The sequence below is a fragment of the Nyctibius grandis genome, chromosome 2, assembly GCF_013368605.1.
Source record: "Nyctibius grandis isolate bNycGra1 chromosome 2, bNycGra1.pri, whole genome shotgun sequence".
Taxonomy (NCBI): domain Eukaryota; kingdom Metazoa; phylum Chordata; class Aves; order Nyctibiiformes; family Nyctibiidae; genus Nyctibius; species Nyctibius grandis.
This window is the reverse complement of record NC_090659.1, coordinates 94,267,780-94,339,868: the sequence shown is the minus strand read 5'-3', so window position 1 is coordinate 94,339,868 and position 72,089 is coordinate 94,267,780. Positions and strand designations below refer to the sequence as shown.

The 72,089-nt window shown below is 43.6% G+C and overlaps 1 protein-coding gene across 1 annotated transcript; it reads left to right on the top strand.

Moving 5' to 3' along the window:
- Positions 1–29,424: 29,424 nt before the first annotated feature.
- On the top strand, positions 29,425–54,517 carry RUBCNL (rubicon like autophagy enhancer). Its single transcript, XM_068425329.1, has 16 exons — positions 29,425–29,483; positions 30,089–30,199; positions 32,329–32,437; positions 34,804–35,472; positions 40,102–40,187; positions 45,388–45,595; positions 46,497–46,601; positions 47,877–47,919; positions 48,285–48,417; positions 48,818–48,963; positions 49,790–49,854; positions 50,950–51,188; positions 51,954–52,015; positions 53,288–53,441; positions 53,565–53,655; positions 54,192–54,517. The coding sequence occupies exons 2-16, from the start codon at positions 30,128–30,130 to the stop codon at positions 54,302–54,304; spliced, it is 2,295 nt and encodes a 764-aa protein (XP_068281430.1). The 5' UTR covers positions 29,425–29,483; positions 30,089–30,127; the 3' UTR covers positions 54,305–54,517.
- The last annotated feature ends 17,572 nt before the right edge of the window (positions 54,518–72,089 follow it).

Below are 72,089 nucleotides of genomic sequence, written 5' to 3'. Positions count from 1 at the left end.
AGGACGGAAGCCACAAACCTGTGATGCCGGAAGGGAAAAGATAGTGTCAATAAGAATGGAAAGCAATTTCTTATTGCAGGGACTCTATCATTAGAGTGATGGTCCTCTCCTAAAGGCTGTGAGAAAGAGGAATCTGTGCCTGCTTTTGGCTGCCCCAAATGGCTCTGCAGACCAGGTGATCTCACCAGGTCATTTTTATAATGAGATGATGATCTGTGGTCTGTCCTCAAGGTGAATTTATGCATTCGCGTTTCCTTCAGCAGAGTTCTGACTACATAAACTGAGGGCTGAAATCAGCCCATCTGAAGTGAGTCAAAGCGGAAGAAACTAGTTCCCCCTTCGGGCATGATGCTAAATAGATCTGTCATCCTGATGTTTATGCTGGTGCTGTACAAGAAAAATATTCCTCCACCTCATGGTTAAGGCCTGCCTATATATTTATAAATGACCTTTGCCTTGGTCAAGTTAAATGCTCGGAGTCCAAACCTAATAAAAGCCCACATCTCACTGATACAATAAAAAAAAAAACCCCACACCTCATTCCATTTATGATAATGATATTTCTTGCTGTAACTCTGTTACGTCAGGAGGTGGTTTCCCTCATATTTTTTCTCAGTTTTGCTTATATGATGTGATCTATACATAACCAGGGTGCTATGAAAATCAAAGGAGATGTAAATTATTCTAATGCAGGTGTGCCTGTTTTAGTATCACAAGCTACCAGTAAAATACCTCAGAAAAAATGAGGAGTTAAAGTGCACAGGAAATTCAGTTTCTGTGAGAATCTTAAATTAATCAGGATGATGCTGACACCTTTCACAGCCTTTTTTGTGGTTGTGGACGTGGACCTAGAACATCCACCATTTTACTTGCTTGTGACTGTGTATTAATACTGGTATAATTAGCAATACATATAGCTCTGGCACAAAACATACACAAGTTGCACCTCTTACAAATTATAAACACCCACAGCTAAAAAGATTTTACAATCAGTCATGTTACTCATTTTTATATTTCAGTCCAATGAAAGGGCTGGAGAATCCCCAAAGAAAGCTATTTGAGTAGATAGTAATTACACTACTACAAACATGAGAAATAGCAGATTTTTTGCACTGAAGTGACCAGAGCTCCAGAAGCTGATGCAATTGTAAAATACAGTGGGGAAAATGTGCAGAGCACTTAAAAGGTGTCCTTGCTTAGTTAAGCTAGCCTAGTCTTCGGTTATATGCTAGGCTGCCTGTCACGGTTTAAAGCTGGGCCGGCTATTAAACCTATGGCAGACGCTCTCTGTTAACCCTTCCCCCCTCCCCCAAAGGGAAAGGGAAAGGGAAAAGGGAGAGAGGCTTCCGGGTTGGAAAGTTAAAACAGTTTTAATAAACTATAGTAATGAAAAAGAGTATAATAACAATAATAGAAATAATCAAATATATACAAATATATATACAAAACCAAGATTGAGCTCCCCTGAAGTCAGCCACGTCACCACCGGCACTGCAGGGCAGGCTCCGGGAAGGCCCAGGCTGGGCCTAGCGACGGTCGAGAGCTGGATTCAGGAACGCACGGATCGGCATCGGGGGCAGCAGGAAAACAGACGGCGTCCTCCTTGGACACCGGCCATAGCAGAAAGAGCGAGACCCTCGTGATCCCCCCGCTTTATACTGAGAATGACGTGTATGGGATGGAATACCCTCGTTGGTCAATTTTGGGTCACCTGTCCTGTCCGCTCCCCCCTGCAGCTGTGACCCCCCTTCGGCTCTTCACTCGTAAGCAGTGAGGAATTCAGCAGTGACCTTGGTTTCTCTCAAGAACAAGTACAGCAAGAGCCTTTCTGCACAACATCCCTACTGGTGTCTCAGTGACAACTACAAACTTCGAGCGTTATCAGTCCTGGAAGCAGACACTGTCTGCAAAAACATGCAGTTAGTTTCAGAAAGTGCAGTTACTTAGAGGAGACTTAGCTGAAAGTAAAAATCACTGAAAGGAAAATCGGCCTGGTTTAGGCCAAACCAGGACATTGCCGTATAAAACTTGGATACTGGTTTGGTTTCAGGGTTGTCCTGCCTTCAGCGCAGTCTCTTGCAGCAGTCCACAGTGGGTGCATTACTCGGGGTGGTGGGAGATGCTCTGCTCGTTCCAGCAGAGGCACCTTCCTCAGAAGAAAGGGAACGTCATTTCCCAGGGGAGACTCTCCACCAGCCAGCTGGGCTCACCAGTGCCAAAAGGGCTGGTCCTGCTCCTCCTCCCCATTCATCTTGTGCACTCAGGTGCCTACACCCACCAATACATGCCTATACACACCGCACACACGATGACTACACAGATCACATACATGACATGCTCCTGTCCCATCCCTGCACTAGTTCTGCCTCTCACCTCACCCCAAGACCAGACAGTTCAGCTCCCCAATGCAGCAGAAAACTAAGCCAGAAGGAAACAGGAGAACCCAGCAAAAAGCAGAAATCACTTTGGAAACAGCTTTTCTGGACTTCTGCTGTCCCAGGTATCTAGGATATTTAGGTACATCTCTATGGGCATAAGGTATCGCTGTGCAGCCATCTTGTGCAGCACCCCACCAGGCTCTGGCTCAGGAAAGGCATTTTCAAGAGCATTGCCAGGAACCAGAATGAAATGTTGATGAAGGAGCCGAGCACTTTGTATTCTTCACCTGGCTCCAACTTGCAGCATTATCCTCCCGTCTGAGAGAAACCCAAAAGAGGTCTTAAAGTTCATTAAAGTACAAAGTTATTTTGAATATTCTCAGAAAAAATATTTAACCCAGACTCTCTTCCTTTGGTTATCAAAACGAGAGGACTGTTTTCTTTTAATTGTTTTCAGAACGAAGGAGAGACCTGTGGAGGGGTTACCTGGGGAGATCTTCCTGATTATATATAAACTCTATCAACGTGCCTGTCAGAAAGGCTGCTCTGCACCAAGCAGCCCACCACAGTTGATTTATATCTAAGATTTATATCTGTCAAGCCACATATTACACATATTATGTGTGTGTTGCCTCCCCTCAGCCAGGGAGGGCAAATATAATACGCTTCTAACATTATAGTCGTCGTGTTTCACCACTTGCTAAAATTAATTGAAGTGATTTAAGCAGAACTGGTATGATTTACTATTTCCTTTTGCTTTTTATTTCTTTTTTATAGCCCTCATAATTTGTAACCTGTTCTTATGCTTCTTAGTACTGTGTGCACAGGAACATGTTTTGGCCTTTTCTTAGCCGTGCAGACTTAGATGGCTTCACCATATCAGTGAGGGTGGGATCCTGGTTTTGGAAGATGCCTGCACAGGGTAGGGTCATGCTGCAAAACCACCTTTCCCCAAAGAAACAACATAGATGTGCAGGACGAGGCATTATGGTCACACCCACAGAAAACACAGGTTATCAACACCCAGCAGCAATGACATTTAAGACCACTGTGACCATTTCTTCTGAATTACATGGTGTTCCATCAATGGCTTCTTGTTTCATATCCCCAGGCCTGTGACTGTGCATCTGGAGCTGCCCTGCTCCAAACACTCCTGTATCAAAATGCACCACACAAGCACCTAAAATACAAACCCTCCTTGTTACCACAGTAAATCAGGATAGCCCAAAAGCTGTCTTCAATTAGACTGACATTTACTAGCTATTAAAATCAGCCAGGGATTTGTTGTTTCTCAAAATGGGAACCTATTTTACAGTTTAGTGCCAACTTACCTTCTACCTGCTGGGCCAAACCAAGCACAGGAATGATCATAGCAGGATCAGTTGAAGGGAAAACAACCTCCCTGCTCCTACACAATGTTGCCCTAAGTGTACGTACTACATACATATATCAGGTTTTTTATTCACAGCTTCACACTTCAGTTCAGCTGCTCATTCCCCATGGTTCCTAGTGTATTTTTAGTTGGGTATTTTCCTATGGACTCCTTGCTGTGTGATCACTGGAGCTTGGCCCCTGCATGACTGTAGAGGTCAGGGGCTGGTGGGAATCCTTTTCTATCTTTGCAGACAAGCTATAGAGCAGGGCTGATCAGTTGGGTCCCGTGGGAAATGGCCTGTCTGTGAAACCACAACAAGCTGATGGATTACTGCAATTTGAGTCATCTCCCAGCTGTACAGTTTGTGTAGCCTTGCCCTTGCAGCTGCCAAAAAGGCAACGCTCTTCTTGTAGGCATTGCTCGATACCTCTTCCAACAAAATTCATCGTCTTTCTGCCCCTTAACATTCTCCTTCAATACTATCTTTCTGAAGAGGAAGATTTTTTTTTGTATCTCAGAAAGGTAATCAAAACACTGCATATTCTTCCTGATTAAAATTCTGCACGAAGGAAAGCAGAAAACTTCAGCTGACATTCCACTCTCATGCACTGGAGAATCAGCAGGAACTTCAAACTTAAACCAACAAAGTCAGAAAACTCAAGCTATTCAATAGAGGTCAGAGACCCAATGTGATACATCAAGATGTCATTTAGTATACAAATAATAGTTTTTGGTAGTGGAAAAAAACACATAAAACGTAAATTGTAATGAAATCTGCTTCATTGTGCTTCTTGACTGAAAAATCCAAGATGTTGAGATAGGATTATTTCATTAGAGCTCATTGGGAACATTTCAATGAAGGTTTTGTTTTGTTTTTAAATCAAAAAATATCAATTTGTTTAACATTTTCATGAAAACTTTCTGTTTCAGTGAAACTTCAGTCAGGAAGACCCTTATTTCTGGAAGGTCTTCGTGGGCAAAACAAGAAAGCTTCTACTGTAAAATAACTCACAGATCTGTGGGTTAGTGCATGTAACACACTACAACACAAAACATAAAAGACTCCTTGTTTGAATCCATTTTAAACTTTATGTTTTAAATCCTGGAAAGTGTTTTAGGTGTCATAAAAGACAAACAATTCACACTTTAGACTACTTCAACACCCCAGTGAAGAGGCATCCATCTCCTTCCTTCGTGTCTTTTTGCAACAGTGAGAGACCTTCGCGTAAAAATCCCCGCCTCATTTTTAAACTTTACTTGTTGGTTTAAATTAGTTAAATTACAGCCATTTGTTTCTGTTAAGCCTTGCCCTCCTAGAGAGTCCTGCATTTTTTCTCAGTCAAAGTACTTAGGCAGTACAATACTCTCATCTCTTTATTTTTGAGATGCTAAAAAAAGAAGTCTTCTGTTTGCCTTATTTCAGGTATTTTTTTTTAGTTCTTTAAAATTTCCCCGGGTCTTCTCACTGCAGTTTTTAACAGCCTTTTTCAAATGAGCCATGCAGACCAGATGCCAAACTGGTTTACTGGGGCCCTCAGCTCTTGGCCCGAGATGCTCCTAACTGACTCTGTCCCTGGCCATGGTCTTCACTCTTTGTTCTTACTTGGATGTCATTTCTTGTGGCTGGGCCAAAGCAAATCAAAGACTACAATAAGACCTTTCAACAAAATTGTTATTAATATCTATTACAGCAGTGCCCAGAGTTTCCAGTTGAGATGGAGACTGTATGTGCTGTCTAGCTAGACATTGTCTCTGTCCTGAAGTGGAGACAATCCCTGGGTAAAGTCTGCCACACTCCCTTGGAGTATCTTGTTGCTCAAAATCACTAGCTTCATGGAATTCAGTGGCACCGTCCATGCGTCAAAGTACTATTTTTCATGAATGACAGCAGCAGCAAACAGCCAAAGCAATCTGGTTAAGTTTAGAATTACCCTGTTCCTTGAATGTGTGATATTTCTTTAATTCAGTGTGAAAGACAAGGTGAAGGAGAAATAACAAAAAAATCTGTAGAGCTGCTTGCAAATCCTTTGTTAGAATCCTATTCCTTCTACGAGGGAAGTAAGAGACATTTTAAAACCAGGATTTTGGAATGACAATTCATTAAACTGGTAGATATGGACATACTGTATGTGCGTATGCATTTGTGCTTAGTGAGACTTCAAAGGATTCAATTGATAATGTCTAAATTAACTGATTAAAAACTTTACTAGAAAACTAGTAAATCAGAATGAGACTTGGCTATTCCATTTCTGCATTACTAAATTCCATCATTAATATGTTCTGGCTATTACTGGGGTCGTATCACTGCAGAGGGGCTTGCTGACCTATCAAAGGCTTTGAAGTTTAATTAATAACAATAAACTGCTGCATAGAAGTCTTTCAGATCAGGCAGCAAATTGCATTTGAAACTATAGCCTGTGCTTGAGCATGAATAAATTACAGATTCTTTCTCATCAGTGTCACGTCCTCCTCAACAGGGCAAGCCCTCGGTCCATGGTCTTAGGCTGGGCCTTCCAAGCACTTCTGATCTGCTTCAGAAACATGGATGGAGGCACACAGACCTGTGAGCTAACTTGCAAAATAAAAGAAAGACCAGGGAAGATCCTGTGTAACTGTCTAGTTTATAGTTCCATTGTCCCCACATTAAGTCTCATTTGAAACGCGTAGATAACATTGAGGATAAATGAGCCGTTAAGTTTAATTTACTCTCATTTTCAGAAGGGATTGAGGGCTACTGTGATCATTGCAGAATTCTAAATTTATTAATCCAGAGCTTTATAAAAGTAATTTATACATGAATGTTAAATATAGACAGAATAATAAATACAGAACAATAACAGCGTTTTCCTGTTTTAAGACAGTGGCACATTAAATCTTCCTCTTACAGACTTGCTCAACTGCAGATAAGGTTGGAACATCCAGATTTCTTAGCCTAAAAAAATTAATTTGCTGTCTGCTTTGTCTTTTTCTTTTTTTTTTTTTATTTGTAGAAAGGCTCAATTATTATGTCAATTTTTTGGAACTACAGCTTCAAGTAGATATCACCTTGATTCTTTATCAGATGAAATGGACGCCTGCGTCACTGTGTGCTTTGGGCATTAATTCAGAGAAGACAGAAGATGAAGATGCCAAAGCCCCTGCTAATGTGGAATGAGATCCACAATGGCCCTTGGGAGCTCTGATGTTCAGTGCTTTGACTCCTTGTCTATAGGAGCCTGGGCCTTAGAGATCAAAGCACAGTCCTGAATTTGGAGCCCAATCTCCTTCCAACAGGAGCACAGCCAGAGGGTTCAGACCAGCATCTCCCCACCACACCTGGTGGGAAGACCCTGCTTTGCCCTGTGAAGCTGTCCTACTTCACAGGAAAGACTAGAAGCTTGAAGGGGACAGCAACAGAGAGCATGTAAGAATGAGTATAGCTGTAGTCCAAGGATTAAGGGACTCACCCAGGAGGGATGAAAACTGGTTTAATCCTTACTTCAAGGGCTGTTTATGTAGATGAATGCAAAACAGGTAAGCTGCCTGTGGAACAAGGACTGTCACGCAAGCACCACTCTTCATTTAGGCATGAGCTCTGATGGAGCTGGGGGAGTGAGGATCCCTGAAGGGAGGTCCCCTCGGCAATGCGGGGCAGCATGAGGTCTCTCTGCAAGGCTGATGGACAGTCAGTCATAATTTCAGCACTGATTGCAATAGCAACAAGCCTGAGCCCAGGGATTTTTGAAGTGTTTTAGAATGAAAGCTGCCGTGCACAATCAAACCACTGTGCAATAAGGCATCGCTTTAATCCATTAACTCTCCATTATGTGCTAAATACGTTTCTTAATTACTGAGGGTGACTTTAGAGAGTGGCTTAACCACATGATTCTCACTAACATGAAAGAAAAGTTTATTCTTGCATCCTAGACTTTGCCTAATATCTTAATTTTGCCCTCAGAGCTGTGCCTGCAGGCAGCAAAGTCAGATGAGATCCATTTAAGGAAAAATGTGTTTAGCGTCAGCATTCAGGACTTAGTGCACATAGCCTGATCCTCTCTTTATTTGTAATTCCCTGTTCAGTCATTTCCCTTCTATGCTGTGAAAGCATCTTGTAGTGCTCCGAAAAGGCCAGGCTGAGAGACAACATTTAGTGCAATTTCAGCAGAGTGGCTTTTCCTGAAGTTAAGGAATGTGAACACAAGGCTTTCTGGGCCTGTCTGGCTTTTAAAATCAGATTGTGGTCAAGCACGAAACAGGAGGCAGGGAACAGACAGGGCTTTACGGCCTTTTTCTCCTCCGCTGGGCTGCCTCCAGTGCCACCAGGGCACAGGCTAAAATCTCAGCTCTCTGATGACTTGTGTTCAGCTGCCAGGAGCTGCTACATCCCTGTCCCCTGCAGCCCCCATCAAGGACATTGCAACAGCTGAGAATAACAGGAATGCAGGAGCTCAGGTCAGCTTTCTCTCACTCCTCCCTTCAAAATATTCCTCTTCCAGAAAGAAAAGCAATGGCTTGTTCGGGTAGCACTGTGCCATTCAGCAAGTCTCCTCAAATTCACAACAGTCAAGGTTGTGGGAGGAGAGTTTAACGGTGTCAGTGCAGAGCAGACAGTTGACCCCTTGGAAGTTGAGTGTCTTGGTCTGGAAAGCCATCTCTGCCAGTGGGAAACTGGTTAAAAATGTTGCTCTTCTCTCCATTTCTGTCCCTTCCCTCCCACCCACACACTGCAGCTCACACTCCCCTCAGTTGTGCCAAGGCAGCTGCCTTGGGGACTGTGCTGCAAACAGGACCAGTTCAATGATCTCGGTTTAAAAATAAACCTTTTTTTAATTATTCTTTAGCTTAAATCATGTCAATAATCCACTCTGCAGCACAGCCACACAAGCTGTTGCATTGCTCAATGGAGGGGGCAGAGAGACACAGTGTTGGGAAGGGAAATTGCGGCTGAGGAACTGTTTTAAGTACAGTCCTGTTCTCCCGTCAGGTTACTGTAGTACGACCTGGATATTCCAACGTGCATGGGGCTCCTTGATCATTAATACTGAGCTGTACACCGCTTGGTCAGGCAGCAGTGTGAATTTATGCCCAGTGAAACATGGACACGCCATTGCACATTTGCTGAATTTGCGAGATAATGCACCATGGACTCTGTCATCTTTAAATATTTATGCTGGCCTTATCTTAGAGGATGCAAAGCAATACCTTTCCCCATGTAAAGACTGCAAGGACAAATTTACCTCATCAACATTCCCACATGTCTGGAATTAAGTTAAATAAGAACTAAGCACCTAAATCAAGCCCATATTTTGAAAAAGACTCCTAGCATTTTTGAAGAAGAACCTACTGGAAGACCCATGGCTATTAGGCACTGGTGGCTTCTGTTTTCCTGCATTTATAAGGGTGGAGAACCCCATGTTGATTATGCCAGTCTTAGGCTCAAGTGCCTGAGTACCAGACCCAGAGGTGCTAGCAAGACTTTTTGCTGTATCTGAAGCAGCCTATGGAAATGGCAAGGAGGAGAAGGAGAAAGGAGAAAGGAGAAAGGAGAAAGGAGAAAAAGCAGCTCTCACTCAGACCTCCTCTATGAAATACTATTCTCAGAAGTACTAAAACAGGATTGATCTCAGATGTTGGGACACAGATGAGAAGAGCAGGGGGAGGCAGGAGCTGCTTGACAGACTACTGAAAGAGAACAGTTCATTTGGGTCACAGCTCGAAGGAAATGGTCTGGGGCCCACTGAATGTGTTCGTTGAATAGTGTGTGGTGCAGAAGGTGCTGGTGGAGATGAAAGCTTGCATATAAAACCAAGCTTGAACTAAAGAAGTGCACATCTAGCTGGTAGTCTTAATACTAGAAGTCCTCAGCTGTTGTGCACCGCTGGGTGATTTATCTGGTTCACAGATTAACTGTGCTTGATTGCGTGCAGTAACAGCTCAGGTACGGTCAGTTTTACTGGTTTAGATGCACAGTGTCTGCAAATGTAGCTGTTCTTGGATCTGGAAGACATACAGCTGCTCTAGTATAAAGCAGAAATGATAAACCATATTGCAGCCAGGCTAGCTCTGTGAGAAAAGAGCTTGGGCATCTTGGTACAACACTGTGGAGAGTGTGTTCAGCCAAGCTCATAAACCCCAGTGCACCGCATGGACCCGCAGCTCCTTCTCTGCCCAGCTCCCATGCGATCAGACTTCTCACTGCTCAGCTTCAGCTGGAATGAATGAGATCTACAATAATGCAAAGCCTGTGAAAACCAGGCCAAATATATCTCAATTTAGATATCTCACACAACATGGCACTGCTGCAGATGTGAGCTGAACCATCCAAAGGTTAGCCACTAGAATGGTACATGAACGTGTACATAAATATACTATATGCACACATACACCATCCCATGGAAGCACAGGATGGTTTTGGATTTCTTAGTGGTGGGAACAAGTATAACTCGAGGCAATGAAATGAAACTGAAGAATGAAAAATATACATTAAGTAAGAACAGTAAAATGTGCCGTATTATGCACTGTCTTGCATGAGAAATAGCCTGCATTTCTTATATTCAACAAAGACTGGATTAAATAATAAAAATGCAGAACCAGGAATAATTTGTCATAGAAGGTGAGACAAACACAGATATAAACACACTGGTATTTTTCCCTACTTTCCATGAATCTGAGAATGAATAATGGATTTATTTCTCACAGAACCTGTAAAAAAGTGCCATTTTTACCAGTCAAAACATAAATGAGTTTGTTACTTTATTGAACTCCACTAACTCTGTTCATATGAATGAGGCAACAAAGATTAACCAAAGGACGGTCATTTTCTGATTTGCCTGAAAATGTCATTGTAGCCACGGCCTTTCCATCTGAATCTGAGCCAAGGCAAATTTATAAGCTGGATTTACAGAACAACCTGCTCCACACATAGTTTTTATACTTATTTTAACTATTTTGACTCCAGGTGTGGCTTACCCTAAGGAAGTTAAGGGACACTGCCCTGGGGCACATGCTTAAACTGTTATTTCTACTGGAACTTGTGGCTACCTTAAGGAGGGTGGGCTACTTTAACCACAGTCCCATCCAACCCAAGCAAGGAGATGAGATGATGTGTGTAAGCAGTTCTTAAATTATGGCTGGCCAACATTTGAAGCCAAACTTTCTCTGCCTTTTGTCAGCTGAGGGACCTGAGCTTGGTTGCTTTGCCCTGTTGAGAGGGAGAACAGCATTAACAGGAACATTAGCAGATAACCATGGGTGCTGCATTGAAGCAGGAAGGGGACTTGTTAAAATGGATGTTTACTCTTCAACTAGTCAGACAACATCCTCATCCACCACCTGCATCTCTCTATTTATCTTGCTCTTTTTTTAAAAAAAAAAAAAATGGGGAAACCTTCCTCAAAGGGACACCAAGACTTAGATTCTTACATTGCTAAAGGGGGATGTGATAAGTGTTTCCTACCAGCTACTCTTTTCTTTTGGGTTCCCCCTCACATGGGCCTTCTAGATATTGCTTCAGAGGTATCTGTTATCCTCCATGAACAGTAAAAGGGAACCTCAAAGTCTAAATAAGGAGTTCTGGATCTCCCCACGGAGGCCAGGTGCACTATTTTTAAGCCTAATGCAGGCACCAGATTTGAGAGATCTTAATGCTGCATATTGAGTTTGTCCTTCTATCTCCCCATGAGACAGGGAAATACTCTCCTTATTTGACAAGATATTTTTATTACACAACTGTCAGCTCAGAAAAGGATTTATCTGCTATTTACCTACGGATGTTCTCCTTTACTCCGTCTGAATTCTGCCTGATCTTTATTTTGCCTCTGAAATTCAGTATTGAGAACACTGACACCATGAGGCAGTTTAACATTTCTGTAACTGAAACAAAATTTCCTATGCATTTTGGTAAGATACACAGTCTAAATTTAGAGGGAGTAACATTTTCTGCAAACATCCCAGTTATAAATGTGAACGGCAGCTTTAACAGGGAACCGGCAATGATGCCAGCAAGCTGTGCCAGGGCAGGTGAGGTAAGAGAAACAGCTGACCTCATTTCTTTCCTACCTGCCAGTAATATCAGCACAATGGCTCATTATTCCTCTGCTTACTTATGGGCTTTTGTATATTCACCCTTACAGTATCAGACCATATTAGCACTGAATCTCAGCCTTCATACCTCCTCCTGTTCTCTAAAGGGGAAAAAGTCTGTTGGATGGCCTTTAAAAAGCACAGGTATTATGAGTTGCCCTATCACACGGACGGCAGGACTTGGATTCAAAACTTCCGAGGACAAGCGGCTTCGTGCAGATCTTTGTGTATAATGAAACAAGCTAAACTGGCACGAGACAACGTGGTCTAAGGACGGTACTGGCTGGCAAAACTGAAGTTGGGCAAACATATGCCTCCTTCTCACGGATCAGAGAAGGTCTCCACGATGGCTTCACCAGACCCGAGGGTCTCGGCCCTCCGCAGGAGGAGGCTGAGCTCCAGCCCTACATTTTGGGGACAGGCTGGTTTGCGGGACATGACCGAGCGCCACCAGCCTCGGCGCCTCCCTTACCCGGCTCACCTTTGAGAGGGACGGCCCTGCCGCAGAACGCCGCAGCTGATGCAGACGGACATTTATGGGGAGAGCCCTGAGGGGCCGATGGCCGCCACCAGCCCCCATCCCCACTGCGCGCGACGGGCGGGCTTTGCCGCCCTCTGCCGGGCGCGCTCCGGCCGTGCCGCCCGCCGGACCCGCCTCACGCCGCCCCCGGTCGTCGGTGGGTGGTGTCGTAACGAGGTCACGGCCTGCGTGCGAGTGCCCCCGGGAGAGGGTGGCTGCAGGGACTCGCAGAAGCCTTTAGGTTTCCTCCTCCAGCCATCCAACGTGGGCAAGGCGGTGGTTATGCGCCGGTTGTGCGTATTGCAGGGTAACAGGATGTCACAGAATCACAGAATGGTTTGGGTTGGAAGGGACCTTAAAGATCACCTAGTTCCAACCCCCCTGCCGTGGGCAGGGACACCTTCCACTAGACCAGGTTGCTCAAAGCCCCATCCAACCTGGCCTTAAACACTGCCAGGGAGGGGGCATCCACAGCTTCTCTGGGCAACCTATGCCAGTGTCTCACTACCCTCACAGTCAAGAATTTCTTCCTAATATCTCATCTCAATCTACCCTCTTTCAGTTTAAAACCATTCCCCCTCATCCTATCACTACATGCCCTTGTAAAAAGTCTCTCTCTCGCTTTCCTGTAGGCCCCCTTCAGGTCTCCCCGGAGCCTTCTCTTCTCCAGGCTGAACAGCCCCAACTCTCAGCCTGTCTTCACAGGAGAGGAAAACACAACACAAACCTACTCATTTCTAACACGTGCAGTGGTGCCATAAGCACCTGAGAACAATAGGAGCTTTTTTTTTTCCAGTGGCACAGGTCACTGCACTGCCTCTGATCCTTTTGTAACTAACTGCGGCATAAACGTAATGCAGAACTGCAGTCTCCAGCACCCCACCCAACATGGGTTCATCCATGTACTCACCAGCCACTGGCAGCTATGTAATACAACACAAGTACAATCACGTTCTTAATTCCAGTAGCTGCTCTAGGGAAAATTAATATCCAATGTCCATTTTTGAAAAATCAGAGACCAATATTTTTGATCAAAACAAAAGTCGTCCTCCTAAAATGTAAGGTATGAGATGTAGTACAACAAATATTGTTGTATACTGTGAATTGTTGTGAATTTTATATTGTTGTATACTGTTGAATACTGTGTTCAGTTTTGGGCCCCTTACTACAAGAAAGACATTGAGGTGCTGGAGCAAGTCCAAAGAAGGGCAACGAAGCTGGTGAAGGGTCTAGAGCACAAGTCTTACGAGGAGTGGCTGAGGGAACTGGGGTTGTTTAGTCTGGAGAAAAGGAGGCTGAGGGGAGACCTTATCGCTCTCTACAACTACCTGAAAGGAGGCTGTAGTGAGGTGGGTGTTGGTCTTTTCTCCCAAGTAACAAGTGATAGGACGAGAGGAAACGCCCTCAAGTTGTGCCACGGGAGATTTAGATTGGATATCAGGAAAAATTTCTTCACCAAAAGGGTTATCAAGCATTGGAACAGGCTGCCCAGGAAAGTGGCGGAGTCACCATCCCTGGAGGTGTTTAAAAGGCATGTAGATGTGGTGCTTAGGGACATGGTTTAGTGGTGGACTTGGCAGTGTTAGGTTAACGGTTGGACTCGATGATCTTAAAGGTCCTTTCCAACCAAAACGATTCCATGATTCCATGATTCTATGATTCTATGAAATAAAACACTGTGAAGTACCACAGAGTAATATTTCCAGACTCTGTGTGTGCTGCTGGAACTGAAAGCATTTGCCATTGTTTAATGACCTATAAACAAAGATGTCTGTATGAGGATTCCTCCATAGATGTTTCCACTTTCTCAACCTCGAAACTCCAATTTTGGGACGTCTGTGCACAGACATGACATGGGGCCAGATCCCACAGCCATGCACTCCCAGCCATGCACCCACCAAAGCAAGTGGACACAGCGTGAAATAAAAAGTGACTGTTCTGTGATGTCTTAAATCTGTCTCATCTGAGGCTACCACGGTCATCTCGCCCTTTTCCTTCCCTCTCCTCCCAGAAGCTCACATCTGTCCCCCGTCTGAGTCTGAGGAGGATATCAGTTTAGTTTAGAGGTGGCTCTGGAACATCTTCTGAATATTATACTATTACCGCATCCCCTGCCTTCCAACAACAGACTGAAGTTATTTCAGGCAGCTTGTTAAATTGGGGGACTGTAGCAAAAGCAGAGGCATTCTATGACATAGAGCAATTGTACTTTTAGCATTAATTACCTGTTTTTTCAGGAGCTAGAAACTGTTTTTCTTGCTAACACTGAAAGAAATCAGATTGCACTGGGAGCTACCTGCTAGCTCTACTAAAACAAACATGATTACCTCCTCAAGACCACACAAAAACCCTAAGGAAAATCTCTGGGATGTTTTGACAGTGCTTTTGTACAATTTGTTTTTAGGCTTTTTTACATGGACGATCTAATGATCTCACACTAATCCCATGGACATCAGGCATTCTGCAGCTACAACCAACTTATCTGCAACTAAAAAGTAAGGCATTGCACAATGCTCCCTTTATGTGATTTCTGATTAAGTTAGTACTTTTCCTAAATAAAATCAGAAACACTGGCACACTTTCTGTTCTCATGATCCCAGTGCATTTTATTGCACAGATTGATTAGATCACCTAAGTCAATTGACCTGTACAAAGTGGGTCTTGTCAAAAATAGAACAGAGAGCCTTTTGGAGAAGTCATTACCCTTTTTCTGGGAAAGCAGTAATTGGAAATCCTATTTTAAATAGCTATCTAGTTCATTTTAACATTCAAAGATTAATTCCTCCTTTCACTGCTATAATTACCTAAAACACCTTAGTTATCAACTCCTTAAATCTAGCACATTCTTTCTCAGCTATTAACACGTATCTCACTGCTGCTAAATCATGCTGAGAATCGATGGGGGACTTTGCACTCATTTACCTCCACAAGAAGCAGCCCACATTGCTGTCAGTGCCTCCACTATGAATTATTCCCAGTAATTTCCTTCATCCAAGGTCACAGCTGATAACATGAACCATTCAGTTGGCTTTTGTTCCCATGGAGCCTGTGAGCCTTTCTGTCTTTGGCCATCAGTGACAAGTGATGAGGGTGCAGAGGGGATCAGAGAAGTCAGCGGGTCTCAAGGTGGCCTGAGTTAGCTGTCATGGAGCCACAAGAGTGGCGTATTTCCATGGGGGATAAACTGGGAACGACGAGGAGTGACATTTGCAAAGGCGGGGCACCTATGAGGTTGGTGACTTTTATCTCAATGTACGTCAACTTAATTCCCTGAAATTTTGGTCTGCGGTGGCTGGTTCACCACTGCAGAAATACCAAAATAGCAGGAAGCCTTGGCCAAGAGCAGGGTTACCAAACCGCCCCATAAGGCCGTTCTCAGCAGCACTCTGCAGAATAGTCATTTCATTCAGTATGGCAAGACTCATAACCCAGGGCTCAGATCCCATAAAGTCAGAGCGACTCTTTTGTATGCACCCATATGTCATTAGCTTTTATAAAAAGGAATCAAAATGTCAAGCAAAGGGAAGAAAGAAAACAAATATAAATCGTTTAAATAGAGAACAGAAAGTGAATAGGAAAAAATAGGCAAAAGAGGATGTAAAAAACACTGTATGCCTGAAGCAAAAGAACAAACCCTGCATTTAGTTGTGGTATTCAAATAGAGGAAAAAACTCCACTGATTTCATTCAGAGCAGAATCATACCTTGGCCTGATGCCTGTGAGGTTGCAAGAAAGGATATCTATGTTTTCCATCTGGAATAACCCCTGCATACTGAAAATTCAGTACTACTCACTTTCATAGCTCCTGCTTATTGATGATTTATCTATCATATGGTGGGTCTGTGGTTTCTGAATTGTACTTCAGGGATGTCTGGTGACCCATGCAATCCTCCTGTGTTTCTGACAGCACCACGCCGCCTGTCTCTTCAAGCAACACAGCCACCTGCCAGGACTTCATCCAGCTTCAAGGACTTCAATGGTCACTGAAGTCATAGCAAAACCCAGTAACTTCTCTCTTCACAGCTAAGTCAAGGCTAATTTATGACTGTCAAGATCTCTGCATTCAAATTAGATCACTAATTTTCTTTGAGGGGTCTGTGGACTATTTTAGTCTTCAAAGGTAACTAAGAAGAGCAAAGGTATGGACAGCAGGCATCCATCCATCGCATAAATTTACTCTTCCTTTGAAAAACGTGTAGGATGCGTGCACATCAGAAGACTTCAAAAGCACTGCAGACATAATCAGGAAGAAAACCAAAAAAAACCTGGACATGTTACATTTTCATCTAGAAGGAGGCCAAGCACACGCAGGTCAGAGCAACCCAGACCCCGGTGCCGGAGGCCCTCCACTCAAAGCTAAGTCCAGTATGCGAGACCTCTCACAAGGAGGAAGGAGCTGCACCCACCAAACCCACAGCCTTCTCAGTAAGAACCGTACCAGAGAATATGGCCTCTTTCAGAGAGCCTAGCTCTTTGCTTCCCTGCAACAGAAGGGCAGCAATTTCTCCAGTTCCTAGGGGTAAAAAAAGCAAAGCAAAAATGCATTATTAACATTTACCATTTTGACCAAAAAGACATGACTGTTGATCTTGTTTTTTCAGCTGTTCAGATGGGCAGCCAAATGAAAATATGACTTTTTCAAATAGTCCTACCCAGGTGTCAATTAGCCGTGAATTAGTAGATTCAAAGGTTTCAGTTATTGACACAAAACCACTTGTGGTTAATGTATTCAGTACATGTTGCAGTATATTTCTAAGAACTGATAAAAGACTGCAAATGCAAAAGGTTGCCTATTTTCTTTCCAGCTAATGCCAGTTGTCCTAACAGTCCGGGAGACTTGCCCCTCCCTTCCACCTTGCCTCTTCCAAAATTTGGAGCTTCTTAGTAGCTGCTAACAGCTCATTTTAGAGAATAAACTGTTAAGTTTCAAATATAACCACACCCTGCACAGAGAGGTGGTGTCCCCTCCTTCCCCAGTAAATAGCTTCGTTATCCAGTGCAGTAATTTAGCTTCATTATGAACTGATTTTTAAGAATTATGTGAAAACTTCACTAAACTTAATGGAAGACAAGGGTTGGGGCAAGGAGTGGGCCCGTGTAAACCTCACGAAGTTCAACAAGGGCAAGTGCAAGGTCCTGCACCTGGGTCGGGGCAACCCTCAGTATCAGTCAGTACAGGCTGGGGGATGGATAGACTGAGAGCAGCCCTGAGGAGAAGGACTTGGGGATGACGGTTGATGAAAAATTGGACATAAGCCGGCAATGTGTGCTTGCAGCCCAGAAAGCCAACCATATCCTGGGCTGCATCAAAAGCAGCATGGCCAGCAGCTCGAGGGGAGGTGGTTCTCCTCCTCTACTCAGCTCTCATGAGACCCCACCAGGAGTACTGTGTCCAGCTCTGGGGCCCCCAACAGAAGAAGGACATGGAGCTGTTGGAGCGAGTCCAGAGGAGGGCCATGAAGATGATCAGAGGGCTGAAGAACCTCTCCTGAAGACAGGCTAAAAGAGTTGGGGTTGTTCAGCCTGGAGAAGAGAAGGCTCCGGGGAGACCTTATTGTGGCCTTTCAATATATAAAAGGGGCTTATAAGAAAGACAGAGACTTTTCACCAGGGCCTGTAGTGAAAGGACAAGGGACAACAGTTTTAAACTGAAAGAGGGTAAGTTTGGACTAGATATAAGGAATGAGGGTGGTGAAACACTGGAACAGGTTGCCCAGAGAGGTGGTAGATGCCCCATCCCTGTCAACATTCAAGATCAGGTTGGACAGGGCTCTGAGCAACCTGATCTAGTGACAAATGCCCCTGCCTATGGCAGGGGGGGGTGGATAGATGGTCTTTAAAGGTCCCTTCCAACCCAAACCATTCTGTGATTCTGTGACTCTATGAAATCCTACCAGTAGCCCAAGCTCAAACATAATTCATACACTCTAAATTCTAAATGTTAAATACACTAAAAATAACACAACCTCAAGCCCTCCTTCACAAAGCTTTCTTCCCTATTCACAGAAATCCAATTTGCGAACAGTTGTTTAACCATAAAGGCTTTAACTAATGAAAACAAGTCAAATTCCCCTTTCTAGGAATACGTCATAACCACACAGACACACACACAGAGTTCAGAGGAAAGTTCTGCAGCCCTGAAGTAGACAAAACTTCCACAGCACACTTGCCTGTGTTTGCAGAATAATTAAATTTCTATTATTTTCATAGTTTGTAATTTACAAGCAAACTTAGTTAATATTTTTAAATACTTAAACAAATTTCACTTTAACAAATATTTACAAAATCTTTACTAAAGATCAACATCCTGCAAAAAGATGACCTCAAGGATATATTGTTGCTACCATGCTACAGTTTGCACAGAAGGGGTATAAAGGCCATTGCTAATTTTGGAAGGCTTAAACCCTTTGTTGATATATCATAAGGACGTTAACCTATGGAAGGCAGAAGAGGTCATAATTTCAGTGCAATTACCCATTCATGACTTGTTTTAAGTACATCAGATGATGAGTTCAAAAGACTTGGTTTTTGAATTATTGACCATTTAGTTCTTTAAGAACTGATTTCATGGAAAGCTTTCAGGCCATCACATCTGTCTTCTACTGGTGATACGAAGAAGTTGCATAGGGACCTTCCTCATTCTCCTCCTCTCATGACGCCATACTTGAGGGTGATGCCCAGCAGCATGTCTCCGGCGCAGAGCTGGTGCTCTACGTAGCGCTCGGCCAGCGGCGCCGCCACGCTCGTGTGCTGCCGTACGAGCGCGCCTTGGTGCAGGCCAGCCTCTGCGACAGCTCGGCCTCCGACTCCGGCCCGCCCGGTAGCGGGTGATGCTTTGCAGTACTACAACCCAGCTTTCTCAGTGAACCTATACATGCATTAAAGTAATGTAGCTAAGGTGAGAACCAGGCTGTAAGACATATTTTCAATGATGTTTTCCCCTGAAGATCTATCAGCTGCTCCTTATCCATTTTTATTTGCACATGTTCCACAGCCCCCATAAATGAAGCTCATCGCAAGCCTGACTGCTGGTTGACACTGTGAAATGAAGAGCTGATTTGGTTTGGCTTTTGGCCATTTGCATAATTCTTATTAATGAGAGTTTGGATCTATTTAAACTCAGTTTCCAGCAGACTCCAGAGCCAAGATAAACTCTGTGCTTGTGTGCACACAGTGAAGCTCAGTGACAAGTCTGTACTTGAAAACAACTTCAAGCCCAAACTCATCTGGCAACCTGGGCACACCTGCTATTTTATTTCCAACTTCTGCCACCCACCGCCCACTGTGGATTTACAAATTGGTGTCTGATTGACAAAAAACCTAAGTAGACAGCTGGATTCTCTCTTCTGTGTTGTGAAAGAAACTGCCTTTCTCATAACCGGTTGCCCTACATCTTACAAGCACTTTAGATTTTATCTGGACTAAAGGATTTTGCCAGCTGTAGTCCTGCTAGCACAGGTTTCTGCTGGTGGTTTTGAAAAGCTGCCCAGAAAGGTACCTTGAGGCAGCCATGGAGAGTGGTAGGAGATACTGCAATGATACTTCGCAAGACTCACAGCATTTAACACACAGAGTGAAAATACTAGCGTGGGCTAGTCCAAAAACCTACTTCTTAAATTCTTAAATTTATTTTGCTCCAGGTCTGTATGTAAATGGTTCTGTAATTTCTGTGGTCTGAAATAGGTGGTGTGTGCTAGGATTTGGTTTCTCTGGTATAAGCTGCCTGCACAGTAGGAATTTTTTTTCAGTTTAACTGTACCCATCTAATATTTCAGCTAAAATTTTCAGCTATAGACCTGGCCTGAAAAACAGCTGGTTTTAATATCTTGGAAAAGTAATGTTGTCTCATGCAATGATATTAGAAACAGCTGATATTCTCATTTGTGCAGTTAAAGAAAAAGAAAATAATTTGATGTGGTACTATGTATAGTGGTACCTAATATGCTATTTCAGTACTACTAAATTGAAATGTAGACATTCTTTGTCATTCTTTTTCCTTCCACAAAAAAAAGGTAACTAATTTGTTACCAAAATTGCCATGATCTCATGGATATGTTTTTGTTTCAACAGAGAACATTTTTGAAAGAAAATACAAATGGAAAAATCACTCTGACGTGGTCAAATTAGCAACAAAATTATATACATATTTAAGGGAGGATGATATATATATATATTTAAGGGAGGAAAGCAGAAGGCTGCTGCTGCAAAATATTTATCCACTGACATTTAGCTCTGAATTTAAGAGAGAGTGTCAGTGACTGATACATAAAAAGCAGTGATCTACCTTTTACAGGGCATGTGATGATTTTGAGTTACAGCTCAGCTCTCCAATAGATTTAATGGGGTTAAACAAGAGTAAATACCAAGACAACAGTTATAAACTGTGTCTTGGAAGAAGCAGTTGAAACAATAAAGGCTCAGGCACCGGGTTGCTTACGCAAGTGTGTGGCTGCTGCAAAGGTCATTTGCTGTATACCACTACATCCCCTTTTTCACGAACTGGGTTTGCAGCGTGCTACCAGGTGGCTGTGTGCTCCCAGGATTTAGTTTAGCATCTGATCCCTGAGAAGATAGTCACCACCTGCAAAGCATCACAAAATCACAGCTCCTCCTGAAAGCTGCGGGACTGAGAAGCTCGAGAGCCGTGCAGGGCCAGAGCTTGCCAGTGGCTTTTCCAAATGTTCGGGAGTTGAAAAATACTGTGTGGTTCCTCCCGCAGGCATGGCTGGAGCTTCAACAACAGGTATGCAGCACCTCAGAGATCTCTCTAGCAAGATTTTCTCATTTATTTAAGCTAATTTATGGCCTTGGAAGACATAGTTACACAGACATTGTTTTGGTGCCTTATGGAGCTCTCACTCCCCTTGCAAATTCTCATGACTGTGTTATCCCTTTACTTAGGCAAATCAGGTGTGTGTGTGCAGCCGTGTGGTAAACTGATCTGGCTGGAAAGCAACCTATTTTTTTCTGAATCATTCCAGGCTGTCTCTGTTCCACTGCTTGGTTCACTACCTAGCTGTGCAAGCCCCTGCAAGAGTGGTTCAGGGATCAAGTAGTCATGAATGGGAAGGCAAGAACCGAGCTGGTAAAGCAGCTTCAGCAGCACTACCACCAAATGTGAAACTAGGGTCTGACGCTGTATGCGTTGCAAGGAAATGAAGGGAGCCACAATAGCGTGCGAACAAGCGCTGGCTTACAAACCTCTGGCATAGACTCAACCATGTGCAGGACACTTTAAGGCCAAACCCCAAATCCCTCACATAGCTGTTACAGAAGTCCTTGGGCCACACAAAGAAAAGTGGGAGGAAATCAGTCACCATATAAGTGACTTCAGGAAGGGAAGTTCTCATGATGTATCTTGGTAAGGGAGAGAGAGCATAAAGCCTGCTGCTCACACGCTTCTTGCAATTAGCTTTATCCATGCATGACAAGCCAGGCCAGCCTCATTTCTACTTTCCTATTTAGTAAAATGTTTTAAACAAAGTATTCATTCTTTAAAGGCTGGAGCTGGGAGCCTAATTTAGATGTCTACAGTGTAGGTTTCTGATCTTTTTTAGCTGTTTTAGGAGGAACTGAATCGCATCCTAGATATACATGAGCACCAGCCTGGCTGAGGATGACCGGCTCAGAAGTAGGGATGGAGGTGGTGGGTGAAAAGTGTGGCTCCTGATCTGGTAGATGGGGTCAATGTGCACGGCCCCCATCTTGGTGCTGTGGGGTGGGTAACAGCTGATGATGTGACAGGATGCGAGTGGGAAAAGTGTGAGTGAACAGACTTCCCAGAATTGCCTGCAAGGGCGTTTGCCCCAAAGCGGGTCACGCTGAAGAGGAAAATAACAATAAAGAAGTTTGCTTAAGAGATGGCCATCAGCTGGATTAAATAGTAACCAGGAAATTACCAAGAGACTTCTGGGGAAAAAAAAAAAAAGAGTCAGCCTCAAAAAAAGTCTAAACAAAGCATACAAGTTCATGGTGAAGGAAGAGAAACCTGGCCCGACAACGCAAGACATCACCCCATCGGCTTGGGGTACGTGAGTTATGGGTGCCTGTAGTTCTGTGCATGCAGGAGGGGGTTGAAATTTGGGGGATTATTCATAGAAGGATGTTCAGGCATTTGTAGGTGTTTGTTAACATTCTGGGTTATCTGTTGTATTGCTGATACTGATCCCGCATGTGTAGCACACCGATCATCAGGTCATAAATCAATGACCAATTATTAATGAATCCCTGTGATTGAAACCACGTTGGTGGAATAGTTTCTCCTTGTGATGTGACCTAGCAAATTCTACCCTTCTCCCACTGGCAAAAATACAGACTGGAGCGGAAGTAAGGCTGAAAAACCTTAAATGAAGGTGTATTCATACAGTTCCTCCCTGAGACAACCCTTCTGGAATTCTGAATTCCTTGATAATTCTGGGGTTTTCTTCTTTTTCTCCTTCAGCAGAATTTCACTGTCATTCAAGACAGACAGGAGCACATTCATTAGCCTAGATCACATGAATGTGTCTATGTGGGAGGAATTTAGCTCCATAACAATGCTGTTACTACTATTCTACTGCATTTTCCCCTCTGTATTTGTAGTAATAGGCCAGTTTGGATGTCCTGATATTTTTCCCCATGTAGGAAAGTATCAATATTAGATGTGAATTTCATTAAATGTGTTTCCTTTGTTTTGTGCCAAAAACTGTCTTTTTCCATTATTACTAAATTCAATGATGGTCACAAGGCTATTTTTCTATTTTGAGTTAGAACTACAAAATTTCAGCATATTACTGGCACGTTTTTTTTTTTTAAACCAGCACTTTACTGAGAAGTATCACAGGATTTCAGTGTGTATGTGTGTGCACTTTTCTTCTATGTTTAGAATGGAAAACCTTTCATAAATACCAGGTAATTTAAAACAAGCACTTTTGGTTTAGACTCTGTTTTCTCATTCATTGGAATCAGGTTTGTGCTGCAGCGTCACCTGAGAGTATAAATTTCATCCATATGAAGTGCGAGCACACAATACCACTTCTGTCATGTTAGAGCATAGGAGTTGGTGTTTACACTAGTGTTGTGGTCCCTGGGGGCTGGCAGATGATATCTGACCCACTGTAAAATCTGTTCGGACAAAATTGTCTCTGCAAAATATGTATTACACTTCAGCTGGCATTATGAGTTTGTACCACTTTGTGTCAAGTAACTGCAGTGTTTTTAATCCAGTGCTTTGTGCTCCAGGACCCAGTTTCTCATCCTGTGGAACCGTGGCCTTGGATGGAATTCAGGCTCCATGAACTGGGCCACCACCCTCAATAAGATGAAGGGCTTCTTGTCTTCGTGAAAGCCAGCGTGTTCTTCACCACTGCATCATTTGGTCTAATAAAAGATATTACCTCTCACTGTAGGCATTGCCGCTCTTTTAAGCACTTGACAGTTCAAAAGTTTCCCTCTCTGAAAGAGCATCTTGACATTTCTATGTTCTCTATCATCAGAATAGTGTGTGAGGAGAATATGTCCATTATATGAATGAGACTGTTCTATCACAACAAGGAAGCTTCTCCAGGAAGGAGCCTTTGACTGGATTGCTCCCACTGGGTTTGGCTGGGTGGACAGCTGTGCCTTCGTGCGCTCCTCACGATTTCCTGGGGACTCTGTGTGTGTGAACGCTATTCCAAAAATGAAACTTCTGGCTCTGCCTGCAGTACAAACAGCACACCAGTTCGTAAGTCAGTCTAATTAAACAAATGCAAGACTGTCCTGGAGATAAAGTTCAACTGCTTTTGCAAGGTTTGCTTAGTTAAACAATTTAGTGTTGCAAATATTGAAAAGCAGAAGTTAATAAAATAACCCCAGCACACGGATTGGTTCATGTTACAGTTGAAAGGACAGTGCATGTCTAAATAGCAGAACTCCTGTTTAAAAATGAAATGCAGAAGTAAGCGAATCACTACCCATCTGTTTCAAAGATGCTGAACTGCGAACATCTGCATTTCCATCAACATTGTTAACCGCGATGAAATGTACCTACTGTGATTACTTTACCATCTACTGTGAAGACAAAATGTTTGGAGGAAAAAGGAACTTTTTTGTTGAACTGGTACACATTTTGTGTACTTTCCCATGTAGCTAATGACGTAGAAGCTTGATGACAGAGGCAACAGCAAGTATCTTGAAGCAACTGAAAGTATTTTGTAATCTGATGTCACTTTTCTTGCTTCTGCTGCTCAGTCATTCAGCCGTAATTTTTTTTTTCAGGATGCTGTCATACCTTTTTTTTTTTTCTGCTGTTATGGAAAAATTTAACAAACAGCAGATTTAACAAACAGCAGATGTCACCAGGGTTTACGTTAGAAATTGATTAGGAAATGGCATGAGAAGACACTATAGAATGCTCTCCAGCATTATGATGTGGAAGTTTTCGAGGGTCTGCCTCTGACAAGTGGACCTCTCCCAGCAGCTGCTCTAACTTTTTGCAGGGTAAGACATTCTGTGAAAATACTCAGTTCCCGCATGTTGCCTGGGAACTGCTTCTTGCCAGAACAGATGAAGCGTCACTTCCTTGTCATGCAGCCCTCCCATGCAGCACTTACACAGTTCAGACGTCAGAAGTCAAACTTGTGATTCTGAGAATAAAACATTTATCACTTATCAGCTGGGTGCTGAACACTTGAATATAAAAGAGCCCTTTCGTTCTGTTTAAATGAAGGAGAGACCTTAATGTAAATCTGGTGCACCGACTTCACATTTCCATTTGTCTCATAGTTTTCTTGAATGTCCCAGCAAAGACTGGAGGAAAACAAGCTGTGTCTATCAATCAGGCCCACCTACTTTAGTAACTTGCAATGACTAATCCCGCTTCATCTTTTACTTTCGCTATTTGCAACCATGGTTCTCAGCATTTTTATTTTGTGTGTCTTCTTGCATTATTTAATTATTAAATTTAATTATTTAACTTGATTTGCTACTGAAGTTTTGTTAGAAGAACAAATTATTTCCTAGTAGTAAGTTATTTGGCATCTGTGATGGGCAAAATGAAAAAGGGAAAACCATCTTTCTACAAGTGACCAGTCTAGTGATATAGCTGTATCTCCTTGATCCATTTTCTTTTGTGACCAAGCTGGTTTAACAAGCAACCAGCTCCATATTTTGCCTCCATCTGCTTTTTTTTCTCACATACACACACACTTCCTCATCTGTATCAGTCTTGTGAGCTGTGCTGTATGTTGGATTGCCAAATAATGAAATTTAATAATAAGATATAATACCTCTTTAACTTTTTTCCTTAAATGAGTTCTTAAACATCTTATTTCCTGTGTCTTCAACCTTCCGTGTGATTCAACCTTCTCCCTTTTTCTACTTAACCCACCCTTCCCCACACGCTTTACTTCAGGAATTGCTATGCAAATCATGTTTCTAAATTATTGGGGTTTTTTAAGTAGCACTCACAAGGATTAGTTGCATCCTGAGCTACACAACAGGTTAAAAATAGAAGTTACTTAAATATGCATGTACATATGGTATTTTACTGACTTTAAAGACACTGTGTAATCCTTGCCTCAGCAGATGTATTGGTACAGAGTTTACTATTAAAAACATCCAGAAGTGATGTTTTTTCAACTGTTTCTGATGTTCAGTTCATAGCTACAAGGATTAGCTTTTTCCCAAGATGCCAAGTTTTCCCATCTGCCTTGAAATGGACAATATTGGAAAGCCTTTACAGCCTGATTTTAATGGAAAACTGCAAGGCCTTTTTATTTTTCTTTCCTTGACCTCCTGAGTCCAGCTCTACTCCTGAGATCAGTTCTGCTCTGTCCTTTTCTCTACTCCGTGATTTCCACTTGTTAAAAGGATGTGTGGACACACACTTGATTCTGTCTTCTAATGACAATCATTTCACTCACTACAGGGTCTTTAAAAAGGGCTTAATCTCATCTAAAACACGAATCTGTGTTAATTGTGGCAGTTGCATAGTACCAGTAATGCATAGAATCAGAGTTCCTGAGCAGGAATGACTAAGGTGCCTTCAGTGTCCTTGCCCTTCCAACTTGAGTGGCAGAGCCACTCATGAAATAGCTGTCAAACTACTAGGATTAAATGATGTTGTCACAGAAATGATGGTCTTTGGCTGTATTAGCACTGACTACATATTTGTAAAGAAATATCCACCAGAACAAAGAAGGATGCGCATTGATCTGTTGGAGATGTGCCACAGCACCATAAGGTCGACCAGCAAACCGAGGCTATGGTAGCTCGCTCAGGAGCAGCATGGCCAGCCACCCAGCAGCTGGGTGGAAAGCTGAGGACAAGTCATCACAAGTGTCATCATGTCATCAATCAGCATGTCTGAAATTCTTTAGAGGGTCATCTGACCACCAATTTCCTGGATGCATGTTTGGCTTGGGATAGTTATCCCATCCTTGTAATTATTTTGGTTTTACATGCAATTATTTTTATTCTCCCTTCTTTTAGCATATTGCTCTTATTTTTAATTTTAAGCGTGTTCCAGGTCGCTCTTTCCTGGAGAATCAGGAATAATGATTCTTTACAAAAGGTAGAATTCAGTCATTCTGCAACATTAGCCTTAAAAAAAAAAAAAGCCTTTGGGGCTTCTCTGTAGAAGTCTTCCAAATAATTGCCAAGGTTGAGCTATTTCAGCTGTGTGACTGAAAATAATCCTTTCCCTGATTTAAAAAGAGGGCCTGTTTCTTTCACACAATTTGATGCAAACATTACAGAGTCAGCACTGTCTTTGGCCCCTTCCAGGAACAATGCTTTGAATGTGTTTAAACTGTATTAGAGACACCAGGGATATCTGCTTTCAGTTCTCCTCAGTGTACCCTTTTGTAGCTCAAAGATCTCCACTGTGGTATATATCTTGGCTACTGCTGAAGTTTACAATCTGTTTACTTCCATGCCCAAGATGTGGAAAGTAGGAAGATTCCTCTACAGAAGCCCATTGATGTGAGCTCTTAATCCACCCTCTCTGCTCCCAACCTCATTCTTCTGTTTTTTTAACATTCTGCTGGAAAGTTTTGGGCAGGTTTTTGCTGATGCTTTTGATTTCAGCATATATACTAGACAAAATAGCTTGTTTTTTTCCTCTTCCTAAACCAATGTGAGTCATTCTGGTATTAGGGCAAGATGCCAGTTTGGTGCACTTTGGTCTTGTCGAGTTTCCACCTTGTCAACTTTAGAAACAGGTGGGCATTTCCTTCCTCTTTTTCCTTGTGATTCTGCATCTGTTCAGTTTGCTAATATTTCTGTTGGTGACATCTGCAAAAAGTAGAGAGGCTTTTAATCACATCCCAAGCAAAGGATCTGACACAATACAAAGGTTCCTGACAGTACACACATACATAAAGAGAGCAGCATGGAGAGGAAAAAAAACCACCAAATGGATATGAAAATCTTTGAAATGCTACCACACTCTTCTTGCGCAGTATTGCTTTGAGACATATTCAGTATTTTGCATTTGCGTAATGCTTTTCATGTAAGAATTTTGGAAAACTTTATGGAAATGAAGCACAAATTCCCTAGCTGATTTTTGCCAGACTTCAGTAAGAAATCCAGCAGAACTATATATAAATCTATAGCCTTTCCCACCTTACTACCTGTTCTTCCCCACCTGAACATGCAAGTTTCTCAAAAGTAGAATTTATTTTTACACATAGCCATGGGATATTACCTTTTTATAGCTGGGAATCTGAAACACACACCATAAGATAACATCCAGACCAAGTTCAGACAACTGTGAAGCTTGGCAAGCAGCTACCCGTAAGCTTCCACAGCTGAAATCCTGCTGCCCTAGTTACTGGCCAAGTCAGCATCTGTACTTAAAAACAGAGGCAATTACTCCAGAGCATCTGAAAGCCACATTTTCAACTGCAGCTCTGTTTTGCATTCTGTTTACCGCTTCTACTTCTTTCTGCATGGTGCCATCTGGATTCTGCCTCCTTTCTACTTCCTCATGGTTTGCAATTTCCTAAATTCCTGCACATATTTTTTACATTGCATGGACAATCAGCAGTTTTTTAGCTCCACGAATACAGCTCAGCATTCCTTCACTTTATTTTTAGCCCAAACTGGCTACTAGAGAACTGCAACTTGCTGGCTTTGAGCCGCTAAGGCAGCTGACTCAGAGACCAGCCTGGCAGATGGCTCAGTCCCTGTCTGAAGCTGAGCGAGAATGGATCTTTGTCATTTCTCATACGCCAGCTGGTTGCAAATCCTCGAATACAGCTGATCCTTGAGGTGTGTCTGCACACAATGCCTGTGGGCCTCTGCATACCCCACCCCACCCCGACTGAGAAAACACCCTCCATTCACTCCCAATTGACTTATCTGGTTTTGTTTGGTTTTTGAATAGGATAGAACAGACGATTTCAGTTGGAAAGGACCTAGGATGATCATCTAGTTCCAGTGCCTGAGCAATTTGGGGCTGACCAAAAGTTAAAGCGTGTTGTTAAGGGCATTGTCCAAATGCCTCTTAAACACTGACAGGCTTGGGGCATCCACCACCTCTCTAGGAAGCCTGTTCCAGGGTTTGACAATCCTCTCGATAAAGAAATGCTTCCTAATGTCCAGTCTGAACGTCCCCTGACACAGCTTTGAACCGCTCCCACATGTCCTGTCACTGGATCCCAGGGAGAAGAGCTCAGCACCTCACTCTCCCCCTCCTCAGGACGCTGTGGAGAGCAATGAGGACGCCCCTCAGCCTCCTTTTCTCCAAACCAGACAAGCCCAGAGTCCTGAGCCGCTCCTCAGCGGGGGATTTTGCTGCTGGTTGGGTTTGTTTGGGTTGGGTTTGTTGGGGGTTGTTTTCTTCACGTCGTGCTGCGGCACCGAGGACCGTCCCACAGTTACCAGAGAGCCAGGTCGATGCACACCGGCTTAAGCACCCACCCCCGGGCCGGCCGTGCCGCCCCTTACCGCCGCCGCCGAAGCTGAGGGTGGGGCCCCGCGCCACCGGGCAGCCCCGCGCCACGGGGCAGCCCCGCCCTCCCGCGATGGCCCCGCCCCGGGGCGGTGCTCCGCTCCCCGCCCGCCCCGCACCGCGAGGGCCGGCGGCCGCCGCCGCGGCAGCGCGGGAGGTGGCGGGACCCGCGCAGTGTCCCGGAGGGCAGGAGAGCTGCTCGCCGACCGGGGAAGCCGGGTGCCGCGGCCGCAGGTGGGGACGGGGGGCCGGGGCCGGGGCCGGGGCCGGGGCCGGGGCCGGGCGGGAGGCGGGTGTCTTGCAGGGCGCACGGTGCGGGTTGGCGGGGTGTTTCGGTGCCTGTCTCCGGATTAAACGCCTCCCAAAGCTGCCCGGCAGGCTGAGCGCCTCCGTGCGCAGGGCTACGCGGCTTTCCAGCGCCGTGCCGGGAGGGCTACGCCGGGTTTGGGCATCATCGGTGCCTTCCCCTGCCCGGCACCGCGGGGAGGGCAGCCTCTCTGCTCCAGAGCCGCATCACGGGGGGCTTCGCTGCCGCCGAGTCCGCTCTGTCTCTTCCTTCTTTTCCAACAAACTGCGGGGTACAACAGATCAATGCATTCCTCATATGCCTGTGGTGGGCATTCCCGGTGTGTGGGGTTTTTTTTAAAAAAAATTCCAAAATTAGGCTCGTTCTAGCGCAGATTTCCACTGTTGCTGAGCTCTGCTTTTCGGTAAGCTCATAAGCGTGCGAAGTCAAGACCGAAAACACTTCAGAATATTAAGTGCAGTGTCTGCAAAACACACGGAGAAATCGCGGTTAACGTGGTGGTGATTGTTAATTCTTTCTCTCTTGCTTCCAGGTACTTAACAGCAACAAAAAATATGAATGTTTTCCCATCATGTCTCTCCGGGCAGTAGCTCTGGCCAGCTACAGCGGAACAGAAGCCTTCAAGCAGCCCCGCTCCGAAAAGGTGAGGTGAGGCGAAGAAGGCATCGAAATGGTGGCTCGGGGTTTTCGTTAGCTGGGTTTGTTTTTTTTTTTAAAAAAAAATAGCTTTTAGTTGTGAGTGATTGTGGTAAATACCTTATTTTTAAACGCTGGCGGTTTCATTATGGAGTTATTTTTGGAAATACAGCCCAAATTTGTGTTTCGGGGGGGAAGGCTGGTTCATTTATGCTGTGAAAGATGTCAAACTGTCAGTGGCTTTTATTGGTTATGGCAGCGTGTTGTGGTAAGTGCTCTCTAAGTGCTTTTTTTTTGTTGTTGTTTGTTTGTTTTTAGTTTGATAGTTAAATTCTAAAGGAGCTTATTCCCACTCAGTGATATAGTTGAAATCGTAACATCTTGAAAGTAAATGGGAATCTTTTATCTGAATTCTCAGAACACCGGTTGCGTCTGATGAGATCGAAGAGATGGGAGGGTTGTTTAAAAAAAGATAAAATCTTAAAACTTAGCACTCTTAATGTTTACACTTACTGACAAAGTACTTGCGTTCACCCTGATGTTGGGCAGTTATGATACTTGCATCCTAAGAGGTAGAGTGAGTTAATTGCTGATACTAAAACACCAATTTTTTAAAATCAACATAATTAATAAAAAAAAAGTTGCTGTAAGAACTACTTTATCCAGTAATATTGACAATATGATATTTTTATGTCTGAAGCCTGCCTACATGACGGTTTCTTTAAATTAGGGCAGAGAAGAAAAAAAAAGCACTATCAGATACGGAAAAGAGTATTTTTCTAAGCGCTGGCATAATCGAACACTAAATATTTGAAATTCAGCATGCTATTTTTGGCCCAAAATGTTAATCTTGAGTTAAAAGGGAAATTCTTTGTGGGTTTTAATTTCTTCTGCTTTCCGTGAGTCTGAAGGTTATCTGGACTAGATCCTCTCTGAGTCACCTCGATCTCTCACGGGATTATGTGGGGAACGTAGAGGTCAACACAGGGTGCCAGAGGACAGCACACCTTTTAACTCCCTTCTCTTTGCATGGGATCACAGGGTGCAGGGGAGGGCGAGAGGTATCCTGGGGATGCTTCTGTGTAGAGACATCTCACTGATGTTTGTGAGTGGGGAGAAGGCATGAGGTACACCTTGGCTAACTGCCTTTTAATGATGTGCCTGTCGGAGCAGGGCAACCGTTTGATTTCCCTGGTTTCTGTGATGTGCTCTGCGAGTCCATGACATACTTGAGGGAGTGGGAGATGAATGTGTGACCCTCACAAGGAATTTGTGAGCTTGGGGAGGAGACGTTGCTTTGCTGTCCTGAGCGTATCTTACTACCTTTTTGCAGTTAGCCCCTCCGTGTCTGCACTAAACTGCTTGCCCTGGTTCAGCTTATGCTGGTTTGACAACATGATAAATCCAGCTTTGGGATTTGAAATACCAAATCGGAAGCGTCACGACCATACAAAGTGAAATGCTGATCTGGTATTAACCTGCTTAGTCAGTTCAAATGCATTCAAAATTTCTGTCAGCTTATACTGGCAGGCTGTATGCCAGGACAAGTGTTATCTGTTTGTGATGGTTCTCACTTTATGCTGGGTCAGCCACGATGCTGACGTGAACCACATGTACAATGTTCTATCAAGTCAGGCAGATGTGATTATGTGACCGCGCTTGCTCCCAGTCGATACAGCTGGGAGATCAAGCAGCACATCCATCAGGTGCTTGTGGAGTCAGGGCCTCATAGATTTAGCTCATAGCTTGTATACATCTGAACAGGCCTGTGCTTCCAGCTACGTATTGGTGGTTCCTTGAATTCTTTTCCACTTCATTGCTGCTGTTTTGACAGATACATAGTCATCTGATTCAGCGTTTTGTCTCGTATATGCCTACGCACCTGTTTAATTCTCCTGCTGTGGAGAGTTTCTTTTGGTCACCTGCCTTCTTGAGTGAAATGCAAGATGCAGAGTTGAGATGCCAGTGCTCTTCGGACGAGTTTTTCAGACAACCAGAAACATAGGCAGTGAGATGACTGTTGTCAGGCCTTAGCAGGGTGTTCTTCCTGCTGGGATGACTGTGAGATGGGGGCTATCATTACCAGAGTACTGTTGTCTTATAACCAAATTGTCTGCCTGTGTGTTCTTGTTCTAGTTAAACCACGAATGCCTAAAGGTGGCTTTCACCGAGTCAGCATATTCTTCAAATCCCTCAGCGAGGATTAGCTGCCTTGCTCCGACACCTCAAATCTCCGTTCTCTCAGGTATACCAATTTGTTCTAAAATGCCTCCCTCTGGGGAGCTTTACTGGTGCTTATAGTGCTAGCAAAAGCTATGGATGTTTGTGTGTACTAAATGAGTTTAGTCTGGTTGGAGAGGGAACCTTGCTTATTGGCTTTGAAGATGGGACAAAATCAAAATATGTTATACAATTTGAAAGTAGGGGGGTTTTCTTGCCTTTTAAATGTTAGTTTGGCCGTTTTAGTTATGTTGGCATTTTGAGTGCTCAACAGTAAAATACTTGAATCATTCAGATGATTCTTGGCAGGTTAGCTCCTTGTTCATTCAAGAAATACTTTCTCAGATTTTAACAGATTACCATAATTACTCACATGAATATCAGTTGCAAAACTGAATTTGGGATTTTTTTTTTTTTTAATTGGAACTAACCTGTTTCTAGTAGTAGCTTTAAAATGTGGGGATTTGGTTTGTCTGGGGTTGTGGTGGTGGCATTTTTTGTTTGTGGTTTTTTTTTTTCTGAAGCTTGGCAGAGCAGAAGCATGAGTTAAATTTTTAAAACTTGTTCGTTTTTTTCTCTTATGATCCACGAAGAACAAGTATTTAGCAGAGTAAGTCAGCATGGTTATATGACTACTGCTAGAGATGCTCCATGACCCTGGAGTAGTGGAGATGACAAAGGATGAGAGGGGATGGGAAGGCTGTCAGGATGGGCTTTGCAATAGGAGAGCAGAGCAGAAGAGTTGAAGACAGTAAGGCTAAATGTTCTGTCTTGCACAGAAAAGATGCCAGGTTAAGGTATTTCTGTGCAATTGAAACCTCTGACAGTTACCAAAATCACTTTCTTTTCCTGAAAAGATCAAAATATATTTGTTTGAAAGTCATCTAGCTTTTATTTTCCCATTCCTGCCCTTACACTGCCATGGCTGGCTACATTGGCAAGGTGTTTCTTTGCAAGTGCAGGCAGTAAAATGTGCAGTTTTGCTGCTACTTCTGCAAGAGCTTTGTCCTGATCAGTGGCAGGTGGCTGATCCCAGTCACTGATGAACTCTTCAGCTAATTTTGACCTGGCTTTACTAGGACAGCATTGCTAGAAGCTCTTGCAGTATATCTTATGTGTGATGTTCTTAATATTTTTTTTTCAGCTTTCTCTTGATAGGGGCTGCTCTTTATATAGACTTGCTTTTCCAAAGTATGGTGCGGGGTGGGGGGGGTGCACATGTTTGTTTTGGTTTTGATCTCTTCATTAGTAGACTTTCTTATCATGCAGTTTGAGTGCCTGCTGGCTTCCAGGTGAGTGACTCGTGGAAGTTTACTGTTTTCCATTGAGATATGTCCAAGGAGAGCAACCTCTGGGCAAAGTCTGCAAGACTTGCTGCTTTTTTCACCAGTGGTATTTAACATTCCTTGTGGTCCTAAGAGTTCTTTGCCCTGGAAATGAATCTTCTTGATTGTATCTATTCTTAGAATTTTACAACTGACTTATCTTCCCCAAAGGAGACAGTTGTTAACTTCATTGTTGTGATGTAGTTTCTTCCTGAACATAAGACTTGGTGTCTAATCTCTCCATTGTTTGTCTGATGGCAGTTACTGCGAGGCTCTTTGTTCCAGGTATAGGACTTCAATTTATTCTTGAATAGCTAGTGGTTGCAGTGCGCACTTCTTTATGATGCTAATGTTGCCATGTTTGCCACTGAAAGCTGTTTTCTATTGAACTTCAGTTTTGGAGTAGATAACTTAGGACCTTGGCAGGCAGTACTTTTCCTTCAGAGGCATTATAATGAACTTGCTGTGACAGAGCTAATTTTCTTTACCAGTTCACATAAATGTTGCCACCCCTACGAATAATAGACTGAAGGTTACTTTAGCCTTTTCCACGTGAGGAGTGTCTGAACTGAAACATGCAAGCACGTGACCTTTTATTACTAAGTGTATTTTTTCTTTTTTTCTTCCTGCTGAATTGATACTCTGTATGTCTTGCTATAATGTGACCTTCTCTTCTACTGGCAATAGAACCAGTACCTGTACCATAACTGTACCTCATCTAGTTTTGTAGAACAATGATGTTTTCGAGTATGCTGTCAATGAGTCACCATTAAAGTCTTAACTAATTGTGTTTGGCTAGCAGCAGCATACTTTACTGTTGGTTTATTACCTAGCCTTATCAATGACAGAATTGCTTCCTGACTGCAGAAAGCAAGAGCTTGAAGGAAGAGGCAGCAGAGTGGTGTGTGAATTCAGCTCTTTCCTGTCTTCTCGCAGGAATTTGCAACATGAATAAAATTTACAATGCACAATAATGTGCATTTTATTCATGTGGTAAATTAAAATTTTAACTTTTTTTCTTTAGGATTGTTTCCTAACCTCTCAGTTTCTTCCTTTTTCTGAACAGACGAATACTCAAGGCCAGCAGTGATTGGACATGCTGGAAGTTTTGGATCATACCCAGACGGTGCTGAAGCTATCAAAGACATTCTCGTATCTGTTTTAAATGCATCTGGTTTGAAGCCCTCTTTGGTCCCAGAGCAGACCACAATGCAGGGAGCTGAGCATCTAGACAGTGACATGGATCAGTGGGAAGAAAGCAGCAATGGGGATAGCCATGACGACAGCGACAGTGATTCTGCACATCACAACACTGCCTGTACACAAACGGACATTCGGTTTACAAGGCACCGGGCATGTTGGGACAACACGTGCTGCGATTCCTCTAAACCTTCGCTGGATACTTTCTTTTGTCCCCATTACTCTGACGAGGATCTTGCTGCTTCCTCCTTGAATGGTTTCACTCTTTCAGGCATGTCCTCTCTGAAGCGGGACTGCTTTACCCAGGTGACATTAACAGGAGACACTGTCACATCGGCTGTTGTGCATTCTGGAAAAGAACGTTACACCCCTCCCGAACGAGACTTGACTTTCACAAGGTTTCTTCCTGATTCAACAGTTGGTAAGCCAGCAGATCTGTTGAAATACCCTGATTCTTTGGAGCCTGCACTCATCAGCAGCAGTGGTAGCAGTTCTCCCAATGGACTTTCCCAATCAGAGCCAGTCAATCAAACAGGTAACTTTACAGGTCCATTTTTTTTTTTTAAGATTCGTGTGCTGTTAACTGAAGTTGATATGGCCCTTGTTTATGGTGATTATGAATGACTAGACAAGCGTGGTCATTCAAAATAGGGGAGAGGGGAGAAAGAGAAAGCTTCAAAACAACGGAGAACCAGAGCATTTGACTCGGTGAAATGGGAGACGCTCTGGCTTGCGGCAGTTTTCTGTCTCATGATGTAGAAATGCTTCTGTAATACGAACATTTTGGTAAAATGTAAAAAAAAACGAGCTGTGGTCAATGTAGAACGTCCGCTGGGTGAGACTTCCACCATTCGGTCTTCACTTGTTACCCTTCTCCCGAAAGCAGATAGCGTGGATCTGGGCGTTTGGTAGTGATTCATTGGGGTGTACAGGCTCCCTGGGACGTCTTCTTGTGTTTGACGTGAGCTGGAGAAGAGGGAGTCCTTCAATTCTGAGCCTTTTGGAGGCAGGGCATTAACATCGATTCTCATTATGACTAAATCAGCTTGTGCCAGAGCTGGACTATTTTTCCTCTTCCCCTTTCCAAGTACGCCTGCCATCTCAGAGCCACGTAGCCCCTTCTGATACAGATCAGGGTCTTTTTACCCCTCAGTGGTTTCCAGCTATACAGCTATCCCATGCGTTGTCTGTAGAGAGACGCAGACTGAGAGCGGCTGTCAAAGGGTGCCTCCTGTTCCTGCAGTGCTAAGGTGCTCTGGAGGACCTGTTCAGTCAGGATGTTCAGCTCGGTGCCCCCGAGATGGCCGGTGGAGCAGCTGGCCTGGCCTCGGGGCTGCGTGTGTTTCCATGAGGCGTGCCTGACTTCTTGGGCTGCAGGCTGGGACAGCAGAACAACCCCCTCGTGTTTAATACCCAACATTGATACAAGCAGCCTTTGCTACAGCGAGATGAAGCATTTTTATTTTATTTATAAAGGGGTTTACCAGTATCTAAGGGCTTATTCTTACTAGATACTGAGTGTTGGAAAGATGGCGAAACTGAGGCCTGATTTTTCTACCGGAAAGGCGGCAAACAGCAGGGAGCACTTGTGCTGCCTTTGTGTTATAAATAAAAATGGCAAAGGCTAGTTTGTTTGTGGTTTTGGTTCTTCTTTTTCCTCCCTTTGGTCAGTAGTAGTCCTAGTGGTGACACTCCATTTGAGCTCCACTTCCAAGCTCTGGTCCTTCCTAGCTATTCATCCAGAGGACCTGCAAGGCCTCAAGCTGGCAGTGAGGTCATGGAATCATAGAATGGTTTGGGTTGGAAGAGACCTTAAAGATCATTTAGTTCCAACCCCCCTGCCACGGGCAGGGACACCTTCCACTAGACCAGGTTGCTCAAAGCCTCATCCACTCTGGCCTTAAACACTGCCAGGGAGGGGGCATCCACAGCTTCTCTGGGCAACCTGTTCCAGTGTCTCACCACCCTCACAGTCAAGAATTTCTTCCTAATATCTCATCTAAATCTACCCTCTTTCAGTTTAAAACCCTTCCCCCTCGTCCTATCACTACATACCCTTGTAAAAGTCCCTCTTCAGCTTTCTTGTTGGCACCATGCCTACAAGATCTCAAATAGGCACGTGCCGTTGCAGGACTGGGAGCTCTTAATAATAACAACTTTGTCACCTGTGATAGGCTGTCGTTAGCAGTTTGTATGGCGACCATTATGGTTGCTTCCTTCTGCTGGGTGTTTTGTTGGCCCCGTGCATTTGAGAGGTGCCCATCAGGGAGAAGGAAGCCGCACCCAGTGGTTGGAGCCGGCTGGGGCCAGTTGCGCAGGTTTGGGAAGCCGGGTCTGGGAAACACAGCCTGGGCTCTCGGTGTCAGCGGGGACAGCGAGGCACGTGTATAACAACAAATAAATCGTGCGTGACTCGATCTTCTGGCACGAGTAGGATGTGTCACAAGCTCGCTTTGGGTCAGTAACGCTGCTGGCTCTCCAGAAAGCAAATGGAGGAATACGGCAGCCAGGTGACTGAAGAAATAGTGTCCTTGATTTTACTAAAAAATACCCTTTACGGGAGCCAGGATCCTGTTAGACACTGTACAACATGGTGGGCTTTGTCTGCATTAGACTTTGGTCTGTTTTGTACAAAGTGAAAATTTCTGCATTTCATCATTCCTTGTTGCTTCCAGCCATTTAACTCGCCACTGGGTAGCCTGGGGCAGGGGGAGTGAGGTCTCATTGTCCCCTGCATTGTGCAGGACTATGAGGACGGGGAAAGCAAATGGCAAACTGAAAAAGAAGAAATAAGACACTTAATTTGAATGCAGGAATTACACAAGAGCATCTCCTGACTGGCCTTCCTTTCCATTGCTGTCTCAGAGGTGGTGGTTTCTCATTTTAGTTTCTTGCAGGAGAATAAGTGAGGGATGCACAAGATATAAGAAAATGACATAAGATGACTTAAATTGGAATAAATATTTTTTTTTCAGTGGTTTTAAACATTTTTTTCAGTGGGATTTTCTGCTGGTCATATGAGACTCCTGTTAGGACTTGTTCATACTTTCAAGGGCCATTCTCTGGTGTCCTCATGCAACCTTCTGAAAAGGCTCTGTCATGGTTAATGACGAGAGCCTGTGGCTAAATTTGGTGTTTTCTGGGGGTTTTGTTGTGGCTGGTGCATCACTGGCAGTTCACATGGCTTGTTCTTGCTTTTAACTTCTGTGTGCGTCAAGGCTGCTTCCTTCTGCAGCTCTTGAGGGCTCTTTCCCCCGTCCCAGCAGCCTCCAGGCAACAGTGCTGAGGAGCAGAAGGGTGACCAGGTTATTTTTTACGTCAGATCCAGAGTTACGTCCCATGGCTGGATGCGCTGGGCTCCTTCCCCATGCTTCTTCTCACTTTACATTCTTTTCACTTAAAGATGCAAGTGGGATGCAAGAGGTAAGCAAGAGAGAAAGCTCCCATTAGATTTCAAAATTACATTTAAGATGAGTTGCATCCTTCTATTTTAAGAGCAAGGAATAATTTTCCCATTTCCTTATTTCTGCTTATTTTTAGTTCAGAGAGTAATGTTTGTTATCTTAACTGATGAGAACGTAGGCTTTTATCAAGCTGTAGAGCCTTTAGCACTTACCTGTACCCCCTCCACACTGCTTATCCAGTAAGATCAAATCATCAAATAGGGATGAAAATAACCTAATTAGGTGATTAAATCTGTTTTGAAAAGTCAGAGTGTCAGCCTTTCCATTTTGCCACCATGGTATACACAATGGAGGTATTAATAATTCTGTGCAAAAAAGCTACGTCTGTCTTGCTACACTCAAGCACAGTATTGACTTTCCAGCCTGATGTCACCGATGCTCAGGGAAGCGTAACCTGGTTTCTATAAATAAGTCAATATAAAGAATCTAAACTAGGCCTGAGAGTCAGTGCCCTTTAGCTGGAGAAAAGGTTTTCATAAATTATTCCCATATTTTGTGGGACCTCTTTATCCTTTCTGTAACTTTTAAACAAATTTAGGAGTGGCAATTTTTTTTTTTGTTTTAACAAAGCCTTTGATTAAGCCGTGTTATCTGCAATGGCTTTAAATGGCATGTGTGGTGGTAGCATTTAGATATGGTCTACTTCATCCTGTAAACATCACCACAGTGAAACAGAAAAATCGCTTGGTTATAAGGTGAAAGAAGAGGTAGTAAACAAACACCAGTCAGTGTAAAAAAAACAGGAGTCATTTCCTTTCATATCTCATTAGCGTGTACATCCACAGACATTATATATAATCTTCATCATCCTTGCAGCAAATTTCTTGTAGCAGTGGTTGTGAGTGCTTTGAAAACAAAACATGAGGGCATGATCTCACACCTTCAGTTCTGGAGAAGAAGATTGTGACTATATATATTTACAATAAAAAGCAATCCATGGTACATCTATAGAAAAACAGATGTGTGCTCTGCTGCATAGTGAAAAGTTCTTAACTGGGAAAAAGAGATGAATTTTGTTTCATTTGCTCATCATACTCAGCAGCAAATGCCAGGAAAACAGAACTGCTATTCTGGGTACTGCAGCTAATGTGTCCGCCCGGGTTGTACATATTGCCATGCAGGATGGGTTCCATTTGGAAAGAGGAGGGAGATTTCCTCGAGGTATGGAAACATAACGGCAAAGTTTTTTCCAAACTTTCTGTAGCCACACAATGCCAGCAGTGATTCAGGGAATCTTCTAAGGCTGATGCATCTCTCTGCATGCCCAGACAGCAGTGAGATTTCTTTTTCTTCCAGCTATTGCGAATGAGCAGAGAGCAGTGTTAGCTGGCTGTGTTGCAAACTGCAGAGCATCGCTGTAATCCCAGCCCAAGGTTCTTGCTGTGGTTGTCCCCAGCAGCAAAGGCCGTAGCTGGGAGAGGGGTGGCGTTGGGAGCGCAGTGGTGCTGTCACTGCACGGCATTTAAACTCTGCTTCCCTGGTAGCTGGTACTCATGCTTCAGGTTGCCAGGGTAGTTCAAATGCTGACGTGCTCTTCACATTTCTCTCTCCTTCCCTTTTACTTCTACCGCAACCTCCAGCCTCAACGGTGGTCAGTTTTGGGAAAAAAAGTTTGCTTTGCTTTCTGGAAATCACCCTGCACACATCCTGGGAGCTGCGGAGACAGAAAAAACTAATAAAAGTTCTTGTTATACCCATAGGTTCTACTTCTCCTTTGAACATAAGTGCTATACCCTTGAATCGTTCGTTGCAGGACATCTGCATGCTTCCAGAAGATGTGGAAAAGGTGAGGACAGCAAAGACTATCGTCATAATGTTTTTTCCATTTCAGAGTGGCAAAACCAAATGACAGGAGGCGTTTCTCAATAACAGAACTTTCTGATAGGTGGAATAATCTTTAGAAATACTGTATTTTCCCCTCTTCTTCCCCTCTGTGGGTGAACATACAAATCTAAAATGCCTATTTCTTAATTTATTTTTGCTCTTAATCCATTAATTAAATATTTTAATTACTTTAAAATAATGGAAATATGTTAGAACACTATACATTTCCACTTTTCATTCCATCACTTTCCCACACATTCTTTGAGACCAAACTTTATAAATAGTCACTTTAAAGTTACGTTAGAATACGTTACATAGAATTTGTTGCAGCTACATGCACATGGATGGAACTTACCTCATGCTTTTACAGAATCACAGAATCACAGAATGTTAGGGATTGGAAGGGACCTCGAAAGATCATCTAGTCCAATCCCCCTGCCGGGGCAGGATTACCTAGACCTTATCACACAGGAACGCGTCCAGGCGGGTTTTGAATGTCTCCAGAGAAGGAGACTCCACAACCTCTCTGGGCAGCCTGTTCCAGTGTTCAGTCACCCTCACCGTAAAGAAGTTTTTCCTCATATTTATGTGGAACCTCCTGTGCTCCAGCTTGCACCCATTGCCCCTTGTCCTGTCAAGGGATGTCACTGAGAAGAGCCTGGCTCCATCCTCATGACACTTGCCCTTTACATATTTATAAACATTAATGAGGTCACCCCTCAGTCTCCTCTTCGCTAAGCTAAAGAGACCCAGCTCCCTCAGCCTCTCCTCATAAGGGAGATGTTCCACCCCCTTAATCATCTTCGTGGCTCTGCGCTGGACTCTCTCTAGCAGTTCCCTGTCCTTCTTGAACTGAGGGGCCCAGAACTGGACACAATATTCCAGATGTGGCCTCACCAGGGCAGAGTAGAGGGGGAGGAGAACCTCTCTTGACCTGCTGACCACACCCCTTCTAATCCACCCCAGGATGCCATTGGCCTTCTTGGCCACAAGGGCACAGTGCTGGCTCCTGGTCATCCTGTTGTCCACTAGGACCCCCAGGTCCCTTTCCCCTACGCTGGTCTCCAACAGGTCTGTCCCCAATTTGTACTGGTACATGGGGTTGTTCTTGCCCAGATGCAGGACTCTACACTTGCCCTTGTTATATTTCATTAAATTTCTCCTTGCCCAACTCTCCAGCCTGTCCAGGTCCCTCTGAATGGCTGCGCAGCCTTCCGTTGTGTCAGCCACTCCTCCCAGTTTTGTGTCATCAGCGAACTTGCTGACAGTGCACTCTATTCCCTCATCCAAGTCATTAATGAATATATTGAATAGTACTGGTCCCAGTACCGACCCTTGAGGGACTCCGCTAGACACAGGCCTCCAACTGGACTCAGTCCCATTGACCACCACTCTCTGGCTTCTTTCCTTCAGCCAGTTCACAATCCACCTCACTACCCGATCATCCAGACCACACTTCCTCAGTTTAGCTGCGAGGATGCTGTGGGAGACCGTGTCAAACGCTTTACTGAAATCGAGATAGACCACATCCACAGCTTTACCATCATCTATCCACTGGGTTACGTCCTCATAAAAGGCTATCAAGTTGGTTGAGCATGACTTCCCGTTGGTGAAGCCATGCTGAGTGCCCCTAATGATCCCCCTATCCTTGATGTGCCTAGAGACAGCACCAAGAACAAGTTGTTCCATCACCTTTCCGGGGATGGAGGTGAGGCTGACCGGTCTATAGTTACCCGGGTCTTCCTTCTTGCCCTTTTTGAAGACTGGAGTGACATTCGCTTTCCTCCAGTCCTCAGGCACCTCTCCCATTGCCCACGACTTAGCAAAGATGATGGAGAGTGGCCTAGCAATGACTTCCGCCAGCTCCCTCAGCACCCGCGGGTGCATCCCATCAGGGCCCATGGATTTATGGACGTCCAGATTGCTTAATTGGTCCCTGACCCAGCCCTCATCTACCAAGACAGATTCCTCCTCTATCCTCACTTCTTCTGGGGCCTCAGGGGTCCGTGGCTCCTCAGGACAGCCTCCAACAGTATAGACAGAGGCAAAGAAGGCATTCAGTAACTCTGCCTTCTTTTTATCCTCTGTCTCCAGGGCCCCCACCTCATTCATCAGTGGGCCTACATTGCCTCTAGTGTTGGTTTTACCTGCAATGTATTTGAAGAAGCCCTTTCTGTTGTCCTTGACCTCTCTTGCAAGGTTTAATTCCAAGGAGGCCTTAGCTTTCCTCGTTGCCTCCCTACATCCTCTGACAACAGACTTATATTCCTCCCAAGTGGCCAGCCCCTCCTTCCATGATCTGTACACCCTCTTCTTCCACTTGAGTTTGCCCAGCAGTTCCCTGTTTAACCATGCAGGTCTCCTGGTACCCTTCCTTGACTTCCTACCTGTTGGGATGCTCTGATCTTGAGCTCGGAAGAAGCAGTCCTTGAATGCTAACCAACTATCTTGAGCCCCCTTACCTTGTAGTACTCTGTCCCATGGGATTTCCCCTAGCAATTGCTTGAAAAGGCCAAAGTTGGCCCTCCTGAAGTCCAGGGTTGCGATTCTGCTAGCTATTCTGTTCCTGCCACATGAGATCCTGAACTCTACCATCTCATGGTCACTACAACCAAGACTGCCCTCAACCTTCACCTCTTCAACCAGACCCTCCTTGTTAGTAAGGATAAGATGCAGCAGCGCTCCTCTCCTAGTTGGCTCATCCACCATTTGCATCAGAAAGTTATCATCAATGCACTGGAGGAACCTCCTGGACTGAGGATGGCTGGCTGAGTAGGCCTCCGAGCAAATATCAGGGTAGTTGAAATCCCCCATGACAACCAGGCCCTGTAATTGCGAGACTGCTCTCAGCTGCCTGTAGAAGGCCTCATCACCGTCCTCATCCTGATCCGGTGGCCTGTAATAGACACCCACAACAGTATCACCCCTGCCAGCCTGCCCCTTAATTCGCACCCACAAACTCTCAACTCGCTCCTGATCCGCCCCTGGACAGAACTCCATACATTCTAGCTGCTCACTCACATAAAGAGCAACTCCACCACCTCTCCTTAGTGGCCTGTCTTTCCTGAACAAGACATAGCCATCCATGACCACATTCCAGCCATGCGAGGCGTCCCACCAAGTCTCTGTAATTGCCACTAGATCATAGCCCCCCGACCGAACACGGATTTCTAACTCCTCCTGTTTATTCCCCATGCTGCGTGCATTGGTGTACAGGCATTTCAGGGAGCGAGCTGAGCACACCGATTTCACCCCAGGGGGATGGGAGGCCTCCTGGTCTACCTCAACACTAGAGCATTGCCCCAGTGGTGCAAGCCCAGCTACTACCCCATCCCCCTTCGAATCTAGTTTAAAGCTCTTTTTACTATCAGGAGATAGGGAGAGATTGGGTTTTTTTTGTGTGTGCTTATGATGAGCATGTGAGATTGCTGTAAAGGAATTACAGTATTAATAACAAGCACAGTAACTGTAACATCTGTAGTAATTTAAGCAGTTTCTCATGGTTTCTAGTTTGCAGAAGGTGCCCAAATGGTCTTAGGTGTGTTGCCAGATAGGCAGCCCTTTTGAGCTTATAAACAGTGATAAAGATGAGTAGATAATGCTGTCACATATAACTTTGTGTGCTAAATGTTAAGTCTTTTCTAACAATAAGAAAAGAGGGGTTAATGTTATAATTACTTACTTCAATGAGTAGGATTTAATACAAAAGAGCTTTAAAAATGAACAGGTGATTTTTTGCTGGACTGGGGATGTGCATGTGGTCCCATGTCCTGGGCCCAAGAGGTAATCATCTTTATAAACAGCAATGGTTTTACTGGAGTGGCAAGTTCGGCTTTTGATTTGAAGCTCTCAGCATCCCTAAGGTGCATTTAAAAAAAGATAAATAAAACCAGAGAAAACCACACAATAAATCACACACCAAAATCCAACAAACTCGTGAACTAGCTTTTCATGTTGCTTTTTGTGAAAGGTGTTTCAGAAAGGAGATTATGTTTCTCTGCCTGTAATGTGGGAACCAAAACCATAGTAATTTGCTTTCAGTCACCAGGAGACTGGTTAGTAGACATTTGGATTAGAAACCACAGTCTGAGAACCATTGAGTGAGGCAAGATCACATCAGTTACTTCTCCTGTGCAGATGACTGGGGGCTGATGTGACAACAGGTTAAAAGAGATCAAAAGCTCAGTCCATTATGACTGAAGCTGCCTTTAAAAACAACTAAACTAAACCCAAACCAAAAACCAAAACATTTTTAGGTTGTGAAATAATCTCTTTGAAATTTAGGAGACTGAAAGCTAAGGTACTTGTAGTGTCAGCAAGTCTTGGGAGTTGTAGTTGTGTGCCAGGAAGGAGATGGGCCAGATGATCTAGAGGGACTTTCCACTGATGCGAGTGGGAGGGAAGAGCAATGAGAAGGTTGGTGTGTCACAGCTGAGTTGGGACCCCTTCCTAGAGTGACAGACCTAGTAGGAGGCAGATCTGAAAGCTGACAGAGAGTCATGCTGAGTACAGGAGTGCCCGTATCCTGTTCCATCTTTTTGCAACTCTCAGATATGCTCATAATTGTTTTTAACAGCAGGACATGCTGATGTGCTGTGCTCTGCCACTAACTTGGGGTTAACCATTGCTGCACGGGTTTTTTTGAATCTTCAAAGTAGATATCCTCTTTATCTCCCAAAAGCAAAAAGGTTGTTTAATTCTTTCCTCTGCTGATGGTGTGTCCTGAAGTTCACTGGAAGTTGTCTCTGGAGAAACTGGGCACCAAGCAAGTGATGTTACCAAGTGTTAGGGAAAAGATATGTCTGTTCAAACACCCACAGGGACTTGTGGGCTCTTTCTAATCTTGAGATTAATCTCTTTCACGTCCCTAAAATGCATACATATTCATCAATTAGGCATGTAATTAAGTTAGTTTTTATCTAATAGATGAGTAAGATAAAAGTTAATTGTATGTTTTAATCAAGGGTGAGACAATTATCTGGGCAGTTGCCTTTTGCATGTTGTCTCTGAATTGCCCTTGGGATGTTTTCTTTTGTGTTTAAACGAAAGGTGAGATAGCCTTACATTTTCGTTTCTTGAGTTGAAAAATTATATGTTTCACTTCATCTTAAGTAAATATCAAATATGCTGTGTACTAATGAGTGTTTCAATCTTGCGTCCAGGAAAACGCGCACTTTTTTGTTGCAGATATGATTATAGCATCGCTAGAAAAAATGAAATGTAATATCCTAAGCCAACAAGCAGAGTCCTGGGGTGTGGAGGAAACAAGTGGATCAGATGGCAGCTATCACACTGATTCGGAGTTATCTTCTTACCCTGGAGTGAAAAAGTCTGATTCTTCTGTTGCCTCTTCAGACAGTGGTTATGAAGGCAAGTTACTTAGTCTATAGTGCAGCCTTGTCTGACAGCCTTTGCCATTTATTTTTGTGCAAGAAAATACTAAATTAATTTGGGCATTTCTTGGAACCAAATCCTCTGTTACCTTCGAGTCTCTCAACAGAGCTGTGTTCTCTGAGGATCATTATGCCACAAGTGTTTTCCCTGTGGGTCAGATTCTTCCTTTTGAATGCTCACATCTGTGTTTTGTTGTTTGTTTGTTTGATTTTTTTCTTTTACATGAAAAAAATAATGCAAGGTTGAAGTGCCACGTGCCAAGCACAACTCTCCATAGAGCAAGCCTGTAGTTGGCTGTTTTTTTTCTCTGCTTAAATCCTTTTTTTGCAGGATTTGAAGGCTCGCTGTTTCCTTCTGTGCTTCTGAAGTATTCAGATCAGGCCACACAATTGATTTGAGTGAAACTGCCCAGGGTATTAATTCACATATAGTTTTGAGGCAAGATAATAAACGCTCCTGGTACTATAATGCTTGAGTCAGCACATGCATTTTTAAGTAGATTTTAGTCTCTTGAGTAATGCATATCTTAGGGATGGAACTTAAGTCTAAAGGCTAAACGACTTAACTTGTGGGGAAAAATGAATGGTGTGCTTGCACATAAGCAGGGGAGAGACCACTGATAATATAAAACCTTTTGGTTTAGTCTTAGAAGCTTCTTCCTAAGAAACTGAGGGACATGCTGTATGACAGACTCCCAAGAATTGGCTTTCTCTGTGTGTGTGTGTATAAAAATAAATAACTAAAATTGCCCTGTAAATACAGGCTGTGTGCTAAAGTTTTGGTAAGCAAAGAAAAATATAAATATAATTGCAGCTACTCTATAAATGCTGGAAAAGTTTAACTGGTGTTGTCTTTGTTCTGTCTTTGTTCTGAACAGGCTGTGCTCTGCTGCCTGTCAGCTCGCCAGTGCATCTACCATCACACCATGAGGTTACCAGATTTCACTGCAACAGTGACTCAGAGGATGAATATGTAATTATTGGTAAGACTTTAAAATTATGACTGCAGAAACTGCTCTATTGTTCAGCTGAACCTGTCGCATCGTTCGGAAAATCTATTGGCTTAGTAAATGTTATAGCAGGAGAAATAACATGAGAAAGTGGAAAGAGCAATGTATGCATGTCTCCTTATTACAACACATGCAGAAATACCAGAGTGGTGCAGGATTTCCTTTGTACTGAAGAATACGTTTGCTGATTTGAGGGACTGAGATTATGCCTAAGGATTAAACTCAATGAATGTGGGTGAGCAAAGTGTGAAACTGGCACAGCCTTGGCCAACTGTAGCAGCATTGTTTGAGAGAATTTAGGACATGATCATTTCCTAATTAAAGAGGTTGGTTAGGTTTTAGGCAACCCTCCCTCTGATTCAGGACTAGAGCAGACTGTCCCCTTATAGTCTCCAGTGCTCTGCTTCTCTTCAGGACATCCTGAGTTTCTTTGGTTACCTTCTGTTTTTTACATATACAGAAACAGAAACCCTTAAAAGTAGCCTGAGCAACATTTAACCTCTTATCTTATTTTTTCCTGTTAACAAATGCTTTTTTATTGCTCCCTTTGGTTTTAGAGTTTCACTTATTTTTTTACCTCCTCTTTCCCTAATCTAAGAATGACGAACTAACTCCCAAAACTTCATTTCTAGTAGTAAGAGTTATTTTGACACATATGAATGGGGAAGCATTTGTCTTCACAACAATATGTGTGGCCAAAACTAAGGCTACCAATGTGAACACTTAGTCTTCATAAGTATGTTTTGTCTATATAAACATAGTGAAGCGTGTGCTTTAATTCCATTCATCTCACCTTTTAGTAAACTTGTTTATACCATTAGCTGGCATGTTTGTGATCAGTGTCTCCAAATACCTGTCAGTGTCTGAAAAAATTAATGTGCACTCTGTTGGTTCTGTATATTAATATTTACATCTAGTGCCTTCTGGCTGGACCTGGACTAGCAGGCACTTAGTCTCTCCTTACTGATTCTCCTGCACTTGAAGGGAAGCTGATGGTGATATGATGCATAGCTGTTAGGGAATACTCTTCATCAGCGGATGTCAGAGATCTGCAGAGGAGATAAGACTCCTTATGCCTGTTTCACAGCCAGGGCTGAGGTTATTTCCCACATCCAGCAAGGCTGTTGTAAAGATGAATATATTTGAAACTGACACCGTGGTAATACAGAAGGTAGATTTAAAACAGTGCTGAGTAACAGAAGCTTTGTTTCTTAGATGGCTTGATAAAATTTTCTCCCTTTACCACAGAACTTGAAGACCTTGAAAATCTGTCTGTCGCCCCAGATGAAAGGTAATGCTGTGTATCTTTACTATATTAGCCCGGTGGCACTACCCTTTCTGCTGGACCAGCTTTCTGGTGACTCTTCTGGCTGGGGCAGGGAAAGGTGTGGGAGTGGTAAATTTGGCCCTCCCAAGGAAGGGGAAGGAATGCTGCTTGACAGCAAATGTCTGTGGCACTTGGCTTAGCAGAGCGTTTCTCTAGTCCCGGAGTCTCGCTGGAGGGTGGTGGCTGTGGCTCTGTGAGGGCCTGGGTGTATCAAAGCGAGGGGATAGGAATGAAGGGATGGGAGAAAACTTTTCAGGGATGCAGAAGAGGCAGTGGAGCTGCCGATGACATGCTGCCATTTTTCACTGTCTGTACTGCTTAACTTGCAGATCGTCTTTTGAACCAGGCAGCAATTCTGCTGAAGCCACAGCCCAGGAGTTGTGCAGAGCTTTCAGAAAACACTGGTTGCAGACAGAGTCTGCAGTTCAACTGTCTGGTTGCCTGAGCTCATCTAAGCAGAGAGTGAGTCTGAGCCAAAAACAGCGGGCTCTTTATTCGGTTCCCCAAATAATTATTATCTCATTGCAGCTGTTTCACTGTTAGAGAAAGGTGGAAGCTGCATTTAAAAAAAGAGAAAATAAAAACAGACAAGTACTTAGAGTTTATTAGTTCACTTTAGATAAATTTTTAGAAAATTTCTTCTAGTTTTAATAATTTTCAGCACATCTAAGATGTGCAGTTGTGAACAATCAGAGTGTACTTTCTTCTGGGACTGATATGAGGGAGTTTAACTGAGGGGGTACTACATGCAGGTGGAAACTGAACTTGAAAATCCTGGAGTATAAAGGGGGATGTTTTGTAGCATTTAACATATGTCCAGCTGATGGGCTGTTCCTCTTCACGAGTTTGTCTTTCCCAATAGTCTGTGCTGAAAGAAGAGATTCCACGAGAGCTTGAGTCCAGTGTGAATCTGGCTGAAGAAATAAAGATCATATCCAGATTAAGAGGATCTTCTGGCTGGGCCCCACCAAGATCGCAGATTATATTTAATATTCACCCTTCAGTCAAGTAAGTCTGAGGGATCTGAGCATTGTCGTTTAGTACAGCATGGGGATTTGTCTAAAACCTGCTGAAGTTGATGGAAGGAGCCTGGGTGATTTAAGAGAACCTAAGGTTGGAGCTAGTGTGTGGCACAGCCTTCTGCAGTGTCTGTCACCAGCTTCGCTATAAAGCAGATGGCATCTTTTTCCATCTGTTGGCACATCCTGATTAACGTGGCACATGCACTTTTACATGTGATAATACACATACCATTTAGTGTTACGGTGGCAGCGTGCTTAGCTGGACTCCTTGAAAATTTCATTTTGTGAGACTACCTAGTGAATATTTTTAAGTGTTTCCCCAATTCCCTGCTATTTTATGGGTAGTAGGTTTTCAGAAAGGGGGAAGAAAACAGGTTGTGTTTGAGGAAACTACTGTCTCACTCTGCATAAAGTGCTGTTAATGCACACAGTGGGCAAACTGGCTAATTCCCTGTGTTGCTGCAGGTCCAATTGCTTTTTCAGTTGCAGATATGGATTTCCCCCTTCCCATTTGCCCCTTGGTATGAATGCCACCTTAAGAAATGGAGAAGAATTTAATTCTTGCAACAAGCCATAGTTAGAAACAGTAATTGGTGGTATTTTCTCCATGGAATAGCTTAGAGACTCCCACTAAAATAATAATCTGCAATTCCTTCCAGAACCCCCTTCTTCATAGGGAGGAGTAGGAGTGAGTCAGCTTCTAATCTGGACATTTTCACTGATGCCAGTGTAGCTCTCTTGCACTTTGGGAGAATGTTAACTGAACTGTGTTTTGGATGCTGAAAGGTGTAACTATTTGCCTCTGTATGCAGGAGAGATGCAGTGGTGGCTGCCCAAAACTTTACGTGTGTTGGTTGTGGAACCCCCATAGAAAGCAGTAAGTATTACCAAAAGGGAAAAAAAACCAATAAATCCATTACTAGTAATCAGACTATAATCTTCACCAGCACAGATGTACCACAATTGTAAAATTATCTGAGCTAGAAGGAAAATACCATTGTTGGATGTGCCTGCAATAATAAAACAGGCAGTGGGATCTTACCACTGCCTGGAATTTCACATTGCAGACAGAATACAATGCTTGATAGGTGTCTTTCTCATACACAGGAAAACTTCATGACAGTCAACAACATAACAGGAAAAGCTATTAAAAAAAAACATGCTTCCAGGCTGGAAAGTTCTGGTTTTACATCTTCCAATGGTTTCTTTCAATAATTCTTTCTCTGTGCCAAATTACACATTTCCAAAAGTCTCTTTTTAGAGACTTTATGCAAGCTTTATGCAAGCTTATGGAGTGTGTGGTTTTGCTTTTCTGGAGTGTCTTTTTAAAACTTTTTCTCTTTAAATCTTGATCACAAAATCCTGCTTGTGTTTTATTTGTGATACTTTGTGAGAACTGCTTGAAAGCATGATGATTTACAGGTCTGACAATCAGACCTTACCTAAGAAATCTTTGAAGTGGCTTTCAAGACTTGTTCTGGATCTGCTCACAAAAGAGCAATATTTGTGATGGCCTATAAAGTATCAGCAATCTGTGACTCCAGCAAACCTCAGATGCAGAGATAGCTGGGAAAAACCTACAAACCTCTTTACATGAAAAAGTATTATACAAATGTGACTCCAAGATCAGCTTGTCTTTCCATTTGGTGGAAGTATTTTGTTGTGTGTTTTATCTCGTGTCTCTCTTTTTGTGGGTAACGTAACAATGGTTTCTCTAAGATCTCATGGTAATAAATATAACCAGTTCATTTTGGCAAATGTGGAAATGAGGAAAGCTTTCTCTTCTAATGCAAAGTGCAGACTTTGTGCATGTGTTCACCACAATAATAAAACCCCCTACTTAAAAAAAAAAAAAATTCCTTGCCCCTCACTCCTGTAGATCTGAGTTATTTAGACACACTAGGCATACAGATGAGATGTATGTCCCATAAGTATTAGAAATAATCACAATTTCATTGATACCTACCTGCAGAATATGTCAGGAGACTCCGCTATTGTGACTATCTGGGGAAATACTTTTGTGACTGCTGCCACAGCTATGCCCAGTCTTCCATTCCTGCACGAATACTTTTCAAGTGGGACTTCAAAAAATACTATGTATGCAACTTCTCCAAACACCTACTGGACAGCATATGGCAGCACCCAATTTTCAATGTGTCATGTATTAACAAAGCCCTCTACACAAAAAGTAAAGAAATCGACAGGGTGAGGGTAAGTGTGGCATTTTTTTATCCGGAATTTGTGGGTCTGAGACTTTTGGGAAGAACTCCTTAGGGCAGGTTGTCTTTTGCCATGTGTATATGTGGGAAGGAGGTGGAGTTGGTTTCTCCGCACTTAGGCTTGTCCCATCACTGTGTCTGGGACTTGCCCTCTCTCCCCTCAGATGAAGGGGGAGGAGGGAGAAGTTTCCAACCTGTGCCAGAGGTCTTATTTCCCCCCTTGTCTGTTGGAGGCATTTCCTTATTGGTTTCCAGTTATAGTTCATGAGGGGCAGCTGGGCTCCTGCGGTAAATATTTACCTCTGCTTGGCAATTGGCTGTTGGAAAGCTCTGGCAGTTTTGAATGACTCCTTAATTTTGTGGGCCATTAGAGAAAACACCCTTGGCTCATCTAAGGGCTCTACCTCCTACAGCTTGTACAAGTTGCCATGCACTCCCCTTGGCTGAGAAGACACTTACCTGTTCTTACACAGATTTGGGTCTGACATCTTGGTGTGCTGGCATGGAGCCTTTTGTAGTGTGAGGAATTGCTTCCCTTGTCAGTGAATAAAAGTAGTCTTTGCCTTCCTTTGCCTTTCAAGCATTAGAAAATCCATTTGTTTAATTCTGTGCTGAGTGTGAAGTTCCTATTTTTAGGTGTGGCTTGATGTACTGACAAGGGTTGCTGACTCAAATATTGGTGTTCCTCACTTATGAATATACAAATGCAATTGCTTTTCATTTAAAAATTGTTTTGTTTTCCCCCTTCATCTTTTAGGAGGTGCAAGAACAGCTTTTTCATTTAAAAAAGCTTTTGAAAACCTGCAGGTTTGGTGAAAGGTATGGGCCATGATTGTGCATGAAAAATAGCTTATTAAAATGCACCTGAAGTGCTTATAGAGCCACCTTCTCTAGAGACATTTGAGTGCAGTTTTAAATGAGTTAATAGGATCACTAAAGAAAATTCTGATAACAAAACTTCCTTCTATTGCACTGCAAATATTGAGTGAAAAACAGGTTTTATGTGTTAGCTTTCTGTTTCTTGTAACATACTTAGACATTTGGTTTTAAATGTTGAATGATTTTTGCTAGCTGTATATTTTTTCCTGCTCTGTCTCTCCTGCGTTCTCACTTGTTCTTAAAAGGTCAAAGATACTTATGTATTTCTCTGAGATGATTTGTCTTTAAAAAAGAAAAATACAAAAAAAATAACAAATGTATTCCTTGATGGTTTAAAGATTTCTTCCAGAAATCTGTCATAATGCTCAATTCAGTTTATTTTCTAAACATATTCAGATGGAAGTAGTAACCAAAAGTGATAAATACCAAAACATGACCTTGCTTATTCCTGCAAATTAAAGATTTTTGGTATTCACCTTCCCAAACTATGGGCATTACTAAGAGGTAGACATGTGAATGATAAGTCCTTCACTGCAGAATTGCTGACCTTTTTAAAAACAGACATAAGCAAAATAAGCTTTAAAAGTAGGTTCTCGTCTCTCTTTGACACGAACCTCTTTTATGCATCAATTACATGTTATTCACCAAAATTAAATAGAAACATATTTTAATGTCTCTTCTGGAAAACCACCTGTGATTCCATTGTAGAAATAAGCATTGGGATCCTCACTGTGCCTTCTATATCGGTGATATTTTAGAAGTAATAGCTATATTTTCAGTGTTCACCTGCTCAGTACAAGCATAGTTTCACCCAATAGTGACCTATGCTGGATAAAAACCCTCAAAGTTCTCTTTTCAAAATAAAAAAAAGTAAATAACCATAACTTACTGCATTAGGTACTATATGGGATTTAACCTGCTGTTCCTGAGGTAGGACAGAACCCTTTACACATTATTTAAGAATTGCTGGGATAACTGTGCATGACTACTCCAATGCCCAAGGAATGCACGTTTAAAGGAGACATTTTATTCTAAATCCCAAACCCTCCAGTTTTTGTTAATGCAATCTCAAATTGGGAGGAGAGGTAGGATTTAGCATGAACTTGCCTTGTATGATCCCTGGGTGACTAGAGAAGTGAAAGAGGCTTATTCTTAAATATACTTGAAAAACAACTTTTTCTAACTTGATTTGTTTTTTCTTTCTCTTTGCAGTGTACTGAAAGAATTTGAACAAGTCCCCAGCCATCTGACGGAGGAGCTGCATCTCTTCTCACTGGATGATCTGGTGAAGATCAAACGAGGGCAGTTACTGCCCATTCTTAAAGATATTCTGAAGAGCTCCATCTCCCATGTGGATGGTTGTGAGGTAAGGAAAAGCCAGGGCTCTTAGTGTCTTCACAGCTGCTAGTGTGAGGAATATCCCTGCTGACATTCCCAAATAATTTTTTCTTATACTAAAAGTAAATCGACCCTTTTGCTGTCCTTGTAGCTCTGTCAAGCAAAGGGCTTTATCTGTGAATTCTGTCAGAGCGCAGATCTCCTCTTTCCATATCAGATTGCCAAATGCAAAAGGTGCACAGGTATGTTCCAGACCAAACATTTTTTTCTTCTTTGGGGGGATGTTTGTGTGTAAAACTGTTCAGGCTTGTTTTAGGAAAACGCTAAGAACTTGCTTTACTGAAAGCGTGTATATTTGAAAACCTACATGTGTATTTGAAAACCCTGGATAGCATGTATCTCTGAAAACCATCCTGTGGCAGCTGTCTTGCATCAGAGAGTTCAGAGAGCAAAACCAGGGACTTGCCTGAACATAATTATGGCTGCAGGGGGAGGCTATTTTTTGGGTCTAAGCATGAGAGCAAGCCTGGGACAGTGCTATACTGCTGCTATATCAAATCTTGCCTACATTCATTGTAAATCCTGCAAATCTTACCAAAATGTTTAGTCGTAGTTATTACAGTGGTGGTTGTTGTCCCAGCCTTGTACTGCTTCTGTTTACTTTTATACTTGGGTGAACTAGATAGAACATCCTTCAAGGAACACAGCTATTGTTTCTTTCTTTTTTTTTTTTTTTTTTTTTTTTCCTGAATATTAAACTGCTTGTATGTATAAACAGAGTGCAAAACGTGCTTTCACAAAGCATGCTTCAAGTCTGGAGGCTGCCCCAAATGTCTGCGGATCGCAGCTCGAAGGACGCTTTCGGAAACTTCATCACTGGTGCTTTCGTGAAACCAGATTCCTCTGACTGCTGATTTCAGAAGATGCTCAAAGCCAGATCTTCAGGTGCCTGACTCAGAATTAAATAATGTTGTTTTAGACATTGCTATTTTTAATGCATGTCTCCTTTATGGGGGGGTAAAAAAAAAAAGAAAAAAGAAAAAGAAGACTTTAATATCATCATTGGAAACACCCTAAAGTAGTTTCATCTTAACTGGTGACAGAAAGACTAGATGTTAATTCTGTGAGCAGCCTTTTGTTGCTATGTTTTGTCCTTGTATGTAAGATTTTTAATATTATATTTTTCCATATAAAATTATTCATCTTTATAATTCTGCAAATAATGTATAGATAGTAAATGAGTGTTGGAAATCCTTACCTGTGTCGGAGTTTGGAAATAGGAAGAAGTGGTAAAGTACGAAATCATTCTCTCAAAAGCTCTACAATAGAAAAAGCTTGTCTGCAAGCTTTAGGCAGATGCTGATCTGAAATTCTGTTCTGGCAAATGCTTAATGTGAACCAGTGGATTTTAAGTTTCTTTTAAACGGATGTATGCAACAGCTTGTGGTGGGTTGACCTTGTCCTGCTGCTAGATGCCCACCCAGCTGCCCTCTCACTCCCCCTCCTCAACAGGACAGGAGGACAAAATAAGATGGAAGAGCTTGTAGGTCGAGATAAAGACAGGGAGATCACTTACCAGCTACTGTCACGGGCAAAACAGACTTGAATTGGGGAAAATTAAATTTATTGCCAATTAGAAATTGAGTAGGGTGGTGAGAAACAAAGACAAAAACTAAAATGACAACTACCCCCTACCTCACCCACCCTTTTTCTCAGGCTCAACTTCAGTTCTTCATTCCCAGCTCTTCTACCTTCTCCCAAGTGGTGCAGGGGGGTGGGGAATGGGGATTGTGGTCATCCGTAACAGTTCCTCTCTGCTGCTCCTTTCTGCTCATGCTGTCCCCCTACTCCAGTGTGGGTACTTCCTGTGAGCTGCAGTCCTTCAGGATAAAGCTGCTCCTGCTTGGGCTTTCCAGGAGATGTAGTTCCTTCAGGAAGTATCCACATGCTCCAGTGGGGTCCCGTCTATGGACTGCAGGGGAATCTGTGCTCTGGTGCTTGGAGCACCTCTTGCCTCTCCCTTTTCACTGACCTTGGTGTTTGTGCTGCTGTTTCTCACTCCCCCTGCTGCCTATGTGGTGTTTTGCCGTTTCTTAAATACATTTTCTCAGAGGTACCACCATCTTGGCTGAGGTGCTCAGCTGTGTCCTGCAGTGGGTCCATGGTAGCTGGCTGGAAGCAGTTGTGTCTGGCATGGGGCAGTCCCACCCTCTTCACACAGAGGCCACCCTGCAGCCCCTCACTGCCAACACCTCGCCACCTACACCCAGTACATTGCTCTAGGAGTTTCTTTCCAGAGCGCTTAGAAATGGGAGGAGAGGCAGTGAGCGAGCAGGAGAGATGATCCTGTTCAAATCCACCCTCACGCTTGCAGACTGAGTCCTTGCCCAAAGGTGAAGTGCTGGAAGTTGAAAGCAGCTTTCTTTCCCGGCCTGGTTGGTTACTTCTGATGAAACTGGCTGAGGGAGCAGCCTCTGCCTTCAGAAACCCAAAGCAGCTGCTTGAACCTGTAACACCATTTTTCTGTTTGTGCCACATATGAAGTACCAGTGAACAGAGAAACCCCAGAACTTGAAAACACATACCAAAGTTCTGATCTATTCAATGGGTAGCTCTTAATATTTTGAATTTGTTGTTCTCATTTTGTGCTTTGTTCTTCCTCTCCTCATCTGCTAGCTCCAGCTTTTAGCAAGGAAAAGATCAGCTGTCTGTTACCAGAGTCTGTGTATGTTCACCTCCACACTAATGCTCGCAGTGCTAGTAAGCTCACTAACTCTTCTACTTGGCTATTTTTAATGTAACCAAAACCAGCCTACCTACTTACTGCTCAGAAACAAGATCATCATCTCTTACTCAAGATCACCAAACGGATACTGACGTGGGGTAAGACGTGGTGAGAAAGAGCCTGCTTATGCAGCTGACTGTATTTAATGTTATACAAGAGTAAATTCTCATTTAAGTTGGGTGTACGACTAACTGAATCACATGAAAGGCCTTGCTGTAGGGATTTTCTGCTTATGAAGGAGCTCACTTGAATAATCCTTCTGTGGGATAACCTGCAGGGCAACTGAATACATCTTTTACATTATTAATGAATTTAGAAGACCTGATCTGGTTTCTGGCTGTGCTTTTCACAAATGTTCCAGTCTTACTAAACAGTAGTGGTACGCAGGAGGGGGAGTGTCAGAGAGTGAGTTTCATGCATCAGGTGTTGATACTTTACATTCACTCAGTTCAGTCCTGGTATCTATAGAGCATGTGCAGCTTATCCTGACTAATGATTGCTATGCACAACAACATATATCGCAGCAAGAGAAGATCCTCCGTGAGTTTGGGTAGCTGGCGGAAAGTGGAAGACCCAAGAAGATTAGCACACCTATAATACAAATAAAACTAGTTAAAATGTTCTGCTAATGAAGGTAAAGTAAGAAGGACCAAGTTGTGAGGTGCCAAGAGGTTGGTCACAAGTTGGAAGGAATAACAGAGGCTGCTGTTTGCTGCTTTTGAGGGGGTGGTGCTCTTGACTGTTAGGTCTGGAGGAGGGTCATCCCGAAACCACATTCTTGTGTGCTGTTGTCAGCACAAGATACCACAGGAGCATGCTGAGGCCATTCACCCTCAACCTCTTCTCTGGTGAGAAGCAAGGCATGGGTGACTAGACCTTTAGCCAGAAGGTGTTCTTAGTGTTGCTGAGGTGAGAGTTTCTTCTTACCAGCTGCTATCCTGGGATGGCACAAAGCAACCATGATAAAACTGAAAGCATGCAGTGTGTCTTCCTGTGTTTGGTGATAAAGTGGCTTGGATAGGAAGGGGTGACTTCCGTGCTACAAACCCTCTAGATGCCTTTAGGGTGTAGCTGTGTTCTTTGGATCATGTTTTGAGACTCATTAAGTTTCTTAGATCAATACTATGCTCTTCCTGAGGATAGCTCTATGGATAAGTACTGAGTTTGATCACTTCTGAGGTTAAACCAGATGATAAGGCAGATACAAGATAAGAACTTTTTAAGAAACAAAAGCTATATGGCTACAGTGAACTTCTTTGCAGGAAGTAAAATCCTATACATGGAAGTTCTGAATTCTTTGAGAGGAGAAGACATAGAAAGGTTAGGCTGTCTTACCAAGGAGTTGGGCCCTCGAAATAAGCTGCCTGCTAGCTAGAAAACTGGACGTGTTTCACAGAGGACAGTGAAGAGAGATGACTCTTCAGCTAGGGAACGAAAGGGAATTGTCGCACCTTTCTGTTTGCCTGAGCAATCAGGACCAATGGTCATTCTTCACAGTGGGTTTCCGTGATGCCACGTGGATGCAGCAGGAGCACCTCTGAGGTCCCTACTGGAGGAGCACTCTCAGGGGTGTAAGAGGCAGAGAAACCTCTTCCTAGATAACTGCCTGCCTCACTCCACAGGCAGAATTCAAGTCAAGAAGTTTTATCAGTAATTTCCATAGGAGCAGGTTTTCAAAGGAACACAATACCAGTATCTCACTCTTGCTGCTAACAATTTTACCTGCTTTTGCACTAGTTACTTCTTCATACTGATTTGTTGTATTTTTCCTCTTAGTTTCAATTGTGAGTTGTCTGGAAGTGGAAGTGCTTTGCTAAGATTTTGTACACTGTGTTGCAGCTGGGATCTTCCATGATGCATCATACAGCTGTTACTGTAAATAATAGCATAATACTAATTGCCAGGCATAGTACGGACTCACAAATACAGGTCTTGTTGCAACTGTAAGCACGTATGTCAAGTAATTAAGCAGTTTTATGGGCTATATAATTCCAGGGATGTCTGTCACACCCATTCACTTTAAGAGAAGAAAATATCTACATGTTTTATGATAAATGATATTTTGTCTGGTTTCACAAACAGAGTACACAAACTCCTTCAGCAGCAGTCTTTCCCCCCTTGATGTGCCTATTTTCATGCTTTTAATTTTTTAAAAGGAAATTTACCACTATTTCCCCACATTTGCTCTGTGACTGCTGCCTGATAGAGTTTTCTTTTAGGCCAGCAATCTAAATACTCTGAAAAATATCTGAAGTCTTCTCTCTGAGATATCAGTTGTACTTACGTGGTTCAGCATTGACATAATCGTTGCTATCCTTTGGTCTAGAGTATTATTTGGTATTACAGTAAATGCAGGTTAAATCTGTTATCAGTAAATTAAATGTGCCCAGGACTGGTCTCTGGTACTGGGGGCAGATGGGGCAAGATGGGCCAAGTTCAAATACTTAATGCCTTTGTTCACCGTGGGGTCACCAAATCCAACGTGCCTGTTGTGAATGGCCCCAAGTCCATGCTAACTCCTGATCTGTATTTGCTGTCATGGGCTGGAATTGCGCCATGTTTACTCTTAATAGTTTGCCAGTGTAGACATCCATGATTTAATTAGAAAAAGCCTTTATGGCTGTCATTGGTTGGTGTAACCACTCATATGCTCAGGAAAGTTTACAGCTTGGTAGCTGCCAGTTGCTCACCTTCCACAAAACGATGGCATCTCCCTAAATTTATTTTGCCTCACCAAATTGCTGAAGGTTTGTTATTTTGGGGCTTTTGGCAGAGTATGTCTTGAGGCAGAAGAAAAAGGAAGTATTTTTTATTTCTCCCTCCTACGCAGATTTCCCCTCTGCATATCATTGAAGGTTCATTTATTTGCAACCAAACCAAACCCAATGCCAGCCTAGTAACAACTGCTCCAGGGGTGGGGCTGGAAAGCAGGGGGATTTGGGGGCCAAATAAGTTCCCTGAGTGTGCTGGATATACAGGGGAAAGAGTACCAAAGCGCATTCTGCCTGAAAAACCAGCTGGTTTACACAGAAGAATCGTAAGAAGTTGAGGAATTGCCGTACTGGTTCTGGTGTGCAAGAGCCAGATTCTCCATGACCTTCATGGACCTAAGGGTGAGTATCTATGGAAATACCGTGGAGTACCTGTGTAGGTGCAGGCACAGATGGTATGAGCAGATCACCACATAGACAGGGAAATCTGACATGAGAAGGCAGCAAGAGTTAGACACCAAAGTAACCGAGTGTCCAGCTATAGGGGCTATATCCATGGCACAGGTTTTTGTGGTGACAGTGCACATTCCATGGACCTGAGGTGGGCAGCTGCCTCCTGGTGCAGTGCAAAGGAAGCTGGATACTAATGGCCTGGATCACATAAAAAGTGGTGAAACTGGGATTAAGGAGGAACTGAGTAAAAAATTGCAGTCTTACGGAGGCCTTAATTTGATGGTCCTTTCGAGTAAAAATTTTTTGATTGCCTGAAGGTCTCTTCCTCTTCAGGCCCAGAATTGCCCTAGTCTGAGCAGCTTGATTCTAGTTTCCTGCATGCTGCTGCCTGGGATTTGGAAATGGGGAATTCTGCCTGAATGATGGACAGATGCTTGCTATAAGAGAGAGCTCAGGGAACAGGACAAAATGCTTGTGGAGCATCTTTCAGTGTCAGCTCTTAGCTGGAAACATAATTTAATTCAAGTGCCTGTCTTGTACCCCAGCACTGTGTTGCTGATGCTGCGAATGGTGCAAGATCTGGATGCACTCAGAGCTGTTTGGACAATGGACATTCCTAGGAGCTGAGCTGGACTGATTTTTGACAGCTGCTCCCACTGTCCCTGTGTCACTTATCTGAAATGATCTGACTTGCCTTACTTCCCCAAGCAGCAGCAGCAGTTCTTCTTCTGCTGTTTTGGTCAATACCTTTCCAGTTGTCCATAGAGGCAAAATGAAACTGAGAGGTAAACCTCCAATGTTACCAGCTCCTCTTCTCCTAGGCCTGTTTTTTTCACTTTCTAAACCATTTTTAGCTCCTTACAGCCCAGATGAATTTCTTTGAGATGCTCTCCTTATGATAAAACAAATAATATAATAAAATACTTTTGCTATTCTATAACCTGAGGACGACACCAAGGAAGATGTTAGCAAATAAAAAGGGAAGCAAATTCTTTGAGGTGTTGTCAGCCTGAAGAAAAGAAAAAGTGCTGTAAAGTAGCACAGACAGGTCCTTGGAAAGACCTGCCTGCTGCCTTAGGAGACACCACCAGGAAGCATTCCCTGGAAGAAATCACAGTGCCTTGCATAAAGCAGAAGGAATGCAGTGTTGTGGTCACTTCAAAGCAAGTCACTGACTCTGCTGAAATGCTGTTATTGTGCATCAAGGAGCGTGGTGTGGGAAAGGAGAATGTATTTTCCTCACCTGGAACTGGGAGCTATTTTACTGTGCTCTCATCTCGGTCCAATGGTTACTGTAAATCAAGTTCCCCCTCTCTGGGTTCTCAGAAGGTAAAACTAAATCAAAGCGGGAATGGTTTTACTGGAATAGGGTATGTTTTCAGGCCTCCTACACATTTCGTGGATGAGACAAAAGAATGTGAGTAGTAGTTTATGTGCTAACACAGTGCAGAGGATATATCCATGCTTCTCCTGTACCAGAGGATTTCCTAAGCTAACTCAGCCCCTAGAAACATTTGGCTGCAATGCAAATCAAACACGTTGGCACAGCATTTTCCTGTGCCAGCACAGTGCTAATGTGGCCAGCATATCATGCTGTGTCCTGCTGGAAAAAATTTGTGGGTCTATGACTGAAGCAGAGTCCCAGGACTACTTAGAAGTGTAACAGAAGTAGGAAAATATGATGAGATGATGAGCAATTGGAGAAAAGTGTTTGCATCATTTTGTGGATAGCAAAATGCAGCCAAGCTGAGGCTGAAACAGCCCTGAGGAAGCTGATGGTACAGATGAAAGCACACCCCAGATCTAGACCACCATCCTGGGCGGAGGAGCATCTTCTCTAACCTTGAGACACACAACAGTGATGGAGACAGAGTTTCTCAGGAAGGATGAAATGCACAGAGGAGGGTGAAGAGGCCCCATCTGTTCCCCATAGTGAAGAGAAATTGTATTCTCTTATGTTTCATCAATTTATTAGTCAAGATATTAACAGCACCACTCATCAGCCTTCCCTCTCAGAATCTGCTTAACATGGAGGATCTGGTTGCCACAGACTTCCCTCTAAATGCCTTCAAAGACACCTAGTGCTCTCCTTGTTGTGTATCGCCATGTTCACTGTAGTAGGCCTCCTTCCATAGGTCCCAGCAGTGAGGCACAAGGTCTGTACCAGAGTTAGACAAGCTGGACCTCTCCCTGACCACGATGCCCAGAATTTCTGTATTTGACAGGCTGATGGGAAAGCAGAAATAACTACCAGCATATCCTACACACTTCCTATTTCAAAACTGTTTTCTGCTACTTAACACATGCACTTCCCCTTTTACAGAGCAAATGTGCACAACTGCTGCTCCAGCAGGTGCTGGCTGGAGATGGACGTGACACCTCCCCATGCCCCCTGCAGCTCCAAGTCACCTTCCAGTTGTTCCTTCCAGGAGTTGGGGAAGTCCACAAACAGCCATCTACTGTCTCTGCGTCTGGCCTCTGATGCTGGGCCAGTCTCCATGATGGTCTTGTCCTAGCCCTGTGCAGAGTGCGCTCCAAAGGAATATGATGACCTTACTCTCATATTTTCTGAGCACTTTACCTCACATTTTTGTCTTCCTAGGTCTCATTTCCATGGAGAAACTCTTCAGTCCATCCTACCCCATCCTTTCCTCTGTTCCTGCAGACACATCGTTCATTCCAACCTTCCCTAGGGTTCCTAGCTTCCACAGCCACACCTTTTCCCTCTAGCATTTCCTCCCCTCTTTCTCTAGCCTCTGCCACCAGTGGTTGTCTGGAGCTTTCAGCCTTCCTTCCTTCACACCTTACCTGTCAAGAAGGCATACCTTGGTGCCTGCAGCTTATTGCCACCAGCAACTGTCTCTCCTGGGCGCTCATCTCAGACCCAAGTACTTCCCTGCTCTCTATACCTCCCCTCTAGAGGAGCCACCCAAAGGAATCTTTAATTTTCCAGAGCATATCACACAAATTAGCCTTTGACTATCACTAAGAGTCTTCACTTTCTCTGTAACTAAAATCCCCACTGCTCTTTGTCAAGTATTTTTTCACCAGTCATCCTTTCTTTCAACTTGACCTGACTGCCAGGGAAGCCTGAAACACCTTTCAACAATTTAACTATGACTGTTTCCCATCAACTCTTGTTCACCTACATAACTTCCCAGTCCAAGGAATTCAGAATTCCAGTCAAGCTTACAGAAAAAAAAAACCCTTTCTGATGCTGTAAGACTGAGATATCTCACACTTTTGCTTTCCACATCCTGTTGAGGACAGAACACAAACACATTTTTTTTCTGAGAAAAATAAATTGATTATAAATCAACAGTTTTTAAACCCAGGGAGGCACACCTGCTGTAGATCTAGAAATGCCATTTACCATGCATCATGAAAAAATGACACTTTGTCTTCAAAGGTGGGCTGTGATGACACCAAGGTGCACCTTCGTGGCAGATAAGGTGTGAAGGAAGGAAGGCTGAAGGCTCCAGGCATGCTGCAGTATCTGACTGTCCTTAGGGCGCTATGTGCCAAGTCAACAAGTCCATAGGTGCTTCCAGTCTTTCATGTGCACTGGGTCTTACCAGGAAAACAAATGCTAAAACCATGCCAGTGCCTAAGGGCAGATCTCTCAAACAGAACCTATCATCCAAATCTGACAGCAGATGGCATAAAACTTACCTGCTGGCCCTGCCACTCTGCTGTGTCATTGAACGTTTCAAGCACTGTTCCTGCAGGGACAGGGGGCAGCTGGTATTTACTGTTGGCCACTAACTCATTCTGACTGACCAAGGATGTTCTGCAAAACCCTGTCTAATGAATGGACAGCTTGTGACTACACTGGACTTCTCTCCAGAGTTCTGTCTGAGTCAGGGGAAGGAGGAACAAGAGGAAAGTTGCTGACACTGAATCATTTCTCTTTGTACCGCAGTGAAATAAAAGCTGACCTAGGGATTTCCTGCTTCTTGCAAAAAAACCTTTGTCCTTTCCGCCTCTCTGCTAAGCAGGCATCAGAAGAGGAGGTTGATCCCTGCATTTGCACTACGACATGCAGTGCTGCAGCATTTGGCACCCGGGAGTCACAGAGCGAAATAGAGGTCCCAGGGTCGTGCTGGGGCTGAGTGGTGAGGGTGCCAGGGTGCCACTCAAGCAGGAGGCTCTGGCATGGCATATGACCCACCATGTGGTGGTTCATGCACTGGGGCTGCAGGAAATTGTGAAATTTATATATAAGCGTGAGCTTCTAGTTACGTGTGATGGTTGTAAGCTGCTTGTAGAAACCCCAGGTGGCCAGTCTGGTGTTTAATGGTCAGCTATGTGCTTGCACAAGTAGGTATGTTGTCATGCCTGGTCCTGGGCTTCTCAGCCACAGGCAACTGGACACTGAAAAATAAGACATCATTTAAATTTTGCCCTGTACACTGCCCAAGGACTTTTCCCTAAGCCAAGATGAGGGGCAAGAAAGGAATGAAGAGAGGTGTGTTTCACATGTTGATCAGAAAGATGTGCCTTGACCTCCAAAGTCATGGCACAGTCCACATGCAGGAAGCTGGGTAGCAGAACAGACAGAGGAGAGCAGTGACTTGTTCACCACCTCCCTTCCCCCAGCCTCAATCAATAAAGCAGAAACCTCAGTTTTCCCTCATTGTGAGAGGTGCAAGATGCTTCCTCAGCTGGACTCCAAGAGACGGCGCAGTGTAGATGGCATAGGAGATGGAGCTGTTGCAGGCGACAGAAATAGCTGAGAAAGTATCTAAGTGTGCTGAGATCAGTGAGAGAGGACTCAATGAGGAGCTGGTAAGAGTGAAAAGCAAAAGCTCGGACCAGCAGGAGCAAGTCTGTTGGGAGTTTTGTAAATCTGATGGGGCAACAGTATGGTGCTGTTAAGCACAGATCGTTGCAGGTTTCCCTGTTGTAAGCTTCACTTCACTCCCCCTGCACACACATCTTTCCTGTGCTTGCCTAACGCACAACTGGGCTGCCGCAAGCGGTCGCTTCCTGGGAGGAAGATGCACTCCAGAATGGACCAGGCGACCGCACTGCGTGCTGCAGCTGGTCCAACACCCAGCTCTGTGTGTTGGCCTAGAAAACTGTATTTTACAGGTGCAGGTACAAAAATGCCACAGGTGTAGCTGCACAACCAAGGCATGCAGTACACAGTCCTCAGTCATTGGCTTTTCTTCCATAAGCAGTGGGAGAGGACATGCCTGTCAGTTGTTATCTGTGTCCCAAATCCTCCCCACTGGCTGTGCAAAATCAGTGCATGAGTCTAAGTCGCTCACAGTTGCCTTACCCTCTGCATGCAAAGGGAAGAGCTCTCGGAGTGTCTTGCTACACCCATCCATATTACCTGCACCCTTAAGCCACCTTCCAGCTGACTGGAGCAGTAAACTGAGAAAGGACTTGCAATAAAAAGGTTCGTTCCCCTCCAACCCTGCCTACCTGTACAAATATGTCAACACACATCCCCTTGTACACGTGCACATGTGAATGTGTGCGTGCACAGACATTCACACACCTCCACAACCACACATGCGCATATTTAAATGAGCAGGGCCCAATGCAAACCATCGAGAAACACCATGTTGAACTTTGGCTGAATTACAACCTCTTGTCTCCAAATTGGGACACATCTGAGAAGCAGGAATGCCATGTGTTGATCAGCCAGTAATAAGCCATTGCTGCACTATCTCAACATGATGTGAAACTCAGAGTTGTATTTTTAATGATCTTTTGATAAAACAAGGTAATGATTTTTCTTCTAACCTCACCAAAGCTTTGTCCTCTGCCCCCAGGGTACACAATTTCGAAATCCTGAGTTAGTGGGAAGATCAATCCGAGGCCCTCAGCACAAGCTGGCTGTAATTTTGAGCTTTTCCAGTCCTCTCTTTCAGGAACTGTGTAAGCATGAGCTCTGTGTGTAAGCCGTCACATGTAAAATATGATGTCTATGCTCCAGCATATGGGTCAGATGCCTTAAGTTACACTGCAGTAAATACTGCTAGTAAAATGCTCAAGTGTAGTTTCAGGGGGTGGATCTCCCCTAACACTGGCTTTACATTTAAAGGTGTGTTTGGAAATGCCCTGGTGAAGAGGAAGGCAAATGAGAATTGAAGACTTTCACAGAAGAGGTGAGAGAAGCATTAGTGTTGAACTGAAAAGCTGCGTATTCCCAAGCAGCAGCTTTGTTCACGTTTGAACAGTTTGATCATAATTTTCATTTCACTCTGTCACAGAAACTTCAGAAGGTGATTTGCTCTGTATGCCTTGTTCTGCAGGGTAAGAGAGACTGTAAGGGATTCAAACAGTTCACACCTCCATCATGTTGCTATCTCATCACACCATCCTATATGTATAAAATAAATTTAAAAAAAAAAACAATCCAGTTGCACAAAGCATTAAAACTTCACGGGAGAAGTACCACCAGAGGGGGCTGGCTGTACATAATTCAATTCAGGTTTCTGCACTGCAGGATAGGGCACAGCGATCGCTGTCTTGGTGCCTCAATACTACTGCAGGTATGTGGCCGGTGCAGCCCTAATGGACACCACCAGCCTCTGCAAACACGCCTCTGTAGCTGTAGCTACAGAAACTGCAAAACCAGCCCAGAAACAGGGGCAGAATCCAGAGCACTAACCTCGGCAACGTTGCATTGCTGTGTTCGTGCTGCTCGCTGCTCCTAAGGTGTGTTTGCAGGGCCGCCCAAAGCTGGAGATGAGCAAATGTTCACCACAGAATCATAGAATGGTTTGGGTTGGAAGGGACCTTAAAGATCATCTAGTTCCAACCCCCCTGCCACAGGCAGGGACACCTTAGGTTGCTCAAAGCCCCATCCAATCTGGCCTTGAACACTGCCAGGGAGGGGGCAGCCACAGCTTCTCTGAGCAACCTGTGCCAGTGTCTCACCACCCTCACAGGAAAGAATTTCTTCCTAACATCTAACCTAAATCTACCCTCTTTCAGTTTAAAACCGTGCCCCCTTGTCCTATCACTACATGCCCTTGTAAAAAGCCCTTCTTCTGCTTTCCTGTAGGCCCCCTTCAGGTACTGGAAGGCTGCTAGAACGTCTCCCCAGAGCCTTCTCCAGGCTGAACAACCCCAACTCTCTCAGCCTGTCTTCATAGGAGAGGTGCTCCAGCCCTCTGACCATCTTCGTGGCCCTCCTCTGGACTTGCTCCAACAGCTCCATGTCCTTCTTATGTTGGGGGCCCCAGAGGGATCCCAGGGAAGCAATGCCCACACACCCTAGCAGTTCTAGTATCTGCAGAACACAAGTGCACCACGTGTTCACTTGAAGCTCTGGCTCCTCATTCTCACATCTCCAAGCTTGCCCACCTCTATTCCTATATTCCCTTAACTCCTTTTACTATTCACATTTTGTGAAAGACACACTGAGTGCCAACTCTCTCTGCTGCTGCCAAGTTAGCAATGCAGAGAGTACAGCCTTCTGCCCCTGGAGCCTGGCAGAGTGGTGGTGAGTCTGGTCCAGAAATCCTGGATGCATTTGGAGCTCTTTCAGTCTGGAGACACTTTCTATTAATTAGTCCTGGGAAGCTTTACAGCTATTCCTAAAATAATGGAAGAAATTGCTTAAAGATATCCCTAGAGCAGCTCAATGTTAGTGAAAGTTTTTTCTTTGGCAGACACAGAACTACCGTTCCTTAAAGGCGTATCTATTCAGGCAGGAACTGACACATACCACCTCCTCCATGCTAACCTGGTACAGCCCAGCTCTCACTTGGAAGCCAGGGAGTGAAGCAGTGCTGCACTTGAGATGATAGTAGTAAATATCAATTTGCATGGAAGACAATATAACTGCAGCTTATGGCTCCTCCTCTGCCAGCCAACTCCAAGCCCAGAGCACAGGAGGTCATATGTGCCTATATTTATCTGTGCTTGCATCCCTCCTTGCAGAAGCACCTACGGTTCTCTGCACGGCCAGAGTTCATTTTCCTCACTGTGAGCAGCCAGGAACAGGTGAGAGAAAGCCAAAGGCTGCTGGAAAGTTTACTGGGGATCTTGATAGTTCCTGGATTTGGTGATGCTTTGAAATTATTTTGAATTTCAGCCATGGCTCTTCAGCCTCTAGACCACATCAGTCCCAGAAGACTTTAAAGAAAAATAAAAATCTCCCTTCCTCCTGTACCATGAAGCTTTTCCCTCCTGCTCCTCTCAAAATCATGGGGTGGTTGTTCAGACCAATTGCTCTATGGTAGGCATTGGAAATGCTGTAGTGTCTAAATCAATTTTCTACTCTGTATGTGAAGGTTTAACACTTAGAAAATGGCAATCTTCATGCAAGTGACACATTTCCCTGTTTTTTGTGTTTGAATAATGCTTATTATCATTTGCATAAACTCCTTCAGATCTTCTCTCTTCACTGTAATGCCCACAAGTTCTAGTAAACCTCTGAATTCCCTCTTTCAGTTCTCTTTCTGCTACATCCATTTCTGCTTGTGCATTTAAATTTCTCTAACTTCGCTCCCAGTCCACACTGCTATCTATCACCGTTTCTGGCAGCTGGTAGCTGGGTACTTGCACTGAGAGAACATTCAGCTGAATTAACTGACTCCAGTGAAAATCCAAGCAGAGACAAAATTGTTTGAGTTTTTTACTATAATTAGTATAGCAAGTGGGGAAAGAGTCACAAAGTTACTTTCATCCTTCAGCTCCACAGAAACCTTATTTCAGGTGTGCTGAGCTAACAGAGTGAAGCCTGCCTGCATCCTTGGTTTGGCATTTGTCCATAGGCACCTAAATCCTCCTTGCAGCTCCCCGAGGCACTTTGCTGCAAGACTTACGGCTGCACATTCTCCAACAAGTTCCCATTCTGTGTGAACCGAAGACAACGCTGAGTTCACTTGAAGGAGTGAGGAGAGAAGGGAAACTGCATCTGCACAACCGTGCAGAGGTTGAAGCACTTACCAGGAGGCAAAAAGCATTCCTCCTTTGGCTAAGGTGGTTTCAACTCCTTGTAACCATATCACGGCAGAGTTCACCAGCCATGAGTCAATAGGAATAAAGTGATGTGTGGTGGAAAGCAGAAGGGGTGATGGGGAGGGAAAGGGGATGGGGGAGAAAAGAGGACTACTACAGCTTCATAGCTGTCATCAGGCATGCAAGATTTGTGGGGCCAGAGCGAGAAGTCAGCAGAAGGCAACTGCCTTTGTGGCCCAGTGCTCATAGGAGCAGGAGGCACATGTGTTGGACCCTGCCCTTGATGTTACTAATGTAATTTATCCAACTATTATTCTGGGACAAATTCTGTGTTCTCCTCAATGGAGCAGAGGTGTCCATCTGTCCATAGGAGTGCTTGGGTACAAAGAAGGCCTGTGTCATCAGTTTTGCACCTCTCCCTTAGCATTTCCCTCTTCTGTCTCTGCGTTCCAACTGCCTTTATAATGTTGTGTGTACAACTCCTGTGAAGAGCCATTATCAGCCTTTCCAACCTCAAGCCACACAATATTGAACAGCTCCTCAGACACACAACAAATCCAAGGCACTTCCAGCTGAAGGCTGTGAAAACACCAGGTTTTGGGCATGTGCCCTGGGGCCATACCAGGAAGATAAGGCAACAGTCCCTTTCCCCTGTTCGGTCCAGGTTGTAGCTGTGGGTGTTCCACAGTCAGGGGAGACTCAGGCACTGACTTCAGTGCAACAGGGTCCAAATTCCGTTACAGACCCATGATAAAAATCCTTAAACATAAAAAATCTTTGCCTTGGAACAGGCACAAGTACAATGGTTGTTACAGAGATCAGAACAAAACCCTTGAAGCATAGCCGTGAAAAAATGCTGGATTTTTGTTATTTAACCAAGTGATACAAAAATCTGTGGCACTTACTTAATAATTCTGCATCTGTCTTGTTAAGTGAATGATGATAAAAACAAGGGGTTGGGTTTTTGAGTTTTGTTTATTAAAAGAGCAGTGGAGTTTCACTATTTTTGTATATTGTATCTCTTGCACTGATACAATGTGGGAAACAACACAAAACATCAACTAAGCCCTTACTGAACAGCACTGTGGTTAAGGGGTAACAAATCAGAAGCTGGAGCTCTGATCCCACTTCTGTTGCAGGCTGTCTTCATCATCAAGTCACTTAGGCAAGGGTATTTTGTTTGGTTGGTTTTTATGTTTAGAAAAACATCAGGCATTTCAGATTTGGGGACTGGAACTCATTAGAAAATATTATTTATTTCCTATAGTATACAAAATGTATTTACAAGAAACACGAGAACATATTTACAAGAGCTTCTATAGCTTGCAAAAATGTTGCAGTTCTGACAAATCAGTCCTAGATGTAATTTGTAGTCCAGGAATAAAGTTACCCTTTTTTTTTAAAGCAATGACAAGTACTATGATGTAAAATGACATACTGCTAGCAGTGGGGAAGAATCTGATCGCTCACCAGGTATCACTGGAGGAAACTCAGGGTCAGCATATAACTTCATTGATTTTACATAGGGCTGAGTCTGCCTTTCATCTTGATTCAACTATATATTCATTGGTATGAAACAGACCGTTCAGAGCTGAAAGCACTTTAGGAAAGATATAGCAACAGTACACAGCAAGTGATCCCATCACTCCAGCTGAGTCCCAGGTTGTCCAGCAGAATAAGATAACATGAGATCCTGTATTTCTTAACTATTTTATCACATTTGCAGTTCCTCTGATGTAATCCAGATCACTTTCCACAAAGTACTGGAGTCAAGCCTCAGTCTGAGACGCGAAGTTTCTATAGCATGATGATGAGCAGGCATGGAAGTAAAAGAGAAGCCTTCCAAATCTCAATATGTTCCTGTAAAGTCAGATGAGATAAAGTCCTTTGCTGTACTGAGGTCCACTGCAGCGATCACAGACAGTAAAACTACAATGGGGAAGAAACTGGGTCAAAAACTTTGCATCATCCTTCTCAGACTATATACACACCCACAGCAGTTCAACTTCCTCACTCACAAATGCCAATTAAAGAAATTATCTGGCCTCAAAATGACTATGCTTCATCGCTGGAGAAGGTGCTTAAACTTCCACAGCTCCATTTTAGGAGAGGCCCACACTATTGCAAAGAAGTAATTACTCTAGCCTTAATGCACGGTCTCCATGGCTCCCATGGGGAAGAAGGAGACAGACACATCGAAAATAGAAAGATGTACGGTACAGTGGAGTGGGGTGGAGAGGGAGGGAAGAAAATGATTCTGCAATTCCCAGAAATGGAGCTGACATCATTTTTGTCTCAGCTGCAGGCTTCAGGTCCATCTCCCTTCTGAGCAGACTGACTTGACACAAAACCACAACATGAAGCTGCAACACACATTTTGTTCAGAGGACAGGTGTATTTGTAAAATCCTAGGAACATTAATTAGAAGAAAGTATTTGCATGCCTGATAAAACTCCCTTAAATGTAGTTTCACATTCACCCAGATATACTCAAAATCTGAATTGAGCACACCTGGATGGAAACCATTATATACCCCATATTATGTAAAGCAGCCACTGATCAACATTAATTTCATGTGAAAGAGTGGACCAAGTATGAAATTCCACTTTCCTAATCCTTGTAGAATCACTGATTAGGGGGCAACTATGCATATTTCTTGCTCACAATGCTCCTCTGGGGGGCAAGGGAACACTACATATTTCTGTATTACTTACTTACTTACTCATCCAATATTTTTTTAATATCTTCTGTGATGTCTGTTTATCTTTCCTTTACGTTATTTCTGGAGAAGCAAAGGGCAGCCAGATGAGTGAGATTCTGAGGCTGGTTCTGAATCTTTTCATTCCATAGCAAGGGGTGTATGAAGTTATTTTCTATTCTGAGGAATTTTAGTGGAAGATTCGAAACCCCAGATACGAAAGCAGAGAGCTAGTTCCCTTCAATGTTCAAACATTCGAGCTTTCTGTAATTTTAAGGATCACCAGGCATCTATAGGCTGTTCACACCATATCCTACCTTGACCATGGTTATATAATGTCCTAATTCCCATTTGATTAATTAGTAAACCAAGATAATAGCATAAGATGCTATATGTTTCTTAGAGTGCACTTTAGATACTAGACACAATTGTACATATAATACTTTTCTAATTATAATTTAAATACCTGGGTTGTCTTGAAGACAGGGATGGGTATATCGGAATGCATTAGACATGTACATAGAGAACACCAACATTAAAGGAAACAGAGCAACACTGTCTCATGTATGAATAATTTCTTTTCTAGTTTCTACTGGGTGGGTTCCACAGAGCTATGTCTTAATTACTATCTCACTAACACTTCACACTGCTTAAAAGCAACCACACATGGTTTAGAAATACATTTTGTCTTTCCTCATCATACAAATCAAGTGTATGTGCACATATATGGTCCCAATGAGAGAATGATCATCTTTTGCATGGGGATATTCAGCTTACAGCTATCATCAACACATTTGCAAATAGTGGCTGGCTCTACCCACAGCAATTTCAGGTATGCAATTGTCATTTACTGTTTTTCTTTAAATGAGCCTCTCACATAGGACAGGATTAAGAAGGAGGAGAGAGGATGCAGTGAATCTTCCTGATGTATTCACTGACACAATTAACATCCAAGTATTATGATGTACAGATCTGTTTTGTTTTATGTTGCTCATATACCTGAGGTCCTTGATGTCATTAGGATTAAAGCTAATATCATTATAGGCAATGCCCAGATACTGGAGATCTTCTAATAAAAACACCTACAACGAAAGAAAACAG

Excerpts from the sequence above, each read along its gene's own strand:
- RUBCNL (XM_068425329.1), top strand. The coding sequence starts at position 30,128 with ATGTCTCTCCGGGCAGTAGCTCTGGCCAGCTACAGCGGAACAGAAGCC. Across the intron at positions 49,855-50,949 it reads TGGAACCCCCATAGAAAGCA|AATATGTCAGGAGACTCCGC; the intron begins GTAAGTATTACC and ends ACCTACCTGCAG. Across the intron at positions 51,189-51,953 it reads AAGAAATCGACAGGGTGAGG|GAGGTGCAAGAACAGCTTTT; the intron begins GTAAGTGTGGCA and ends TTCATCTTTTAG.